The 68,586-nt window shown below is 36.4% G+C and overlaps 9 protein-coding genes and 1 pseudogene across 14 annotated transcripts; 8 read left to right on the top strand and 2 right to left on the bottom strand.

Moving 5' to 3' along the window:
* Positions 1–425: 425 nt before the first annotated feature.
* Positions 426–7,225, bottom strand: LOC147290547 (chorismate synthase). Of its 2 annotated transcripts, none has more exons than XM_086236954.1 (10): positions 6,208–7,225; positions 5,996–6,094; positions 5,594–5,796; positions 4,782–4,975; positions 4,512–4,620; positions 4,048–4,361; positions 3,271–3,696; positions 2,922–3,000; positions 1,174–2,805; positions 426–781 (listed from the first exon to the last, which is right to left on the bottom strand). In XM_086236954.1, exons 1-10 carry the CDS (start codon positions 6,273–6,275, stop codon positions 621–623), a joined length of 3,285 nt encoding a protein of 1,094 aa, XP_086093080.1. In that variant the 5' UTR covers positions 6,276–7,225; the 3' UTR covers positions 426–620. The 2 variants fall into 2 exon arrangements, with proteins under 2 accessions (XP_086093080.1, XP_086093078.1); XM_086236952.1 differs by having other exon boundaries at positions 428–781; positions 2,922–3,003.
* Positions 7,226–11,244: 4,019 nt separating this feature from the next.
* Positions 11,245–13,925, top strand: LOC147290548 (Ribosomal L5P family protein). Its single transcript, XM_086236599.1, has 3 exons — positions 11,245–11,717; positions 12,435–12,635; positions 13,465–13,925. The coding sequence occupies exons 1-3, from the start codon at positions 11,463–11,465 to the stop codon at positions 13,798–13,800; spliced, it is 792 nt and encodes a 263-aa protein (XP_086092725.1). The 5' UTR covers positions 11,245–11,462; the 3' UTR covers positions 13,801–13,925.
* A 528-nt stretch (positions 13,926–14,453) lies between these two features.
* Positions 14,454–18,601, top strand: LCBK2 (Diacylglycerol kinase family protein). Of its 2 annotated transcripts, none has more exons than XM_086237471.1 (12): positions 14,454–14,680; positions 14,806–14,882; positions 15,650–15,703; positions 15,803–15,862; positions 16,359–16,436; positions 16,602–16,648; positions 16,740–16,780; positions 16,891–16,975; positions 17,083–17,197; positions 17,303–17,425; positions 17,528–17,628; positions 18,138–18,601. In XM_086237471.1, exons 1-12 carry the CDS (start codon positions 14,491–14,493, stop codon positions 18,265–18,267), a joined length of 1,101 nt encoding a protein of 366 aa, XP_086093597.1. In that variant the 5' UTR covers positions 14,454–14,490; the 3' UTR covers positions 18,268–18,601. The 2 variants fall into 2 exon arrangements, with proteins under 2 accessions (XP_086093597.1, XP_086093598.1); XM_086237472.1 differs by having other exon boundaries at positions 17,543–17,628.
* A 373-nt stretch (positions 18,602–18,974) lies between these two features.
* On the top strand, positions 18,975–20,948 carry LOC147290550 (Nuclear transport factor 2 (NTF2) family protein). The gene is made up of 5 exons (XM_086237473.1): positions 18,975–19,484; positions 19,600–19,754; positions 19,914–19,980; positions 20,415–20,466; positions 20,567–20,948. The coding sequence occupies exons 1-5, from the start codon at positions 19,130–19,132 to the stop codon at positions 20,658–20,660; spliced, it is 723 nt and encodes a 240-aa protein (XP_086093599.1). The 5' UTR covers positions 18,975–19,129; the 3' UTR covers positions 20,661–20,948.
* Positions 20,949–21,912: 964 nt separating this feature from the next.
* ATSTE24 (Peptidase family M48 family protein) lies at positions 21,913–27,200 on the top strand. The gene is made up of 14 exons (XM_086235712.1): positions 21,913–22,064; positions 22,459–22,606; positions 22,697–22,781; positions 22,869–22,964; positions 23,322–23,387; positions 23,568–23,666; positions 23,923–24,036; positions 24,131–24,241; positions 24,671–24,733; positions 25,014–25,106; positions 25,735–25,848; positions 26,157–26,228; positions 26,320–26,385; positions 26,861–27,200. Exons 1-14 carry the CDS (start codon positions 22,034–22,036, stop codon positions 26,975–26,977), a joined length of 1,275 nt encoding a protein of 424 aa, XP_086091838.1. The 5' UTR covers positions 21,913–22,033; the 3' UTR covers positions 26,978–27,200.
* A 6,101-nt stretch (positions 27,201–33,301) lies between these two features.
* On the top strand, positions 33,302–37,284 carry LOC147290552 (putative serine/threonine-protein kinase At1g01540). 3 transcript variants are annotated; one of them, XM_086238835.1, is made up of 8 exons: positions 33,302–34,183; positions 35,045–35,149; positions 35,242–35,364; positions 35,469–35,639; positions 35,760–35,889; positions 35,988–36,194; positions 36,290–36,467; positions 37,075–37,284. In XM_086238835.1, exons 1-7 carry the CDS (start codon positions 33,585–33,587, stop codon positions 36,449–36,451), a joined length of 1,497 nt encoding a protein of 498 aa, XP_086094961.1. In that variant the 5' UTR covers positions 33,302–33,584; the 3' UTR covers positions 36,452–36,467; positions 37,075–37,284. The 3 variants fall into 3 exon arrangements, with proteins under 3 accessions (XP_086094961.1, XP_086094960.1, XP_086094958.1); XM_086238834.1 differs by lacking the exon at positions 37,075–37,284 and adding an exon at positions 36,791–36,927; XM_086238832.1 differs by lacking the exon at positions 37,075–37,284 and having other exon boundaries at positions 36,290–36,781.
* Positions 37,285–40,334: 3,050 nt separating this feature from the next.
* On the top strand, positions 40,335–43,043 carry LOC147290553 (protein BPS1, chloroplastic-like). 2 transcript variants are annotated; one of them, XM_086238836.1, is made up of 2 exons: positions 40,335–40,480; positions 41,761–43,043. In XM_086238836.1, exon 2 carries the CDS (start codon positions 41,774–41,776, stop codon positions 42,830–42,832), a length of 1,059 nt encoding a protein of 352 aa, XP_086094962.1. In that variant the 5' UTR covers positions 40,335–40,480; positions 41,761–41,773; the 3' UTR covers positions 42,833–43,043. The 2 variants fall into 2 exon arrangements, with proteins under 2 accessions (XP_086094962.1, XP_086094963.1); XM_086238837.1 differs by lacking the exon at positions 40,335–40,480 and adding an exon at positions 40,541–40,691.
* Positions 43,044–45,594: 2,551 nt separating this feature from the next.
* LOC147290554 (mitogen-activated protein kinase homolog MMK2) lies at positions 45,595–50,619 on the top strand. Its single transcript, XM_086235451.1, has 6 exons — positions 45,595–46,083; positions 47,200–47,329; positions 47,902–48,039; positions 48,651–48,983; positions 49,478–49,661; positions 50,011–50,619. Exons 1-6 carry the CDS (start codon positions 45,914–45,916, stop codon positions 50,181–50,183), a joined length of 1,128 nt encoding a protein of 375 aa, XP_086091577.1. The 5' UTR covers positions 45,595–45,913; the 3' UTR covers positions 50,184–50,619.
* A 436-nt stretch (positions 50,620–51,055) lies between these two features.
* LOC147290555 (putative polygalacturonase) lies at positions 51,056–54,451 on the bottom strand. The gene is made up of 6 exons (XM_086235450.1): positions 54,321–54,451; positions 53,778–54,113; positions 52,668–52,788; positions 52,317–52,491; positions 52,083–52,153; positions 51,056–51,905 (listed from the first exon to the last, which is right to left on the bottom strand). Exons 1-6 carry the CDS (start codon positions 54,354–54,356, stop codon positions 51,196–51,198), a joined length of 1,449 nt encoding a protein of 482 aa, XP_086091576.1. The 5' UTR covers positions 54,357–54,451; the 3' UTR covers positions 51,056–51,195.
* Positions 54,452–64,674: 10,223 nt separating this feature from the next.
* Positions 64,675–66,305, top strand: LOC147290556 (putative UDP-rhamnose:rhamnosyltransferase 1 pseudogene; annotated as a pseudogene).
* The last annotated feature ends 2,281 nt before the right edge of the window (positions 66,306–68,586 follow it).

Raw genomic sequence — 68,586 nt, forward strand, 5'->3', positions numbered from 1 at the left:
TGATGTTATCTGAACATTTCGATGGTTTTATTCCATCCATCCCATCAAATCCAATTATGTTCATCGTTTGGGGTATCTTTCCAATTGCAAGCTGCGAGAGGCCATGGAGTATACGCTAGTTTCTGGACAGTCAGCACTCACCGGTCAATAAGTTGACGTTCCAAGAGGTGACTGTCAACTAATTCATACTGTCAATAAAAAAGGTCTAAAGTTTGAATCCCCCACCTTAATAACCCTAAAAATGTTGAGGCCCAACTCACACCAAACTAAGTTTTGTTTCCTTTTGCTGAGGTCGGAACTAAAGTGTTTGTTTTCTTTTCTTTTCCCGGTTTCCTTTTCATTCATATTTTTTAGCACAAAGAACTTCATTGATTCTGGCATCCTAACATCAGTTCATCGGTTATCACTCTGTTTCTTTTTGGCTTCCGGAAATCAAGAAAGAGCAGAGAAAAGATCGCAGTTAAATGCCAATGGCAAGAAAAAAATCCATTAATTACACAAGCCTCAACATATCCCATTTGAAAGAAACAATATTAAGCACATCGCCCATCCATTAGATTGCACATCTGAGCAAGAGACTGTGAATACATTGATATACACAAGCACAAACATCTGAGGAACTATCTATACCCAAAACCCATGTCCAGTTCAGGTCCATACATCCCTTGACTAGGTCCACCAGCGGCAAATGGGTGAATCTGTTTCGAATTTGACCTTAATTCCATCTCAATGAGCCTTTGGAGTGCCTCTGGATGGTTGCTTCCACCAGCAACATCAGGTGCTGAATTTTAAAGTAAGCATATTAGATGCAATTTCTAACATGACGGTATAGCTCGGTTGATGTTAATAAAAGCATAAAGCTACTGGAATTCCAGTGGAGGATGAAAACTTTACACAAAAACAAGAGAAAACAACTTATGCAAGTTTTTGGAAGTTAAAACAAATTTGAATCTCAAAGTGCTACAAAGCATTGTCAAAATTTGACCCCAAAAAAAAATTGTCAGGAACTTTGGGCATAAGTAAGTTTCATGACTGCATAAGTAATTTCTACGAAAAATGCAAGTAGAGGTGTAAAATACCAGTCACAAGCTACTAAAAGGATGCATTCTCAAAAAAATTCATAATTAAATCAACCACAAGCACTAACAACCAATGCCAAGACAAGTGCTTTACCTGGTGATGGCATTCCAAGGCCACCAAAGTTGGGCTGCCGCGGGCCAAAAGGAAAACCAGGCATTGGGTTCAATTCTTGCATAAAACTAGTCACCTGACTGTTTGGATGAGCAGGCAGAGGTGCACCTCGGTTGGAATGAGGAGGCAGGGGTGGAGCACTGGATAATCCTTGTAGCAGGTGAGGCGGAGGAAAATTCCCTGGCATATGCATCTGTTGTAACACAGGGTGATGAGTGTGAGCGTCAAACCCAGATTGTCCAGTGTTTGCATGATGGAAAGGTGGACGAAGCATATTTGCAGGAAATTGATGGTTTGGTGGAGGATCATTTCGGATAATACCCTCTGGTGCCATAAAATTCATCTGAGAATTAATATTAGCAGGATGAGAATCTAAGGGATGGAATGGCCCCACACGATTCAGTTGAGGATGATGGAGCTGTTGAGAAGATGGTTGGACATTAAGGTTCTGATAAGGAATATCAGACTCTCTAATATCATAAGGACCACGAAGAAAAGGTGGACCTTCTTGGCTTCCCATGATAGACCTTTCATCCCTAAAGGCAGAATTCAAAGTTGCCAATTTTTCAGCAATGTCAACTTGTGTGTTTGTGGAGGAGAACAATTTGCTTTTCACTAGATTCCCAGAAGACATAAAATTTGGGATGTTCATAGGTTCACTAACTGCAATCAAGCTATCCTCTTCAGGAAGCCGAATAGCAGCAGGCCCATCAAAGACGCCAATCTTAGACCCCAAGTCAGTTCCACCCCGTGATGAATCTAGTTCAATTTGAGGATTTTCAAAACCTAGCCACCGCTCTTCAATCTTATCTGATTTTGTTTGCTTCCTTTTATTGGCTGTCAAGTCACTGCTAATGTGACTAGTTGTGTTGGGTCCAATTTCAATTCCAGCAGGAAGAAGGCTATTATCCATCACAGGAAAAGGTAACCCATGAGGCTCCAAAACATCTACTCTTCCAGACCCAACTGGGCCCCTTTTAACAGAAACTGGTGCACCAACTGACTGCAACTCCTTCATAAAAGCAGTTCCAAATAGTGTTTCAAGAGTCAGACTCTTCCCTGAATCAGAAACATTTTCTGCATTTTCCTCTTTTGAACCGTGAAATGCAGTGCTAATAGTTGTTCCTTCAATGTCATGTAATTTTTCAGAAGATGTAATCACTTGATTGGAGGATGGTTCCATATCTTTCAAGCCTGTGCCCTTCTGTAATAATGAGAGTAGGTGCTGGGATGCATGATTGTCAACATTAGCTTTTGGTTGCTCAGCCTTCCCATCAGGTACAGCCCACCTTTGAACAGGGGGCTTCAAAGTCTGACCATTTTCACTAATTTCAGACAGAATTGATTGTTCAAGGTCTTCACACGTAAGGACTGCCGAAACTGCCTCGGGTTTATTTTTTTTGTACGAATGCTCAGAGTTACCAACTGCAGGAGATACTACGTTTGATGTTATAAGCCTCTCTGCAGGTTCAGCGTTTTGGAAGGAAAAACTAGGAAAACTGTGATCACTTATCTTCCGGTCAGAAACATGGGATCCACCATTTTCACCGCCAACGATCAATGAAAGCAAGTCATTTGGCCTTCCAGATGAAACATCATTAGCAGGTTTCTTTTCTGCAGTAAGATAGAACTTATTAGAACTTAAAATATACGTGTTACATTCCAAAGATAAACGATGGAAGTTGGAAAGAATTTAAACTTTGAACTCCAAGAGATCCATGGCAGCAGACCTTCTTCATTAAACCAGTGAGCGAACTTGGAAGACTGGACAGAGTGAGGGCTCCGTGTCTCATCTGATATATTGTCATGCTGCTGTAGAAACACAAAAGATATACATGAGACTCATAATTCATGCTAAAGTTTTTTTTTTTTTTTTTTTTTTCATTTAACTGGGGGGAAGCATGCATTTGACACATATATGTCAATAAAAATCAGATGGATGTAATCCCATGAATCACACAGTTCAAAGTACTGAGAAGGGGAAACATGCAGATGGATGCTGACAACTAAAACTGAACCAATGAAATTTATTGAAAATCTATAAATAGAAAAAGAAATGCCATTGGATACCACAATTACCTCAATGACATTAGGGGAACCGACACCATTTAATGCTACAACATTGCCAAAAAGCTTTTCCAGTATTGAAGTAGAATGATCTTGACTGGATTCACCCATGATTTTATTCCCAGTCACATTCTCAGCATTGAGCACAATCCCTTCACTATTTCTGGAAGCTTCTAAAGCTTGCACTGTATTAGCTTTATTATATAATGGACTGTCGATGCCAGTTATCTTGTTATAAGCATCTTGAGGTGGTGACAATTTTAGATTCTTTTCACTGATGCTATCAATTGAAGCATGAGTACTTGCACTCCCATATTGTTGCTTGCCCAAGTCCATATGTTCAGCTGATTTTTTCTCCTCTTGATTATCAGTAGTCTCATTTGAAAGACGGTTACTTCGGGCATGGAAAATGTTATCCTCAAGTTTAGAATTCCCAACCTATCACAAAGAAGCAACAAACACATTCTATTAATAATGGTATGCAATTGGAGTTAAAAATAGGAAGGTCCAATCTTGGATTGCCACTGCTAGATGGTAATTTATCCAGCAAAGCAAACTAAAGGGTACACTGGGTAGCAAAATGAAACTAGATACAAAACATAGACGAAGTTTTCAGTATTAACCCAACATCACATACAAGTGACTATAAATTCTTGAACATGGAACATCAGTCTTCCACAACAATTATATCTCTTGGAACTTCTAGCAAGATCATTATCATTTTATTCAATGAATAAGAAGACCTAGGTTAGAAAATGCATACGTATGCAATTATGTGTGCATGGTTACCTCCACTTGATGGGGATGGTTCAAGGTTTTTGCTCCAAGATTTTTTTCCAAAATTGTGCTAGCAAAACCTGGGGGTACAAGAGGTCTGGATGCAGGCGTTTGTGAGGGAAAAGTAGACTTGTCAGCATCATTATTTGAAGGCTGTGGTATGAGAGGCTCATCTATTTCACTGCTTCTATGCGAAAGTCTCTTCTCATCTTTGGAATCATCCAGCAGTGAGGTAATGTCAAAACCACCTTTATTCTTCTCTAGCTTCAGCTTCTGTGTTTCTTGAATTGCTTTATGTTGTTCTTTCCTCATTAATTCAAAGGAAGCTGGGAGGAAAACCATCAAAATTTCAAATTTGCATTTAACTGACAGAAAGAACATACCGACCCAAACTCTACATATGACAAACCAAAAAAATAGCAGAAAAGTTATAATCCCTTCCTCTACCAAGAAACCTCTAAGATAAGAGCAATTACCTCTTCTCTTTCTTTCCTCTTCCGCTCTATCCTCGCTTGTAGACTCAGACGAACCAAACGTTTCGTCATTAAGTGAGTCATTGTTCTTCCATTGTGAGTGAGGTACAGCCTGCAAATTATAGGTTAGGAAAACAATAATTAGGAGGCCTTTTTTCCTGCATTATACTATCCTTCAAGATAGATAAAATTATACTGCAGTATCTTAAAAGTGGTGGATACTTAAACCCACTACTGCAAGCATTTCACTTATGAAAATTGTTTACAAATTACTTTATAAGGGCGGGGAGGGTGATATGGTTCATTGCTTCTACTGAGCTGGGGAGGATCATTAGGTCGAACTTTTGGTCCTGATACCCCTACAGCATACCCAGCTGGTCTTGGAAAGGAACCACTTCCGAGAAGTCCATCATGCTCAGGAACCTGCCAAGGCCGCCGAGACTGGTTTCCATGATGCCTTACAGAATCTGTACATTGATACAATAATTCAACAGTTTAGAGATGAATTCTCTAGAAAACAGGAACTCAGCACTACAGGGATGGAATATATGATGATATAGCCACAGATATGAGCATGACACAGAATGAAGACACCTTAAGGAAGGGTTAATTTTGCTAGCTTGACAGAAGCCCACTTCATGTTGTTTGATAAATATGTCTTTTCCTCCTACGAACGTCAAACATCACATTTCTAGCTCAAATGTTTTGGAAAATTGGAATGAAACCCCAATTTCTTGGTCAATAATAAGAGAATGGGGAGAGCTCTGGGAAAGACTAAAGATTTCCAAAGTTGCATGATGACCAGAACGTACTCTTCTGCCACATGACTACATTTTAAATAACTTACAAAGAATTTTCAGGCCAAAATCCCTACTTAATACTGGAAGAGTCTATTGGGGACTCCTATAAAAATCACTGTCACTCTTACCACAACGAAATAACAGTCACGTGAAACTTTTTCTGAAACATGTGTATTTAAATACATTTATAGTTATACAAAGAAAACAAAAACAGAACCACTCTACATGTGGACGTAGAAATTGATATACTAAAATATCAATACAATGGATGATTTACAAACTTACCTGAATCCCTATCAGATTGTGAATCACTATGTTTATCACTCTGTCCAGAAGAACGACCTTCCCACTTTCCAGGGATTGCCCGTGAATAACCAGTTATTTCCCCCCTAGTAGGTGGGGACGAACCATACTCATTTCGGCTGAAACTATGGGATGAAAAACCACTAGATATCCTTTGACGATCTTTGAAAGCATCCACGAATTCACTGATTTGAAAATTTTGAAACAAAAATAAATAAAAAGCATACACTATGAGCAAGGCCTAACATGTATATGAGTAAAGCAGTATCAATAACCCTGGTGAAGCAAGCTAATACCAAACAGCTAAAGATAACATCTGTAAACGCTTAACTTAAAAAATACAATCTATAAATACAACAATTGAACCCAAAAGAGGCAACTGACCTTATAATTGACTGGTCTAACCCAGTCGGTAACTTCTTGCAAGTATCTAATTCACTTAACGACAACAGAAAATCTCTTGTATATGATATTGTCAACTTCCTGGATCATTGAAAAGAATTTTTTACAGTTACCAATAGAAAAGGAATGAAATTTTCATGAAAAGATATACAACTAAAACTAAATCAAATATGAAAACAGAACAAATCTATTACTTTTTCATTTCATGATTAGTTTCAGTATGCTGATCTGGTAACTGTTGGACTTCATTCTCTAAGCTCATTCTGCAGACAGTCGGTGCAGACAGTGTCCCCAACCACAAGTTGATTAATGAGTGCTCTCAACCGCGAAAACCACCGCTCGTCAATTCAATGGTCACTACTCCAAACCCAAAGGGCAAAGCCCAGAAACCGTATCAGCAGCCAAATCAACCCAATGTTTTCCTACCTCCAACAAAAGCTTCAATGTTTATACATCCACTAAATGCTACACCAATTCCTAGCCCAAAAAATCACTTTGGCTTTGATACATAAATTCGTACAATTTAGTGCAAGAAAATTAGTAACTCCAGCTCACCCATCACTCATTGCCACGTACCCAATCAAATTTCTCAACCACCAAGCAATCTAAATCAACAACAAATTCTAAGCAACTACTACTAGACCCTAAAACAAAGCAAATTCATTTTCTGATCCAGCTCAATCTACAAACAATACCCAATACTACCCAATATCTCAAAAACCACCCGAATTCTCCCTAATGAAAAATTTGCCCAATTCAAGCCTCAACGCACATATATATACACATACAAAGAAAGCCGACCTTTTCTGCAAATCAAAACTCGAATCTCACGAGGAAATCAAGACATTTTCATCAAAAAAACCTCGAATATGGATGAGAAAATAGCTCCGGAATAAGAATCAGAAGGGGGAAAAACAAAACAAAAAAAGCCTAGGGTTTTCTTTTTTTCAAAATTTTTTTTTTGTAAGATCTTTCAAAACTAAGGTTTTGTTATACAGGAACTACCTGGATCGAAATGAAAAATAGAGAGAGATAAGAGAGGAGAGATTCACAGAAAAATAAGGGTTTGATCTCTGCCTTGTTCTCCTTTCGATCGAGATGAGAGACGAAGAGAGAGAGAGAGGGTATTAGTGGGAGAGATACACAGCCCGAGAGAGAGAGAGAGGCAAAGCAATTAGCAAAATGGTTCGTCTTGGCTGATACGAAAAAAGACCTTCTTCACCTTCGCATCGTTGAGATATATTTTTTTTAAATATGTAAGAGATCGCACGCGCTCTTTTAAACTGTAAAACGTGAATACGTGATACAATTTTTTTTTTTTTTTTTTTTTAGGAAAAACGTGATACAATTTTAAAAGGGTGAAATAGAGAAAGTTTATATGTAAAAAAGAAGGGCCAAATTACAATTTTTATCCTTGCAGGTTAGTTTTTTTTTTTTTTTTTTTTTTCGTTTTTTAATTTTACTAATCGTATCTCTATCAACAGTTAAAAAATTAGAGTCAAATTGTTATTAAACAAAATATTAGAGTCAAATCAGAATTTCTATCAACTTGAATTGTTGAAATGCTCATGTGTCATACACGTATAGGGATATTTCAGTATTTTTGTAATACTTTAAAATATTACGTGTGTGTATGTAATACGAGTTATTTACACTTATATGATCTGAGATTTATCATTTTTTCACATACGTTTTTTAGGGTTTCAAAAACTATACATACACCCCCTGAGATTTTAAAACTGTTGCTCATAATCTCCTACAGTGAGACGAAAAATGATGAGCAAGTATGCAAAAAGGCATGCTAAGTGGTGAAATTGCCTAATAAAATTATTCAAAATGTAAGGTCTAACTTCAATACAAATTAGACCTGGCAAAAATACATACGACCCGTTAACACGACACGACACGCAAATTTACGGGTTCGGGTTCAAGGTTATCGGGCCGGGTTGATATCAGTGTCACCCGTTAGTGACCCGTTAAGATAACGGGTTGGGTCGGGTCAATTCGCGGGTAACCCGTTTGACCCGTTAAGAGAAGGGCATTTGTGTCATTCTAACTAAAAGCCCTAACCCACCCCAACCTTTCTGATTTTTTTTCTCACAACCCAGTAACCCACGCCCCTTCCTCTCTTCTCTTTCTTCTCTCTCTTCTCGAGCTCTCTCTCTCCTCGATCCACAGCCATCCGGCGGTCAATGATGGCGAGACCACCACCCTCGAGTTGGCCTCCTTCTCCTCTTTCTCCCTGTGCCACTTCCTTCTCCTCTGCGACTTCGCTGACGAGATCCCAATTTTGACAACTCTTTCGCTGTCAATAATAATAAGCTCTCAGACAATGATAATCAGCCTAACCATCGAAGGGTACTGATCATTCTCTTTTGATCAATTTTTTTTTTTGGTTTTGTTTTAAATAAATTGGGTTTGCTATGTATTTTGTTTTTCACTTTTTCTTATGAATATATTTCATGTTTGGATTTTAGTTAAATGGGTTTTGTGGGCTTTTATTTTTTTATTGTAATTTGATGTAATGTACGTGATTTCATTGATTTGGATTGGGTTTCTGGTTGAATTGGGAGGTGTTTGTGTTGTCGGTGAATGGGGTTTTGAATTGTCTTATGCAACTTTTTTGTCTTACTAATTATTAAGAAAGCTTACTGCTTGTTGATTATGATATAAATGAAAAGAGTTTATTGGTTCCAGCGGGAGGGGCTTGAGCAGCCAATCGCACTTCAAAATTCTGGCAGGAGGGGCGGTAGAGGAGTCTCTGAGATTGGGAGTGGGCATGGATCAGAAAGAGCTTGGGGTCGAGGGAGTGGAGCTAGGGAGTTTTTTTTTTTTTTTTTAAAATGGGTAGAACGGGTCGTGTCGTGTTCACCCGTTTATATACAGGTCGTGTTCGTGTTTGCGTTTTTGTCACCTGTAACTTAACGGGTCGTGTCGTGTTGACCCGTTAAGCTTAACGGGTCGTGTCGGGTTTGACCCAAACCCGCAAAACACGACCCGTTTGCCAGGTCTAATACAAATATCTTCTTCTTTGTTTATTTATCACTTTTTCTTGCAGGGAGTTATATGTAACAATTTTAAAACTTCATGGGGTGTATGTGTAAGTTTTGAAATCTCAGAGAATGTATGTGAAAAGACGATAAACCTCAGAGGGTGTAAGTATAAATAACTCCATGTAATACCAAAATAACCATATATGTGCACCTCACATAAGTATTTTGTGAATTAATTTGATGAAAATCCTAAATTGACCTAAATGTACTCTTTAATTAACAATAGGAATATGTATAAAATATGAGTAACTGGGTATGTATGGTAAATTGTTTTAACTATTGTTTTTCCCTTTTGTTTATGGTTATGTTGGTTATTAATTACTTTGTTTGTTATTCATGTTTATCTTAATGAATAAGACCGCTAAAAGATCCCTTTGTGTGTATGAAGTTTTAATTACTATTTATTATTGGTAGGTGGCTGGTCACAATTATATAATCAAAGGTCAAGTGCATAATTAGATTTTTCAAGGGCTACGAAAATGCTTTTAAGCAAAAGTTTAGTATGACTCATGAGGTTTGCTTAGCATTTGTAGATTTGCTTTACTATATTGATCTTGACTTTTGGGAATGTCATGTGTGGCTTGAGGAGAGCCTGTTGTATTTTCATGAGGCAATGCCACATTGATGTATTGGTGGGATTTATGACTTGAGAGCACATATGCTTTCATGATATTTTTCTTCTATTAATGTTGGGGCGTTATGGTTTAAACAATAAAACAAAACTAACACGACATAATTAATCCTTAGAGGGATAACTAAACACCGCAACACTATCTAATTGATTCAAGGCTGGCTAAATAATTGCAAGTTTGCAACTCTGTTTTCTTCTTTTAAGACATGGCACAAAGAGTTCCTACTATTACGTGTTTACTGTTTAAACCATAATTTTTTTCTCACATGTTAAAAATAAATGTATTTGTTCAATAGTTTAGATTGAGAATCTGACAACATAATATAAAAGCAAAAATGGATATCAACCTCTAATTTACTTTTTAATATTCTTATAAAATTTAAGGTACTTTATTTAGAAGATCAAAATGATAAATGTACTTAGCTCACAATCTACTAGCCCCAATACTTAACTTTCAAGACAACATTCTTACCGAACGCTCGGCAGTTGCAAAAATAGCCTGCATTTACAATATAAACACGTGCATATGCATCCTAAAAATTGCATATGCAAGTTCAAAATATCTTAAAAACTACAGATGCAATTCTAAAATTAACTCCAAATGCATATGTGAATGCATCTGTATCTTAAAAAGCTGCAGATGCAAATGCACTGCATATGCCGAGCCCTAATATATATTTAGATGAATTTTTAGTTAAAGAACCTTACATTTTGTTGTCTTTGGGAGTAATTTACATTAAAATTTAATATTCTAAGTAGTAGGACACTGGGACTTCACCATTTTTACTAATTTGTTAATAAATTTGGGCAGCATGCTTATTTTTTTGGCTAAAGTTCAATTTAAACACTAATCTATAGAAAGTATTTCAACTGCATCTATCATCTACAAAATCATTAAAAAACATAGCTCATCTAAAATTTAAATTGAAAAAATGAATTTTTCTTCCTCTTTTCATTTTTTACCTCTCTCCACCTCTCACTATCTCTCCGCCCAACCCTTCCAACCCTCCCAACCCAGCTCTTCCCGACCCCACCCTTACCTTCACCTTCTCGATCCCAGGGGGACCCACCGATGGCCTTGGGCTATCGGGAAATGGCCAGCCTTGGCTGAGCTAAGGTGCGCACAGGGAGGGAGTCGCACGGGAGAAGAGAAGGAAGAGATGAGCTGTTGACTAGTGGTGCTGCGTCGGCTGGGTTTGGCCGGAGTTAGCCTGGTCACGGTTAGATTATACGAAGTCACGCGAGAGAAGGGAGACACGGGGAAGAAGAAGAAAAATGAGAGAGAGAGAGAGAGAGAGAGAGAGAGAGTCGATAAAGTGGAGGGGGAGAGTTCGGCGGGTTGTGGTGGGGGTGGATTGGGAGGGTTGACCAGAGAGAGAGAAAAGAGGGAGTGGAAGGTGGAGAAGGTAAACAAGAAAAATAAGAAAAATAATTAATTTTTTCAATTTAAATTTTAGATGGGTATGTTTTTGAATGAACTTTAGCCAATTTTTTTTGCCATCGGCTAGACAGATGATACTCTAGCATCATTTGCTCCGAAGTACCTTACCTTATCCTATTTCATTCACAGAACACAACATCCACAAATAACCCCTAATCTTGCCTAAATTTACAAAACACCCACCTCACTCTACCTGCAGCATTCTCGTAAATAAGTTCAAACCCGAGGTCCTTTCACCACCACACCCGCTAAACCCCTTCCCCTCTCAGCTCAAAAACACTCGGATACTGAAAGAACAGAGACAACAACAAGAACCCACCTCCGATGGCCTGCCCTTCGCTCTTACGCTCTGCTACGTCGTCGTTTCTAGGTCAATTCCCAGTTGTTTCGCCTCCGCCCTCCGTAAGACTGTCGTACGGAAACCCTAGAAATGTGGGCTCGGTGGTGACGGTGAAGGCGGCGGAAGTAGTGCTGGTGGAGAAGTCAGAGGCAGAGAAGGTCAGTCGGCTCAAGACCACCTACCTTGGAAAAATCGTTCCTAAGCTCAAAGAAGAGTTCTCTTACAAGAACATCCACGAGGTGAACTAAAACAAAACTACCATTTTGTATTTTTGTTTTAATTTTTTACATAATTATTCGATTTTTTATTTTTCTGGATATGGGGTTGTGCTATAATTATTGGGGTTGTAGATTTTGACGTGCATCAATGGTTATTGAAATGGGGTTTGTTTGTTTTGGTGGAAAATTGGATCAATGTGTTGTTCTTTGACTCCTAATTTTAGGAACTAGGTACGAAGTTGAGTTTTGGATTGTGAATTTGGGGTTTTGAGGAGCAAGAAAACAACTTTTTTAGTTTAGCTGCGCTGAATTTTCAGTAATAAATTAATTTTGAGGAAAAATAGTGACAATGTGGTTCAATTTTCATGTTGGAATACAATCTTCTCACCCTGGACTCAAATGTTCATGTTGTAATACCTTCCCTAAATAAAGAATTTTGTGTTATACTGATGGTTATTCCCCCTTGCCTTGTTAAGTGAAGATTTTGTGATTATAATTTTCCCTTATTATGATGTTGAATTATCTATATCATTGTGATGATGATTTGGGAGTCAAATTCAATCTCTTTGCTCCCAATTAAGATATCTCATGGATGCACTATCCTTGTAAGCAATGGAAGGCTATTGACTTGATATTCTTGTCTATATTGTTTTCAATAGTTTTCTTATTCTTCAATGGGATTCAACATTTTAATGGAGTGTTATCTGCTTTTGTTTCTGCAACATGGAACTTGGGTAGGTGCCAAAGGTTGAGAAGGTTGTGGTGAACTGTGGTATTGGAGATGCTCAACAGAATGCCAAGGGATTGGAAGCAGCAATGAATGACTTAGCCCTCATTACAGGGCAGAGACCCGTAAAGACACGAGCAAAGGTTTCCCTTGCTACCTTCAAGATCAGGGAAGGCCAGCCGCTTGGGATTGCTGTCACACTCAGAGGAAATGTGAGTTGCTTTCCCCCTTAATTTGAATCTTATTTTCAGCTTGATTTCGCCTACATAGATATTAACAAGACTGTTTCTTTTTATTGCTTGTGATAATTTCTATAATTCATGTTTCTTATCGTCTCCTGTACAATATTTAGAGTTTTGTTAATCAAGATTCAAGATAACACTTTAAATTATGCATAGGCCCTTCTCGCGGTTTTTGACATGATAGTGGTAACACAACACTCGTGTGTATATATATATATGTATATATATATTTTTTTGTTGGATTGATTAAATAAATGCCCAGTCACAATCACAAGTTAGTCTGTAAATATATTAATGATGGCACCACAAAGGAGCAGCTTCTTCATAATGTATAAGGTTCTACCATGACAAAGAGTGCCAAATTTCTTTCTTTCTCAATTTTTTTTTAATAGTGTGCAATAGATACCTTGATGAAGTCATATTGTTGAGATGGATTTGGTGATGTGTATGGTTGTTAGAAAAACTACGGTAGTGGTGGCGACACCGACTTTCTTAGCAGTTGTGTGGTCATGCTCACATTGATGTTACAATGATGAGGGTGGTTACTGCAGCAGTTTCCATGGTTGGTATGCTGAGTCAATGTTAGTGATGTTAATAACTTGATAGTAACTCTCCATTGGTGATGGCGATAGTGATACAAGGAATTGGTAATCTGTTACAATAGAAAGAATTAGTTTGATAAAGAAACAAATTCCCTTACAAAATAGTACTTACAAACTGTAATTGTGTAAGTGAATCAAATCTCATAAAGCCAAATGCATCGAATCTCATGCACTATGCTTGCTGTTGGATTTTTCAGGTGATGTACTCATTCCTTGATCGGCTCATTAACTTGGGGCTTCCTAGGACAAGGGATTTCCAAGGTCTTAACCCGAACAGCTTTGATGGAAATGGGAACTACGCCATTGGTATTCGCGAACAGAGTGTGTTCCCAGAGATCAGGTTTGATGCACTTGGTAAGGGCAGGGGAATGGATGTTTGCATCCGAACAACCGCTAAAACAGATAAAGAAGCTCAGACACTCTTGGCTCTGATGGGGATGCCATTCAGAGAGACCGGCCCTGCAACTGAAGTGCGAAAGAAGAAGTTGAAGTCTCACCATTTCAGTTCAAAGGGAGGAAGAGGACGAAGATGAGGGTTGCTGTTTGAAGAGGATGACATTTTGCTCTTGTTTTGCATTGTTTGCAAAGTTAATGCCACCAACACCAACAATTATGCATGATATGTTCAATGAAAATGATCTTATTCGTGTTTTGTAAATTCTGCAGCTGTAAGCCTGTAAATGACTAGTTGCCAATTGCTTAAAATCAAAAGAAAATTGTTTGGTATTGTTTGTTTAATACCAAAAAAATAAAGAAGTATTGAAAGCATAATCAATGTCACATCAATTTATAAAATAGTTTTTATGAAAGCTAAAAACATATCCATCAACGTTGATTCCTATCAAAATAATTTTGTCACGTGTGTATATTAATGTATTTGACAGCCCATCGAATTATTAGCAAAAAAATAAAGAAAATTAAAAATAGAGATTATCTCTCAGAAGAAAAATTTATGTACCTATAAATAATGGTGGGTTCATACTTCATTGTCCACTGGTGTAAAGTTTAGCATACTGTGTGGGGTTTATCATTGAAGGAAAAAAGATTTATTGCTTAGAAAGAAAAAATAGAATAACTGCTCTGTTTCACAGTTTCACTCTGCTAAAAGTGATAACATTTTCCCACCATAAATTTATGCATCTCAGACAAATCTATTAAGTACTTAAACTTGTTTTAAGCAAAGAAATCCAAGAAACCACATTACCCAAAATCAAAAAGAGAAAATGGGTATTAATCAGATAGCAATAGCATTCGGTGGTGGAATAGTAGGAGTGAGAGTTTCTATGGCGAAACCATGGGCTATCAGAGCAGAGCTACCCAAGGCCCCTGATCTCTTCGTTGACCCACCCATTCTGCGAGGTGGGTCTTCCTCATCTCGCCGTCGTGACCTCGTTTTCGTCGTCAATCCTAAAGGTCTCTCTCTCTCTCTCTCTCTCTCTCTCTCTCTCTCTCTCTCTGTGTTTTCTTTCTTTAGTGCTTTTGTTTTTGTGTGTGGTGATTGAGTTTTGTTAATTATGGAAAATGGGAAATTGGAGCAGGTGCTAATGGTAAGACAGGTAAGGAGTGGAAGAAGCTGCTTCCATACCTAAGGTCTCGCCTTGGTACTGATTGCAATGTGAGTTTCTTTTTCTCTCTTTGGTTTATTACCAAGTGATTGTGTTTTTGAGCTTGACCCAGTTATTCAATTCTCATTAACTAATTCGTTGGAGGTTGGAACTTGGAACCCTTTAAGTTTATGTCAAGTTGGTTGTACATGTATTGCTTATAATCATTTTGGATTAATTTATATGGCTTGGCAATCAGTAAGATAACTAGGGAGTAGGGATAAATTTATTCCATAAAAGATGTATATTCGTCTATAATTCTGTGATGTTAAGTCTATGATTCTGTGATGTTAAGTCTATAATTCTGTTAGGTCATGTGTATCCCTGAAATAAAGTTATTTCTAAAGCAATTTACAATCTTACAATCTTACAATTTTCGAAGTTATACCCTCATATAAGTTTCCCTCTCTAATGGTAGTCATTATTAATAGTGCTCTGTGGTTTGAAATGAAATATCTTTCATTTTTCTTTTTCTTTTTCGGTTCTTGCTGGTGCATGGTGGATTTAACCAATGGTATAGTTTACTAATTACTATTCACCACACTGTTAGGTATTTAATAAAAATTGTAGAATCACAGCATGCATTTTAACTTTATAGGCTTGTAGTGAATTTGGTAATCGTGTGTGTGTGTGTGTGTGACTCAACAAGGCTAAATGGGTGACGCTTACCATATCACTATCCAATTATTCATTGGCAGCCTGTGCTGCATCTGTTTTGCTTCCCCATTGAGGCACATGTGTTGGACTCATCAATTTCACTTGTTTATTTTATGGGCAGATTTGCGAATCTTTAACATCAGGCCCTTCTCATGCAATCGACATAACGAGGGAGGTGGGCTTTGGTACTTCTATTGTTTGAGCTTAATCTAAATCTAGTTTCTCTGCTGGAAGATTGGTTTAAATTGGGCTCTATTATTCTGATGGTATGCAGGCTATACGGGAGGGTGCTGATGCTGTAATTGCGGTGGGAGGAGATGGAACTCTGCATGAGGTGCAACTTTCTTTGAGATTTTAAATTCATGGAAAGAATTTCCTAAACTAGACCCAACCACATTTTCTCTCCCTTTCCTGGGTCCTTCATATTCCGCAAGGGACTATGGTTGATAGGGCATTTTTTACTGTTTACCATATATCTGATGAGAGATTTGTCCGGGATGAATGTAGTTAATGTCTAAAGGGAAACAAATCTGTCTCTCAAGGTTTAATTAGTGGCCAAATCTTTGGCTGTAGGACAAAGGCTTCAGTTAAACCATGTATGGGCAGATATGGTTTTAAGCACTATATGTTTGGTTTTTGTAACTTTAAATGTCGAGCAGTGTTATGATTTGTATGGGATATCTATATTGGAGGAAAATCGAACCCTGGACCTAGCCTAATCCTAACCCTTACCCCACCCACCCTCACCACTTGGGCTAACCCCAAGGGCTTACTGATGTAAAGTATTTGATAAATAGTGTTACTCATCTACATTGGCTTGTGATAAGCAGGTAGTTAATGGATTCTTTTGGGCGGGAAAACCTGTTACCAATCACGATAGAGAGGCTACCCGTTCAACTGCTCTCGGTGTAAGTGATTACCTTCAGAGTCTAATAATTTTAATCTCAAATGGTTTATTGTTCCCATGCAATTAATGCAAACTTCAGTCATTGGTGACATGTTCAATTGATCCCTTAACTTCCTGGTTAGGATTTCTGAAAGGAAAGAAATAATTTATTTCCTGCTTTTTACAGGTCATTCCCTTGGGGACTGGGTCCGATTTTGCCAGAACATTTGGCTGGTTAGTTCATGCATTTCAATATGGTATCATTTGATACAAGTCTATGTTATCACTTGCTCTAGATCATTGAATGTATATTTTTTTTTATCAGGAAAAATGATCCTTATGAAGCCATTGAACGCATAGCCAAAGGTTCTCTCTCTCTCTCTCTCTCTCTCTCTCACACACACACACACTGATTCACAGTATTGCATTTACTTTGTCATTTATAATCTGCTAACATGCGTAATTGGCTTTTGCAGGGCAGAAATCATGGATAGATGTTGGTATTATTAGTGGAGAAACTGAAGAACCTCATTACTTTGTTAATGTTGCTGACATTCATTTGTAAGGCTAACTTGGAAATTTTGACAATTTAGCCTCAACAAAGACACATGCTGATCTCAGAAATCTTATAGCCATTTGTTTTTTTTTGGTGGTGAGATATTTTGCAGGAGTGCAAAAGCAGGATACCATGCTTCTAGATACAAGAGATTTGGAAACTTGTGCTACGTTATTGGTTCTTTGAAAGCCTTTATTGGGCACCATAATCAAGACCTTAAAATCAAGGTCAATATTTGTAATACAGCTAGTAGTCAGTATTATATTTCTTACATGTTTATTTTCTTGATGAACATTTGTACCTTTTCTTTGATCTAATAGTTGTAAGTTTAGATCAATGAAGGGGAGTGGGAAGTATATTCTCAAGTAACAGCCCTTTGCATCGGAAATGCAAAATACTTTGGTGGTGGCATGAAAATCACACCAAATGCTGACCCTCACAGCGGAAATTTTGAGGTGGATTAGTTTTTCTGCACATATCCTTCCTATTCACAATGTTTTGTTAAAAAAATGTATATACTGCAGTGTTTTTTATAGTATTCTGAACCTTCTTGGCAGGTTGTGATTCTTCAGGACTTCAAGTGGTATGACTTTCTTCTGAAGTTGCATAGGCTGTACAGTGGGACACATCTGTCAGTGAAAAATGTGTCTTCAAGAAGGTGGGTCTTGTTAGGTGGAGCTGTGTTATAGAATAATATACTGTTCACGTTCTTTGCTCTCTCTCTCTCTCTCTCTCTCCACAGACACATTTTTCCATTTTTCCATTTTTCTTTATTTGTAACCAACTGCACTCATCACATTAGACAGATATGTTATGGACCCTTGATGTTTTTCTTAATCTATACAAATCATCCACACAAAGGAATGTAAGTAGGTTATAGAATAACTGTCCCAGAAGATTTTGATGGATATGTTTAGTTCTAATCAGAATATACATATTGAATATAAATTTTTCTGTTTACAATTTTGTCATGAGGCTTTTGACTATGGTGTAATTTGGTTCACCACTCTTTCAGGATGCATGCATGTATATTTTTGTTTTCCAAGTTACAAGACGTCAGGAGTCAAATAATTTGAATTTGCTGCTTGAGTTTATTCATCCGCAGCTATCAGATGCAGTGTTTTGTCTTGTGTGGTTTCCTTTCATACATTTCTGTTCTTATTGCAGAGTGCACTCTATTGAAGTGGAGGACATTTCAGGCAGTGGAAGCATTTTTGTTCAATCTGATGGCGAACATTTAGGATTCTTGCCTAGGAAGTTTTGCTTATTACCTTCTGCGGTTGAGATGATATGCTGATATGAAACCTGGAGCTTGTGCTTCGTTCTTGTTGAATACATTGAAGAGTTTGCAGAGAAAGCTAAGCTTAGTTCTAATGCTGGAAAGATAATGAACCGGAAAATTCTTTCTTGTTGGATAATTAATGATAGAGAGCTGCAGCTATATTTATACATACAAGTGACTACCATAAAGGAAGCTAACAGACTGTAATAGAATTACATCTCATCATAACTGATCGCCTAACTTCTAACTATTCTTACAATCTCTAACAGTCAAACTGAAGCTGCTGACATGTCACCTGTACTGGTTCTTGAGCGGTCAATTAGAACTGGTATTGACTTTTATTCTGGTGTATGCTGGTGTGTTGTATATTAGATTGCACTCCTATGTTTTGCTGCATACTGCATAATTTGCTGTATATTTCCTGGCTTATCATCCCCCCTCAATCTCAAGGGAGGGAGGGATTTATGACATTCTTGAATGCATTTAACTTTTGTTGGTAATTGTAACAGAGAAAAACTATCCTAAAAGGAAGCACAATAAGGGAAATCTGTGTTTTTTTTTGGATAATAAAGAGGAATCTGTGAGGCGTTGGAAGTGTTGTGAATCTAATGTCTTTTTAATTCAGAGAAAGGGGAGAAAGGGGAATGTGAGAGTCGAACTTTGTCCGTAAATGCGAGCTATAAACTCTTTCCCTTTTAGTTTTGTAGTGAATGGTGAAGATATGAGGTCCATGTGGGAAGGAGTTTGGTAGTTTGGTGGGAAGGCCTTCAAAAGCATCATTTTCTTTTCTTTAATTTATTTATGGCTACCATTCACTGTTGTCTTAGATATTTAAGTGAGACCGCGGGACCAACCTCAAGTCCAACTAGCAGCCTCTATGGCAAATACTTTCTCCTACGCTTCCATTACTCCCCGCCTCACTGCCCAGCACCAGTACACCACTTTCCAGCCAAACCATCGTTTCAGTATCTGCAGATTTCGTTGCAGTGGGAAAAACCCAACAAACAAGTCACCAACTGAGAGGGAATCCCAACCTCAAAATGCAGTGCTTAAGGTGGCTTGGTATGGCTCTGAACTTCTGGGAATTGCCACTTCATTTTTCCGGCCACCATCGAATGCTGAAGCTCCTGAAACTGCTCTCGAGCTTGCAAGAGACGGGTCGGGAGCAGTTGACCGTGCCATGGTAGTAAAATCCATCAAAGAGGACTTTGAAAGATCATACTTTGTCACAGGTTTCTGAGAACCCAGTTGAACTTATATTGTTATTGTTACATACACTATTTTCAATATGTTACTGATAAATTTGTTTATGCTAACTGGGTAATCTTCACCCTTTCATTACTATAGGGAACCTTACACTTGATGCTTATGAAGAGGACTGTGAATTTGCTGATCCAGCAAGCTCCTTCAAAGGGCTTCAGCGCTTCAAAAGAAACTGTACAAATTTCGGGTCCCTTTTGAAGAAGTCAAATATGAAGCTCATGAAGTGGGAAGATTTTGAGGTTTTGTAAATTGCTCGGCATTCCAGCAACAACAAAGTGTTGCAATTTTTTTTGCTGCCACCTTCTATATGAACAAGCAGTTTATAAACTTATTGAATTCATATCTTTATATTCAAAGTAACTTCTATAAAGTTGTCTTCAAATTTTATTTGGTTACAGGATAAAGGAATTGGTCACTGGAGATTTAGTTGTATCTTGTCATTCCCTTGGAGACCCATTCTGTCTGGTATGCTTTTAGCTTTAGCCTTTAGCCTGTAGGGCTCTAAAATGGTCATAACTTACTTCTGAACCATTTCTTTTTTAACTATGTTCTTTCCCTGCAATCACTCGCAAACCACATTTATCAAGACACACTTGTCAAGTACATTTGCGAATTTTTGTGTCCATAAAAGTTCAAACCCAGACGTTGGAGTTTACAGCTTATCTCATGCTCACTCTTTTATCACTGATCCTGAGCGGGTTCACTAGGTTGTTCAACTTGTTTTCTATTTAGAGTGCATAAATGCTTGAAAACCTGCAGGCCATGCTTGTTTTAAACTCATTCAGCAAGCTTAGCTGATTACATAAAAAGGAAAGAAAGTCCTTATTTTAAGCTGAATTCTGAACCAGTTGTCTACTATTACTTTTATCTGTATCTGACTTTATTAAGCTTTGTTGCAGCAAGTGGATACACAGAATATTATTTTGATGCACTTTCCGGGAAAGTGTGCAGGTAACTTGATAGTTGTTGCAGTAAGGGGACTTGGACTTTTTTTTCTATCTTTCCAACCATGTCATATATAATTCAACTGGCTCTGTTTGAAAATTTTCAGGCATGTAGAGCATTGGAATGTTCCCAAAATGGTTTTACTGAAGCAAATTCTAAAGCCTAGCCGGGGGTTTTGGCTTAAGAAAACAGGTGGTTGAAGAGATTGTTGGTGAATATATAATATAGCTAGCTGTGGTCTCAGAGACTTGTTTCAGTTTATATTGTGATTGGAAAAGTAGGTTGAATCATACTCCAAAAATGGAAAGGGGGGACATGACTGACAAGCTATGGCTAATTTATCACAGAATTATGATCAGCACTTTGATGGTTTATATGGAAAAAGAATTTACTTGTATTTAACGAGGGATGTGATGGTAGTCATGATTATGTACTGTTGGCTACTTGGCTTTGCCTTTTAAATCAATGTCCAAAAATAAATGTGAATATTGTGCATTTCTTCTTGGAAATAACTTCCACCCCATTACTTCATGAGTGCATATGATGCAATCACCCAAAAAATCAAAAACTAAAAAAGAAAGAGCGAAAGAAATGCTAAACAAAGTTCAATGCAATCACTTACCAAAAATTAGTAAGCATAGTTAAATTCTGTTCTTTTTTCTTTATAGGCAAAGTAAGTCCATCAATTGGTCACTCATTAACGAATTGCCTCTATTCTTTTCCCTTTATAGAAGAATAAATATGGTCAAAGTTGTGCTCATATCACCTTAGAGTTTATAGTAATTACATCGTGGGAAATATTTTGTTGGGGTGCTTTAATTAGAAAAAATAAAAATAAAAATACACTTTACACACCAATATAACACATTATGCCACTAGACTATCAATCAAATAAATTTTTAATTAATTGTACATTCAAATTAACAATTTAACAATATAACACACCAAAATGTTCACCCATTAAAAAATAATACAATAGGCAAATGTCAAAAAGAAAAGCAAAATGAATAAAGTACTTATGGAACATTTTAGTAAATTGAACTAGGCAAACGTACTAAAAAAATATTGATTATAAAATAGAAGTGGGTTAAATGTTTGAATTTAGCTCAAGTGATGATGAAAAATAAGAAAATAGGTTAGGATTATATATTCAAGTTTCGATCTCTTTAATATATAGGATATGGATTCTCTATACTGTTAATTTAAAAATATGTGAGCAAAATAATAATAAATTCATAACACTTCTTAAATGTGTGTAAATTGATTCTTAACCTTTGTTATAATATATGACTAGAGTTGAACTGTTGAAGTGACAACAAATACATAGAATCTATTTCTCTTGCATCAAAAAAAAAAAATCTCTCTTTTAATAATAGGGTTTTTGCTTATCAATTTATCATTCGGATATTCAAAGTACAAAAGGTCGTGGATATCGGGTCACAAAATCGAGTCGGGTTAGAGAAAGATCCGGTTCTCCCTCTACTAGACTACTACTATATATTCGTAATTCGTACCGACGCACGCTTTCATTTAGACAAAACCTCTGTCCCTGCACCTTCAAAACTCCTCAGCCATGGCGTTCCCGTTCTTAGAAGCTGTTATTGGTACTTATCCATTTATATCTCTGCCTCCATTTGTTATTACACTTTCATCTTTTTTCTTAAACTGTTTTGATCAAGTTTATGAGCTGTTTGCTTCTGATTGAGAGTCGTCATCTTCTTCGTCTTCTTGCCTGTTATTCGGATAAGTGTGTCGTATTATGCATCAAATTTTAGTTTTCTGAGAACCCATTTAGTTAAGTTTTGTGGGTTGTGTTTAAATTTTTAAACTTTTCTTTATCCAAATTTCAATTTTTATGAAAGGTTAGGGTTTTTCTAATTAAAGATTTTATCTTTCATTGTGATTGTGGTTATGAGCTTAGAGTGGGCTTTCTTTGTGGGTGTCTAGATATATTTAAAGTTTCCATCCGTTAAAGTTTCCATTTTTTACTGCCAACAGGTTTTATGATATTAATGTATATCTTTGAAACTTATTTGGACTTGCGGCAACATACTGCTCTCAAACTTCCAACCCTTCCTAAAACTTTGGAAGGAGTAATCAGCCAAGAAAAATTTGAGAAGTCACGAGCCTACAGTCTTGATAAAAGGTATATCTTACTTACCATTTTTATTGATAATCTTAATGGGTGTAATACATGCACTGTTATGCTTCCTGATGTATCTTTCTTGACTTTCAGCCATTTCCATTTTGTTCATGAGTTTGTGACAATACTGATGGACTCAGCAATTTTGTTCTTTCGGGTTTTGCCTTGGTTTTGGAAGGTTAGTAACTGGGAATTTTGTTATTGGAACCCTCCCTTGTTGCTGTACTGTCACTGCTTGACTTGTTTGTTTTTTCAATGATTGCAGAAAGCAGGAGCTTTTGTGGCTTTAGTCGGGTTCAATGCCGAAAATGAAATACTGCACACCCTTGCATTTTTATCTGGTGTTATGATTTGGTCACAGGTTCGCACATGATATCCCCCTCTCAGGTGTAAAATAATATTTTTGAGCGTCATTGTGGATGATGAAATTTTACTCAAGTGTGTTAATAGCATCTTGAAATGGCATGACATGTCTAGCTCTACTAAGTGCATTCTGGTCTCGAGTACCTAGATACTCTTTTTTCATATCGGATTAAAACCTAGATCCCAGTGCATGAGGTTCCTACTAGTACGTATAAAAAGCTGAATGATTTCAGGTGGCATTGGTTTACAAAGTTCTAAGCATTTATGAGCAACCCATTAGTATTTGCATTGCAATGATTTGTAGATCTACTATATTGGCTTGCTGAGTTATTGATAATTTGTTTCTTTCGAGCAGATCACTGATTTGCCATTTTCTCTCTACTCCACATTTGTGGTTGAGGCCCGTCATGGTTTCAATAAGGTTTGTATTCATGCTCAGACTTCCTCATTGTGCTCATCTTTTATAAGTATACTCTTTTTCTATTATGGGATAATACTTCCTTTCACTAATTTATTTTTTTATTTAACATTATTATGTTCTCTGTTCATCTTTTATCTCATTTTTTTTGTTTCTTTCTAATATTGTTTCTCTGTTTTACAGCAAACAGTATGGCTATTCTTTAGAGACATGTTTAAAGGAATTTGCCTTGCTGTTATTCTTGCCCCACCGATTGTGTCTGCAATCATTGTAATTGTACAGGTAAGGTCATGTACTAGCATTTGAACAAGCACCTTTTCATTTGCAGTGCTTGGTTGATATGCATTAACTTAAATTGGTCATTGATTCTTGAATCCTGAGATTTTTTTCATAGAGTTGTTTTTTTTTTTTTTTGGGGGGGGTCTACTTTGTCTTCTAAATTTTACAAGTTTTATTACCTGCACTCTAGTCTCTACAATACAGTGCAAAACATCTCTCATGGTTGGTGGTTTTTCATGTTTCAATTGTGTGGTTGCAGAAAGGAGGTGCATACCTTGCCATCTATCTTTGGGCATTCATGTTTGTTCTCTCCCTTGTGATGATGACAATCTACCCTGTTCTAATAGCCCCACTCTTTAACAAGTTCACCCCTGTGAGTGTTCAGAATATTTGTCATTAGTTGAAATCCATTCATCCTATTATGTTTGTTTTTATCATCTTGTCTTTCTGGTTATGTGTGACTATAGCTTCCAGATGGTGAGCTCAGGGAGAAAATTGAGAAACTTGCTTCTTCCCTCAAGTTTCCGTTGAAGAAGTTGTTTGTTGTTGACGGATCTACAAGGTCAAGTCATAGCAATGTAAGGATTAAACCCTTTTACAATTAATGGGCTTTTCTAAGAAGTAAAAAGGCAAAATGGTCTTGTTGCACTTCTGATCATAAGTGTAAAACTTCTTGCTTTGTATTCTACATGCTTATTTGCATTTGTGTTAGCTAGTAGGGAAGGCCTACTACTAACCTTTCTGCATTAAGAACTAGGCATAATGAAACTGCAATTTGGAGCCTTAGCTTAGTTAGCTAGATGGTACAGCTGCTTGGGGAAATGCTTTGAGTAGGTCCATTAATATACTTTACTTGTTAAAATAGTGTTGGGCACTTAACCATTGTGTGGACCATATTAAACCCATAGGGATGGGTAATAAAAGGATCCTTTCTTGTTTTTACTATTACATTGTCCTAAATTTTGATAATATTTGTGGACTTACTCATCTTACCAATCATGATACAGGCCTATATGTATGGATTTTTTAAGAACAAGAGAATCGTCCTCTATGATACATTGATTCAGCAGGTGAGGAGGCATTACTTTTTGAAATATTTGTTCTTCATCTTCTCAAAAGTATTTTTTCCATTTATTCTTTAAATTTCTGAAATTTTTATGGAATGATGGATAATTATTCTGGTGGTTGCTAATTTGATGTATAATTATCAGTTAAAAAAATCATCTTGAATGTCTTCCTCCTTCAATCTGTTATCTTTAATTAATTTTTTGGTTTGGTTAGTTTGTGGCTATATATCCATTCCTTTTCAATGCAAAAAAGGTCTTTATGTGAATAATTGATGCTTTGCAGTGCAAAAATGATGAGGAAATTGTAGCTGTTATAGCACATGAGCTTGGCCATTGGAAGCTTAATCACACTATGTATTCATTTATTGCTGTGCAGGTATGCTGTCATTTTTCTTGCAAACTGGATTACTGATTGATCTGTTTTATTGATAGTTTAGAATGCTGAATTTCAACAATAACCTTGTTTTATAGTGGCATTGAGTAGGGTGTCGAGTGGTCAGGCCCATAGTTTGATCCTATGTGGTCTGGGGATTCCTCAAAGGTACCTATCTAGCTACTTGCTAGAGTTTCCTGCTTCCCAAAGATTGTAGGGTTCAGTGGGGTCCCCAGTTTCGATGCCTGGTCCTTCTGGGGGATTTCTAGGTATCAAAAAATAAAAATAGGGTGTGGTGGTCTGACCTTATGTGAATAATTATTCACTTAGGCACAAGGCAAGTGGCTAAATATTTTACTAATGACCCTGGACAAGCCTTGAGGCCTTTACTAGCACAACCCCTGACATAGGGCATCATAGTGATGACCAAACATGTCTTGTCTAGAGGAGGAAAAGGGGCATATAATGTTTTATTTATTTTTAATTTAACTTGTATTTTTTTCTACTTGTGTTGTGCAGTATGTATGAATGATTTGTCGTTTTAGAAACTAGTGATGTTTCAGGCTGCCTTTGAGCAAGTTATTTATATGTTGTTGTCTGCTTGCCTTATGATTTTTCTACTTCTGCGCAGATCCTTACATTTTTACAGTTCGGGGGATATACTCTTGTGAGAAACTCGACTGGTCTGTTTCAAAGTTTTGGGTTTGATACTCAACCAGTTATCATTGGACTCATCATATTTCAGGTATCAATAGGTTTTTGCTAGTGTTGCTTTCCTTGTATTCTTAGTGATCTTTTGGTTTCTGAATAATTGATATTATAGAAATTGGACTTATTATACTGACCACATAAGTATATAGTGAACCATGTACCACAGTAAATCAGGCCTCTGGGGCTCTTGACTCATGAGGAAATCCTAATTTGGCTACCCTTGACGAAATTAATCATTTATCTATTATTGATGTTGCAATGACAAGATTTTTTTTTATATTAGAGAAAATGTTATATCCCAACAGCTGTATAATGTGTTTAGACCTTACTTTGTTTTTGCAGCACACCATAATACCCCTTCAGCACCTGGTAAGCTTTGCTCTCAATCTCGTGAGCCGATCTTTTGAATTTCAGGTGAATCTATACTTCCTCACTTGTCTATTCATTTCTTTCCTTTCTCCTTGCATTGCTGGATCTTTTTTTAATCATATTTATTTCTTCGTAGGCTGATGCTTTTGCTAAGAAGCTTGGCTATGCCTCAGCACTTCGAGCTGGCCTTGTGAAACTACAGGTGATTTATCTAATTTTCCTCATTTTAGACATGAATTGATATGTTCTGTTTATTGGGTAGCTCTGAAGCAGTGGGGTTATTAACTTAAAATCATGAATGGCGGCATTACAAAGTTATTATGTAACTAAAGCTTCTAATTTATGATCTTTTGTCACATTCTTGAATTTTTCTGTTTTAGTTCTTGCCTTGATAATTTAGTTTCCATGATTGAATTCTGTCTTCTGGTGATGTTTTATCCAAATAGTTTAGACAAATGAATGTGCCCAAAATAAATTGGCTGCATGGTTTCATTTATGATAAGAGTTATTATTATATTATAGACAGATGAATGTGCCACAAATAAATTGGCTGCCATTATGGTTGAGTTATATTATTATATTGTACTGTAGCCAACACCAAACAGTTGGGATATAAGTATATAACCTTGTTGCTAAAGCAGTTTGCATTACTAAATGAGATTTCACTGTTTTTCCAGGAAGAAAACTTGTCAGCTATGAACACTGATCCTTGGTACTCGGCATATCACTATTCTCATCCCCCACTTGTTGAAAGGTTGGCAGCAATTGATAAAACGGACAAGAAAGCAGACTGATGTTGGAAACAACCTATGGAATCAGGGAAGGAACATACAACGGACTGAGAGGGCCCATGGCCCCTGCAAACTTTTGAAAAAAACAAAAATATATTTAACCGCCAGTTTTACACTACCTTTGTTTTACGAACACTTGTTGATTCTGAACAATGTGTTGATTATGTGTCAATTGTAAAAATATGTGCTATTCTCTTCTATTTTTCTTTTTCTTTTTGGCCGGCTATCTCTTCTATTTTTCTCATAAAATTAGAATTTTCATTCAATTAAAACAAATACTATAATTCAAACCTCACAACATTATTTAGATAATAAATTTTTATATGTATGATAATAGTAGCATTTTAGAGTTAACCATTTAATAAGATAATACGGTCAATTACACAATATGATCTCATTATTTGAACTTTTTAGGTCCACATTCAAACATTATCTTTGTAAAAAATTAATTAAATCAGAATTGTTGAATAAACTAGAGTGTTATTATTTACATATTATTTTTTTTTCTTTTTGCACATCCTTCTCTTTTATTTATTAAATTATAATTATAACCTTAACCCAAATAACCATAACCATAATTCCCTTGTTACACACCTCAAACCAGCCATCACAACCTCCCAGTCCACACGCACCCCGACCCCACAATCGCCGGCGCCTCCCATTCTCTCTCTTCTCTCTCTTTTCTTCCTTTCTCCCTCTAGTCTCTCTCCTTTCTCCCTTTCTCTATCTCTCTTCTGTCCCTCTCTGTCCTCACCTCGACCCCACCCTCAGCCACCCCCGCCGCCGGCAAGGTCACCGGCAGTTCAACCTTCCAGTTATATTCTTTCTCTCATCTCTCTCCATTTCTCTCTCTTCTTTGTCCTCTGTTCCAGATCGGTGACGCCCAGCCTCACCTCGCCCCTCCGCGCCCAGCCTCTCCCTGCCCCAATCTTCCCCACACAGCCCAGTGACCTCGCTGAAGGAAAGAAGAATGTGCGAATGAGAGAAAGAGAGGGGAAGAGGAAGAGAGAGAGCATAATGATTTTTTGGCCGGAGAAGCTACAAGGTGGGAAGATCATTTTGGTGCAGGGGGTGGGTTGGCTGTGGGTGTTCAAGAGGTGGAAAGGGCTGGGTTGGCTGTGGGTGTGTTTTTTTTTTTGGTGAGTAGGTACTTTGGAATTTTGGGAGTGTGTTTTGAGAAATTGTAAAATTTAGAAAATTTTGTAGGGTACGTAAGAGTAAAGGATGTGCAAAAAGAAAAAAAAGGTGTGCAAATAGCAGCACTTATAAACTATTATAAGCTAATTGTATTCAAATAAATAGACGAACACATTTAATAAAACATAGAAATAATTGTAATGATAATCACTTAACTAAATAATTTCCGATTTAAATGATTTTTTACAAAGATATTTTTTATGTCGGCCTAAAAAATAAACAGTTTGAATTATGAGATTATATTGTGTAGTTGACCTAAAAGAGATATTCTAAGTTTGACTCCCATTTTCTCAAATTTTTTAATTTTTTCGAACCCCTTCCCTAAATCAAAAGATAAAATATAACATAATAAAATAAACTAATTGTAGATATCTAGATGAATTCATAAAATTATTATGAATATGCATATGTTTTGGGGGGGTGTAATGTCACTCAAAGAATATGTCATGTCATTCATGCTAATTATATGCAGATTTATATGTAGAATGTACACAACTTGACAATTTCATATTAGCGTTTTTTAATACTGAAAACATATATATATATATATATATATATACTTATAACTTTTAGATCCTATTGAGATTATGTGAGAAATATATTGAGATATTGGTGAAAATTAAATAGTTTTAAGGCCAAAGTACATTTTTTGTCCCTGTACTTTAACGAAGTTTTCACTTTGGTTCACGTTCTTTCAATTTTGGCAATTTCAGTCCTGTACTTTCATTATGTTTGTAATTAGGTCCAAATTGTTAACTCAATGTATTTTTTAGACAAAAATATGATGTGACAATGCATATGAATGAATATTTTAGACATTTCATGATTAATACGGTCTAAATAAATAATTTAAAAAGTTAAATAAAATATAATTAAGAACGAAAGAAAAAACAAAAACTTAAATAATTAAGTAAAAAAGACATGTGTCCAAATGTGATTGGGCAACGTCACTCAGTGAAATGAGTTTCACTCATAGGTTATTTTAAATGTCCAAAATATCCTTGATACATCATATTTTCAACAATAATTTAAATCTAATTAATAATTTAAACCTAGTTGCAAATGTAATGAAAATACGAGACTAAAATTTTCAAATTTAAAAAACTGGACTAAAGTGTAAACTTTGTTAAAGTACAGAGACCAAAAATGCACTTTGGCTTAGTTTTAAAATGAATGTTACTCTTCTTGATGTATTATGTTTCGGCCAACCGAACAATAAAATCTTGTCGCCGCCCTTGCTATGGATGATCAACACAAACATGATTCTTCAATCTTCCTTTTTTTGGCCACTCACTTCAAAAACAAGTAAATAGATACAAAACATATAAAATGCAGTTAATCCTGTTGTAGAACAAGCTATTATTGCAAAAATCGGTGAATACAACCAACTATCATTAAGAATTTCATATTTGGTCCAAAAACAAGCAAGAGGTGGAATACCACAAAGAGAAAGTGTATCTAATAAAAAAACAGTTTTTGTAATTGGTACATGTCTTCTTAAACCGCCCATAAGAACCATATTCTGGCTTTTATCTGGAGAATATCCAACAACGATTCTTCAATCTTAGTTGACAAAGATTGCGCTAATAATTGTCAATGTTTGTTTTGTTTATATTTAAATTCAATAGGGATTCACATAGTTTACCACTACTTTTACTTCTTAGGGTAGAACATGATTATAGATATTAGTAATTGGGGATTCAGGGGAAAATTAATAAAAGTGAATAGGAAAAAAAAAAAGATTTTATTGTGTATAATGTTTGCATCATCGCATCGTATGACCTAACAATTGGAACAATTTTTATGATAGTTACCTTCAACTTTGTTGTATCTTGATATTTTCCTTGAAAATTTTACAACAATATTTTTTAATCTATGTGTTGGAGTTCTTTTTCTCTGCTGCTTTGTATTTTATGACCAACTTGTCCTTAGATGCTGAAATTAAATTAGGGGATAAGAGTGTCTTTTAAGTTTTACCGACGATCCCTTCCCTAGATAACAAGGAGACAGGGACATGGCAAATTATTATGCATTTGATTTGCCGGTTGGTTCTATTGTTTATTGCTAGTATTTAAGTGCTCACATGTGGAAACTGGATATTGATTTGTTGTTTTGTTTTTGTATTGTTGTGCTCTCAAGTCACGATTTATCTTTAGGGGATTATTACAAATTAACTAAGATTTTTTATTTTTTTTTGGTGTTAAAGTGGGTTTGGTTGTGATAGAAAAGTGTTTTTGGAGTTATAAATTGGTTGTTTAACAAAAAAATTGTGGTACATATTTAGGACTTAAGAAAGAACAATTAACAACACAGATATCTACTTCTTGGTCTTTTTGCTATTCATATTCATCCAAAAGAAATGGAAGGGAAAAAACAAATAAGGTCTAACGTGGCCAACAAAATATAGTACAGATTAATAGTTTGATTTAACATCCACATTTCAAGAAGTTTCCCAAGGTGGGCATAAATCATTTACCCAAACCCTTAATCTGTAAGTCACCAAGTAATTTTGATGTCAAATGATGAGTTGATAGTTTGACTCAATTAATCAAAGAATCCAAAATCTCCCGACTGATTTTATTACGAAGAATATGATTACCACTACAATTAACAATAAAGAAAGAGGACACTTTAGGACAATCATTTATCATGATCAATAATTCACCTTCATTCATTAGCCAAATCTGAAGGAAACCCAACTGTCACACACAATACACAAGAAAAAATAAAATAAAATAGCAAATTCCATCACGGGCCATTATGCTGTCCACACTATTCCTTGAGGGATTTCCACTATTAGTGGTGGTTTAGCTTTTGTTTTACAAACTTTTTGTTACCTTGTCTGAACTCAATTAGAATATAATATATATATATATATATATATATATATATATATGATTCTTCATAAGACCACTTGCAATTTGAAACATGCACTCAAAGCAGTGACAGGATAGCAATCAAGCATTTTTTCTGAATCCATAACACTGCCCTGACCTTTATGTTATTGTCCCATTGTAATCACAAAAGTTATTTGTGGGACTCATTTCTGGGCCATCTTTATATAGATTTATTTTTATATACTTTGTATAAATTTATTTTATCATATCTGAAGTTGATAAACATGGGTAATATATATATATATATATTTTTTCAAACATTCTCGTATATTTTTATATTGTGAGATTGTGAAAAACTACATACTCACGTCATTTTTCATAATCAATAAACTTAATAATATTATGATAATATGCAAACGTTTTGAAAACCCAAAATTTTATAGAGTAAAAAGTAAATATAAAGTGGGTGGAATTCAATTGATTACACAAACTTGAAATTTAACTTGAGCTTTTATACGTGATAAGAAAAGAAAACGAGCTATGAGAGTTTTCATAGCTACACAAAAAACTCGATTATGCAGTGAATATGAAGTGGGAAAATGATATATGGACTCCAAATTCAACTTCTCACGTACACTCACCAAGCACTCATTCATAAGAAATGCAAGAAGATTATTTTAGAGTGCAAATAACAATTCTTTCTTTTTTTGTTTAATTTATCCCAAAATTTAAGAATCTTCAGAATAGATTCTCCATCTGAAATTTACTTCCAACAAAAGAATACTACAGTTCTATTAAAAATAAAAAATCCTTTTATGGGCCCAACCCAATGTACAAGTATATGATAACGGTCACTTTTTGGTAATATATTACCTCAGCCCGTTTAAAAGCGGGTCAATGGGACCCGATAGCCTCCAATTTTCTTTCTCCCAACTTAACTAAATTAGCTGATAGTAGATTAGTAGTGCACTTATGCACTTTTTGGTTCAAAGGGTGCACTTATGGACATTATTGCAAACTTTCCCGTTGATTTGAAAGTGATATGTTACCTAACAATTAATGGGCTTGCTAACATTTACTCTTCCTCAAATACATTAAAACCATAAAGGATTAAGAGTGCAATTTGGATGGACTTGAACTTGTCTGAATTTTGATTTTTGAGCTCGCCTTGACTTCTATTTCAAGTGACATTGAGGTAGGGAGGGGGAGAATAAATCCTAAGTTCAAACCATAATGTATGCAAAGAAAAAAAACAACAAAAAAACTTAATCTTTAGTTCATATGAATAGATTAATGAGCAAGTGTCTATGGCGCACCCTAGATGAAGAAGCCACGGCTAATTTCATACAACCAGTTGTGGTAAGACCATGATTTGGACCCTCGTGAAAGCCTGAGTTTTATTCCCGCAAATTAAAAAACTTGGCTGGTGTACATTATGATTATTTCAAAATACTTTCTTTGATAAATTCAGTCATCCAAAAAACTTTATGTGTTTCAAAATTTAAAAGATTTTTCTCAATCTGCTTAATATATAATTTTTAATCAATTAATTTATTAAAAATGATAAGATAATCTGTCTAGATTGATTTCCTAAAAGATTTAGAGTCTTCAATTTTCTCTCAATCTCTTTCCTTTTCTTTTAATTTCCTAAAATCTCAACAATTTGAAGCCATTTACATGTAATCCAATAGTTGATCATTCAAGGTAATTTAAATAGAATTCAATAGTTGATTTTCCTTGGTCGTGTTATGTAATGAGAGTTACTTAAATCTCTTTAAAAGAAAATTGGAGAGGAGATATTCAAACTTAAAATCTCTTCTAATAAAATGTCACTAGATTGATATGAATAATTGAATTCTATTGAATAAATTTCTGAATTTGAATTTTGTGTTAATAAAAAGAGAAAATAAGATTAAAAAAAAAGGAGAAAAGGATCCGGTATTAAAATCCTTTGATGCAATAAACTCTCAATAAACATATGATTTTCAATAAAATCAATAAACTCATAAGTCATAACTCACTCGTAATTTATTATTTATGCATGATGTAAGCTTACAAATTTTTCCTCTCTAATATTGTGCATGAGCGGGTGTAGAATTGTAAATTGCAATGAATGGAATTCGTTTTTATTCGGTCGGACAATGAATGAAATTCATTAAAAGAAAAAAGGCAAAAACATAAAGCTTTTTTTGTTTTTTTTCTCAGAAAAAAATCCTAAGCTTGATAGCTTAAGCTAAGCAGCTAAACAACCACCATTTGGAAACTGGAAAGTAAGCAAGAAGACAGTGAAGCTGAGACTGTCAGAGTCCGAGTCTGAGACAAGGGACATAAGCGTCATTACATGATTTGTCAAGGACTTACAAAGACCACCTAAATAATAGAGAGTCAGACAGATCATTTATACACACCACTGCACTACAAATACAATTCGGTTTTTAAATTCTCTCCATCTCTCTCTCTCTGTTCTCTGTTCGCCGGAAAATCCATTTACCGGCGACCCAAATGCGACCCGACCCACATCACATCCTCCCTTGTAAATTCCACTAGTACCAGATTCTCGAACCCAAAACCACACAATGTCAGTGTACGACGCGGCGTTTGTGAACACGGAGCTGTCGAAGCCGACCTCAATCTTCGGCCTGCGTCTTTGGGTCGTCATCGGAATCCTCATCGGCTCGCTCATAGTCCTCACGCTCTTCCTCCTCTCGCTCTGCCTCACCTCCCGCCACCGCTCCAGGGCCCACAAGGCCCACAACATGGCCCAACGCCAGCCCACTACCACCACCGACTCGCCCGCCACGCCAGTCATCTCCAAGGAAATCCAGGAGATCGTCCACCACCACCACCACCAGCCGGAGCTCCACGTCGAGATCGGGAAGCCCGACCACCGCGTTGTGGTGTTCTCGGACCGGGCCTCCAGCGGCGAGAGCAGGGGCACTCTCAATAGCGGCGGTGGAGGCTGCGCCGAGACGGCGTCTTATGGGAGCGCCAACGTAGTGGGCCCCGAGGTCTCGCATCTGGGTTGGGGGAGATGGTACACTCTTAGAGAGCTCGAGGCCGCCACAAATGGGCTCTGTGAAGAGAATGTGATTGGTGAAGGTGGGTATGGGATTGTGTACAGTGGGATTCTCAGTGATGGGACTAGAGTTGCTGTGAAGAACTTGTTGAATAACAGGTACTCTAAAATGGCTTTGCTTTTTTTTTTTAAAAAAAAAAAGATAAAAACTTTCATGTGTATTTTATGGTTTTGGGTATGATTTGGATATGGGTTTTTGGTGGTTTGCTGATTACACAAGATTTTGATGTGGATTGGAATTTTTGGTTGGTGAATCTATGGTCCGGTTGCTGAATAAGTAAGCAAAAATGAAAAAAAATTCCAAGTTTTTTTGCGTTCTGTATTTTTGGGTGTTAAATTGATGTACCTTACTAAAATAGAAACGCTCAGAAACTAAAAATAGAAGGTATTTCTTTTCTTTTTTTAATTCCCAATTGGCGTTTGAATATATCTGATAATTGTGGTATTTTAATTATATCTGATAGGGGTAGAAGGATGCGTTAGGTATAACCGAATGAAGTTGACATCATGTTTGCAATTTGAAAATTTTTCCTGTAATTATTTCCAACGTGAGGTTTTCTGTTCCTACATTTTCTCGGCAACCAAACAGGGTATTTGTGTGTTGGTTAGATTAATTGTTGGTTACTGTTTGCAACTCTTTTTTGGTTTTGTTCCCTTTTTGTTCGTTATTCTTCTCTTGCGTTTGTTAGAATTTGTGCTGTAAAGTCACCTGCTTTCTGAAAAAGAAGAACCCATCTTCATTTTAACTTCCTTGTGCTCATAGTCAAACTTGAATGGATGAAGTTAGCACCAGAATCTCTCTCTCTCACACACATTCCTTTTGCCTTGGCTCTTACTGTTTAGTGAATGGCTGCTATGGCCAACAATTAACTGATAGCACTTTCTGCTTTGGATTGTAGAATAATTCCTAATCGTTTATATGCATGCATAACGTATTTGCTGTTACTGATTGATTATCAGGGGTCAAGCTGAGAAGGAATTTAAAGTAGAGGTGGAAGTAATTGGGCGTGTGAGACACAAAAATCTTGTAAGGTTGCTTGGATACTGTGTTGAAGGTGCATACAGGTATTGATGATTTATCTCAAGAAAACTGGATTTTGAGTTTGTGGTTGTTGTGAAGTATAAGATATCGATCAACTTATGGTTTTGTTTCTTAGGATGCTTGTGTATGAGTACGTTGACAATGGCAATCTGGATCAATGGCTTCATGGGGATGTTGGTGAAGTCAGCCCTCTAACATGGGATATCCGTATGAACATTATACTGGGAACAGCAAAAGGGTACTATAGTTATAGTAGTTCACACACTTCTTTTTATTATTATTATTATACTCCCACATTGATGCATGTAAGTGCCACTCATTTGTTGTTTCCTCATTGTGTAGGTTGGCCTATCTTCATGAGGGTCTCGAACCAAAGGTTGTTCATCGTGATGTGAAATCCAGCAACATACTAATTGATCGCCAGTGGAACCCCAAGGTATCTGATTTCGGGCTTGCTAAGCTCCTGTGCTCTGAGAACAGTTACGTGACAACTCGAGTGATGGGAACATTTGGGTTAGTTCATACTTTTGTCTCGATTTCTTTTTCTAAAGATTTTGTTTATTTGTGATTAACCTAAACATATGCATCAAGACTCATATAGTTAATAAATCTCATATTTGGTGGTTTCTTTAGTTATGTTGCACCAGAATATGCTTGCACTGGAATGCTGAACGAGAAGAGTGATGTTTATAGCTTTGGAATACTTATTATGGAGATTATATCTGGGAGAAGCCCTGTTGATTATAGTCGACCACAAGGAGAGGTTAGGTTTGAAATATATTTTTCCCCCTCATGTATCTGAGTTATCTTTTGCTCCTGCCTCCTGCTAACTGTAAGTTGGGATTTAATTAATATTTTCAGGTGAATCTAGTTGAATGGTTAAAAAATATGGTTGGAAGCCGAAAATCTGAGGAAATAGTTGATCCCAAGCTGCCTGAGATGCCTGCTTCAAAAGCACTTAAACGTGCTCTGCTGGTTGCTCTTCGATGTGTTGATCCTGATGCCACAAAAAGGCCGAAAATGGGACATGTGATCCACATGCTTGAGGCTGATGACTTGCTTCGCGATGTATGTGTCATGAAAAATTAATATCAAGATTCTTGATGACCTTTTGTTCTTGATCAAATATGGAACCCTTCATCCATTTTGTCATTGATATGCAGGACCGCCGAACTGGAAGAGAAGCTTCCCGATCAGATCCTGATCATCAACGGGAGAATCATGTTGCAGTGAAGATAGGGGATAATCACTTGAATGGAGGGAATTCTGATACTAGTGAAGGTGATAATGGTAGGAGACATCATCAACCTACAAGGTGGAGATGACCCATTGAAGGATTAGGTAACTAACAGGTTTTAGTTATCTCCAAGTTTTTGAAGCTCATTTTTCTTCTACCCTGATTTTGGCTGTATCTTCAATAATCTGCATTTGTTCCATGCTTAGTTACATATCTTTTTAGGATGTGCATCAAATTCGGATGCATTTGTACACTTGAAAACAATTTGTACCCATCATTCTTATAGGAAACATAATTCTTTATTATTGTTTTATTTGTAAAACAAGATGTTACATCAAAGATATATATAGATAATTAGATATATAAACTCTTTCTCAGTGTTCACATAATAAAGTTACTTATGTGCATTCCCTTTTAATTATTTTAGTTGCGTCAAGAGATGGATTACTTAATGCATGCTTATCATGTTCATGCTTGGGTTGTCACCATCACTGCCAGCCTCAAAATCAGACGGTGGTGAGTGGTGGGACCCATTTACCAGTTAACTCTGATAGGAGCACTTAGATTACATCAACATCAGTGCCTTGGATGGTTTCTGGGGAATGGACCCAGCAACCAGCTAATGCAGTTGACAGTTTGACACAGCTGCTGCTTCTACAAGCCTCTGAAGCTTCTTATTCATGTGGTTTTTTCTTGTCCTTGTTGGACCAGCAAGCTGGGCAACTAGGATATGGGCTGGAACTGGGCCCTGGGGTCATGGTTTTGGTTTCACCATCAATTGCAGAACATGCTCTTGCCCTTGAAGCTTAATATTGACACTTGTCTTGATGAATGATGGAGAAAGCTGGCCATGGATGTTTTTGGGGAACCCTTTTGTCTTTTTTATGCAGCCTGCAATGTTAGGCTGATTTCTGGGGGGTCCTCTCTGCTTGTGGATTTATGTTCTTAACTATTTTAGTATTCACTTCCTTTGGGAAAACTAAATGCCTGTCTTTATAGCATCTAAGACTTTTTTAATGCATTTCTTTGTGGTGGCGTGTTGAATTGAGCAAGCAATTTTGTCAGAGAGCCATGTGCAACTGGGCCAGGCTTGATGTGAGGAAAAATGATAGAGAATGCATAAAACTATAACCAAAATAAAAAGAGAAAACTATTTCTCTTAAAAAACTATTTAAATTAGTGGCAAAAAAAGAAAAAGAAAAAACTATTTAAAATTGGTTTTGTTTGTGGTTTTTAGTTATTATTTTATAAATAATTTCATATTCACTTTCTCCTCCATCCCTCACATCTATAATCTCTCCTCATGATTCTTTTACATATTTTGTATCTTTAATTAATGGAGGTGATTTTCGCATTCCACTTTTCTCTACTCGCACTTTTTTTATTTTTTCAATTTTTTCTATTTGTTTTTATTAAGTGAAATCTCAAATTACTCTTAAACTTTTTTTCTTATACAACTTCATTTCCTTTACAGAATATCTTTTTGTGATTTCTGCCTCAAATGATCCTTTTCATAGAAAACAATCCAGATGTCCAAAATCAAAGCACCAACAATCTTTCTAAGAACCTAGTTGGTGCTCTGAATTTGTTGAAATTTTACATATTCTAGAAGTAGTAGTACTAGGACTAAGCATGTATGTCTTTCCTATAAGTTCGATTAGGTGCTCAATGATTTTTGAAACTAAAACCAAACATATTAAGGCAAAAATGTAATGGCGTTTGCTCAATTTATCTAAGGTTTATCTAAGGTTTCTCCTGACACATTTCTGATTTTGATTGGCATAAAACAATGAAATTAATTGAAATACTGAACAAATATAATACAAGTAGAGAGAGAGAGAATGTTGTAGATGAAAATTAATTAACCAAGCAATGAACATAAAGAGATTCTCTAAAGAAAATGAAGTTATTCAGGAAATAAGGTCTAGGGCAAAATATGAGACTTTACTTAATAAAATTATATGGAAAATATTTAAAAAATAGAAGAAGTGCAAATGGAGAAAAATGGAGTGCAAAAATCGCCTTCCTTAATTAAAAATAAGACAAAAAATCAAAACCGAAAGCATACTAAACCAGCCTTAAGTAAACGGGTTGTGAGTTGTAACTATTTGTGATAACGGGTTGTGTTTGTGCCGAATAATTGTTAATTAAACTTGATTTGTTTAATTAAATGTGTCAAATGATTCTACACTAATCCCACACATTTATTAATCGTGTCATACTTATGTTGATTCGTATATTTTGTTTTCTAAAAACTTAATACTAAGCTCTCTCTATTTCTACACCAAACCCGAGATATCTCAAAGTTCTTGATACATTTACGGATTGACCTTAAAGCATCCACCTTGAAGCATCAAAGTGTGGAACTTGAGGCATTCTAGAATGGCCTTGAGTGATGGATCTTCAGGCATCTCAAAGGTGTACCTTGAAACATCCTAATGTGTACATTTAGACACTCCAAGGTGCACATTGAGACAAAGAAAATCCATTTAATCTTGATATTAGCAAAACCACAAAAGAATTATATGTTTATTTGAGAACTCATACAATCGGAGAAAATTAATCATTTGCTTCATATAATAGGAGTTAAAGAGGTTTATCGTGTCACAATCAAGTTACTCGTGCTTGGTACTAACTTGGTCTCTTTAGTTTTCGTGTTAATGAGTAATGCTATATATGATTTGGTTTTAAGTAATAGTGACATGATAAAACTAACTTTACATTGAATTCAAGTCGTAGCATAGTATCACGTTAAAAATTGTCATTTTTTGTGCAAATAGCATTTCTTTGCCAATGTCAATCAATACTGTTCATCTAATCATATTTAGGATCTCCGTGCATAGAGTTTAGCGAAAATTTATTCACAACCATTGAAAACCCACCATGTTTCTTGCAAAAAGTATATTAAAAACTTTTCACCAACCGCGTGACAATAGTAACATATGAGCAACCCCAATCTAAGAGAACCACTAAAAGATGAGGTAAATGATGAGCCTAACTTTATTTGTAATGACATGTCAAATTTTGGGCCTCTAATTGATAAGGTAAACTCATAGTTAAATTTAATCTAAGAGAAAATTATGGTATATTTGATCAAATGTCAAATTAGAACAAATTGGGTCCACTTACTGTTTAATGAATAAAAAGATATAACATCTTCATTGTTTCGTCAATTTCGATAAAGTAGCTTTTACCAAAACAATAGAAGAATATTTGCCTCATCCATTAGAGTGACAAACTTCTGAGGTAACAAATTTTCATGTTAAAGTACCATATAAGTTAGTAAAAGACACTTTTGGCCTATATATCTGCTAGGGGTGTAAAATGGGCCAGGCCGAGCTGTCCCAAGCTGAGCCCATCAGGCTTTACAAAAATTAGGGCCGAGCCGGGCTTAAAAGGCAGAATGAGGGCCTGAAGCCCATCCTAGTGAATTTTCGAGTTTGGACTTTCAGCTAATTCAGGTTTTAGTTTTGGGCTCATCATACTTTTTTATTTTTGAAATGCGTAATTAACACTAAAACATTATAATAATAAAAGTAACAAGAAAAATATATGTAAACAAAATAATTCTTACCGATTTTTATGAATATTGGGTTAAAAAATACTTCTTCTTGACTTTATAATATGGTTAAAAAATATTGTAAAAAATTGATTTGGATGGGCTTCGGCTTTGGGTTTGCGGCCGGTCTTCAGGTCAGGCTTCGGGCCGAGTTTGTTAAAAAATTCTTACGCCCAATGCTCGCCCAAAATATTTCCGTTTCAAACGGGCTTGGGCTTTATCGTGTTCAAGTCGGGTCTAGATTAAATTTTTTTTCGGCCGAACAATTAGATTTTGGGCTTTTGGACCATTTTTACACCGGTCCATTGGAGATGCTCTAACAACCGAAGGTTATCGAACCCCAGCGGAAATATCTAAACGTTACCTCTCTACGACTCTACTCATATTCACCCACGTGGCCACTCTCCCGTGCATCCCTCGGTGAGCCTATCACTTTCACCTCACCAACTAAAAAACCAGCAGAGCCTCAGCAGCCTCACAATTTCAACGAGACTCAAAAAACCGAGTCACCGATACGGAAACCTTCAACGAAATTTCTCGATCTATCTTCTGAATCAGGTACGAACCTCTCCTTCTCTTTTTATCTATCTCCATGTCCCTGCTAAACCTTTGATCTGTTTACCATATAATCAGAAAGAAAGTTTTCCCTTTTTGTTTGTTGTTTGAAATTTAGTTTCATTTTAGATTAGGATCAGAGGTTAGGGTTTCAGTTTCCAATTTGTCAAATTTCACAATTATTGGTGCAGGTTTCTTAAGATCTAACGGCTTGGTAAGTAAGTCGGTGTATAAATGTGTATTTTCCTATTATATGTTTGCAATTTACGTACTTCTGCCAAGTATTTTTGTATGCGTATGTAATTTGATTGGGTAAAGCTTTAGGCTTTGTTTAATTTTGTCTTAGATTATAATAATTGTGAGATTAGTTTTAAATATCTGGGGCTATAGTTTTTGACATGAAACCTTTGGCTAGAAATTTGGGGTTTCTTTATATGTAAGAGATGGCTAGGATTATCAGTGTTGGTATTTGATGATCGCCGTCTGGTACCTTAGAAAGTGGGAGAAAATCGGATGACACATAGGTGCTTTTGTTTTCCCCCATAAAAAATTTGCTTTGCGTTGTGTTATTTTGATTCTGTTTATCTGTATCTCTATTTTCCTATAGAAATATATAAGATTAAGATGATTTTTGTTTTGTTTTTTAAATTTTTTTGAGGGTGGGGTTGTATGTATGGCTTTGTATTACTTTAGTACATCGTACATAAGCTGTAACTTGGTTAAGTTTATTATGAAATTTATGAATGTTCCTTAAAGAGTGTAAATAACCCTTCTTTCACGCATGAAATTGTTTAAAACTCATGAAGTGGCATCCGCATATTGGTGGCTATTATAAATGGAAGAAACAAATAGAGAAAATTTGTATTCTCTGATTTATCTATTTGAAGTGGTCTTGTCAACTCAACTAGGCAGGCTATTTTTTTTTTTTTTTTTTTTTATGTAGTTTCATTATTCTCCCTACTGGAGTTAAGTGGAAGACTGCAGATGTATATTTGTTGAATTTAACATATTTCATGTTGTCGTCTCCTGGATGACTAGAGCACATGGTAGTGAGCTTTTTGTCTTGCAACACATTACTCTTGAATCTTGATAGAGGTTGTCCAACAATTGGCTTTTGAAAAGAGCTAGTTTTGTAAATGTTCACGGTGCCTTTGATTCTGTCATGACCTATTGGATGACTTTATGAGGCTGATTTACAGCTTGATATCTCATCATGTTTATGACTTGCTCACTGTGGGATGACTTTCAGAGCTGATGTACATCGCATTTATTTCTTATTGCAGTGAATAAACCACAATGAGTCGTCCACAGGAACCACACCGACCTTTCTTCCATTTTGGAAATCCCTTCCGGATGATTTCAGCAAAGGGTTCTCATATGTCTCCAAGGGTTCTTGCACTGTTGAATGCTTTTGAGGAAAAATTGGCTGGGAGGATGAGAAAGCTTAACCCAGAAGACAAGGATGATGTCCTCAGCCTGTCATGGATGAAACTAGCAATGGAGTCACTTTCTGGAACTCATAATGATATAAAAACCCTCATAACTGAGATTGATCTCCCTGTGAGTGACTGGGATGAGAAATGGATTGATGTGTACTTGGACATCAGTGTAAAGTTGCTTGATATATGCATTGCTTTTAGCTCTGAGCTCTCACGTTTAAGCCAGGGGCATCTTTTTCTTCAGTGCGTTCTGCATAATTTGGATTCAACCTCTTCGAAGCAATTTATTCGGGCCCGTTCTTCACTCGATGACTGGAGGCATCATATTACATCAAAGAACCCCAGAGTTGAGATCTCTAGTGCCATTTTGGACAAGCTTGTGGAATCACTTGATCTGCCAAAGGTTAAGAACTCAGCCAAAGGGAAAGTTCTGATGCGTGCTATGTATGGCGTGAAGGTGTTGACGGTGTCTGTTTGTAGTATATTTGCTGCAGCCTTTTCTGGTTCTGCAAAGAAGTTGTTAGATTTGAATGTTGCTGAGACATATCTGTGGGCACAAGCATTTACTTCTTTACAGAGTAATGTAAATGGGGAAATTAGAAATATAATTTCCAGTGGAAAAGTTATTGTAGTGAAAGAGCTGGAAGCAGTTGATAATATTGTCAAGAATTTGTATCCCATGATCCAAGATGGCGCGGACCTTGCTGAAGGGGAAGCATTCAAGAATTCTATTTTGGATTTAGAAACAAAGGCGCAAAAACTTTCTCAAGGACTTGATCTTCTTACAAAGGAAGTAGATGGCTTCTTCCAAATCCTTTTAGGCGGACGTGATGCTTTGCTTTCTAAACTAAGATCAAGTGAAACAGTCTTTGACCGGATGCTTCCGGGAAACGTAGTAGGGCAGGTTGTGAGATAATCTTAGCGACGCTAAATTCTCTCCTTTATGCAGGTGGATTTAGGTATGGGGCTTGTTGTTTTCTGGTTTTTGCAAGTATACCATCATGTATGGCTTATTGTAATCAGTATGTTGTAAGTTGTAAGATAAGTTATATTCTTAATTTACTAGTTTGTATTAGTATGTTGTACTATGGATTGACAATGATATATGAAAGGGTTTGGATTGAATTCGTGGGAGTTTGTACCATTGGCATTGAATTATCTGTTTTCACTTATAGTTCACTTGTGGAGAATATGTGCCCTACTATGTGTATTAAGATATACAAAATTACTTGGCCAAAAATAAAAAAAAAGATATACAAAATTACTCTCTCTCTCTCTCTTCATTGGTTACCCCCAAAACAAAAAGGGAAAGAAAGGAAAATTGAAATTATATATAAGCTTATTCTGAAGAACCTATTGATTAGCATGTGGGGGTTGGGGCTTAATTTTAAGTCTACACTCTGAATATAATATTAGCCCCTAATCTTGTTATCTTTCTGGGAGGACATTCATCTCTCACCTTGCATCCTCCTGGACTGGCTGTTCTTTCCTCTTGACTTGTGCAAATGCAGGTGAGTACCAGTACATTCTGTATCATATGGTTCATATTTTGCAAATATCTGTCAATTAGCCTGACCTACTTAATGAGCTCCTGTGTAGAAGTAGCTTTATAAATGTTAAGCTTCTTTTATCTAACTGAATAAATATGAATGTGATTTGGTATATACTGCACTTGGTAGTAATCTTGTATCTAGTTGGTGTCGGATCCCAGAGTGGGGTTGTATGATTGATGAATATGTGATTGTATTTTCACACAAAATGACTTCGATTGGCATTTTTCCAATGCAATCCAACTGAACTGGGTGGATATATTTGAGCAATTGTTTCTTAAACTTGGCAGCTGAAGATCGACCTGAGGTAAAATTTCCAGCTCCATTGCATCTGGATTTTATTGAGATACTACTGTCTACTGCTTCAAGGTCCTCACTAATATTTGGTTTGGATAAGACTCCAGGAAGAATTTTCCAATGCATTTAGCAGGTTTTGGGCATGATCCTGGATTTTAATTGAGAATCACATCTAGTCTTTGGGTGTGTTATTCAGCCAATTCCTTGGGTTGTGTAGGTAGGTTGATGCAATTACATAGATGGGACCAAGAGCACCACCCACCATAAGAAGCATGAGAGAAGATGTTAATGGTATAGCAGCAAATGCACCCACCAACTAGGGCTGGGACTTTTGACAGTTTTATTGGTTTCTTCTTCAGTAGATAGCAGACCTTGTGGTTGTGACTTGTTTGGCTGCTGAGAAACTCTGGTCCCTTCCTGGGGTCCAGGCCTGGGCATATGAAAGTGAGTGGAGCAAAACTTACCGACTATGGGTGTACACATTCTGGGGTGTCTACCTCCCTCATCAAGTGCCTACGGGTGAGTGGGTGGGTGGGTTGAGAAATAATTCAATTGAGGATGTAGACATCAAGACAAGAGCATCAAAATGATTCGTGTTAGATTATTCCTCCAGTTAATATGAATCAAGACTCAACCCTCAAAGAGCGTTTGCTCTACGCATGCAGAGGCCTGCGTGCTTTCTTTCTAATTTCTTTCCTTCTCATTCAGTCAAAATCAAAATCGTGGAAAAGTTGAACTTTCCAACACCATCTTGCATCTGAGAGGAAGCCACTAACTTCTTCAACTTGGACTTATAAATTGAACCAAGACTTTTCGCTCTTGCTTGCATAATGCATTATGCATTAATATGATATTTAAGTCAGTGATTAACTAACAAGTATTTTAATTATCAAAGCAAAATCACTGTCACCAATGTACACCTTACCTACCAAAGCATCCAATCCATGAATGATGAATATAACCTGTATAGTTATGTAAACCTACCAAACCAGCCAATCCATTATCTAAAGAGGCCACCTATCTTAAAAGCATATATGACCCTACTCCTTATTAATTTGTTTGAAAATTGAAATGGAATGATCCAATGGAATCTGCAATGACATCATGCTGCTCAAGTCATGGCTATGAAATTTGAGTTCATGTTCACACTTTCAGATTGGAAGGAAGCTTCTCTTAAAGTAAAAGGGTCAAAACCATGCCTTTGGACTTCTTGAAATAGTTTCTTTTCCGAACATCTACAATTGTAAACCATTGATGATTTGATTGGTGTGAGATTTAATCATAGACTTTTTAACAACTAATTATCGATATGGGTGTGAACTATGGGAAATGACCAACTACAAAAGAAGATGATGTTTTTGGGTTCAAGATAATTTTTTTTTTTGGCCACTTAGGTTCAAGAGAAATTTTTGGGAGTGAATAAAGCAGCCTATTTGCAACTTTTACTTGACCTCTTCATTCCATAGAAGATCAAAATACTACTTGTTTTAATTTTTTCTTATCAACCTATGTGACATATTGTGTGCACACTACATCATTGCATTAAAAAGATAATAGTAGAATTCAATATGAAAATGACATGTAAGTTGAGAAAAATAATTAAATTTAAACAGTAGTCCCAAAAAAAGGCACACCAAAAAGCAGAAAAAAGTTCATAATGTACAGTAGGCTTTTGATGCTTTATTTATCAACTATTCATTTGACTCTACCCAACACTATTTTTATTTTTTCTTTTGACAAAGTAAAAAAGAGAGAAAAAAAAAAATGTTAAACCCAAAATCACAGACACCATACCAATCCTCACAAAAAGGGGAGTAAAAAGGTCCACATTTCTTCACGTTCACGGGTTACCCAAGTTTTTCCAGTTCAAAAGCCTCCTTGAAAGTTCTCTCTCGCTCCAGCACATACACGTACCCGTACACAGACACATAACCCATTTCATTTCTTCTATTTTCTTTGCATTTTCCAAAAACCCCCAAAAAAGAAAACCAAAGAAATGTTTAAAACCTCTACACCTACCGACACATCCTCCCCAAATTTAGCATTAGCAGCTCTCCTCCTCCATTAGCTCTGTAGCTCCTTCTCTGTAAACTTTTAGCTTTTAGCTCATCTGGATCGCGACCCATTTCGGATTCGGACCCGGGTCGACCATGGAGTCCAGCTCTGTTGCTTCAGCAGCAGCTGACCACAACATCAGAGGGGTACCCACCCACGGTGGACGCTATGTTCAGTACAATGTGTATGGCAACCTCTTTGAGGTTTCTAGGAAGTACGTGCCTCCTATTAGACCAGTTGGGAGAGGTGCTTATGGTATTGTTTGGTGAGAATCTTTACTGGGTTTTGTGCTTTTTCTTGTTAGTTTGATTTTGGTGCCTTTGGATTTGCTTGTGGTGTTGTTTGGAAGTGTTGGGAATAGTTTGGTTTATAATATGGAAGTTCCTTTATTGTTTGAAAGCTAATTTGCGTAAGAAGCGGGAAAAGCACTTTCTAATTGTGACCAAACTTTTACTTAATTTAATCTGCGTGTATGTGGGTTATGAAATTTTTTGAAGATCTCTCGTATGGCAATTTAGCTGGGTTTGTTAGAGATGGTATTGTTTTGTGGTTTTATTTTTATTTCTTTGGTTTTGTTTGCTTGTGGAGTTGAATTTGGTTATGGTGCTTTTTGGTTTGGAGATATTGTTTTGTTGGTTGGGGAATTATATTTTTCTAAAGTAGGATAGAACTTAGGCTTCTTCTTTTTCTCTTTATGGTTTAAAAAAGTTATGAAGCTGTTGCCATTTGATGTTTTAATGAGATTTGGGAGCTGTTGATTTGTGTTTTTTAGCTGGGATAAGTGATAAGTAACGTTTGGTGGGATTTTAGTCCATAAATACATTTTAACCGTCTCCATAAGAATGTGAAAAAATTGAAATTAAAAGAATTATGGTCAATCAATGTGTTTTTGAGTGTAACTTGAAGAGATATGTACTCAGCTGACCTCAACTAAGGCATTATCCTAGAACATCAGGATTGACTGCTTGAAGTTCTATTCCCATGTTATTTAGGGTACTCAACATGCTTTTTGTCAGTTAGCCTATTCATAGCCGTAATATCAGTCTATCTCTAATGTGTAATCCTTCCTAGCTATTCCACTCAGGTTATGTGTGGTCTTCCCTTTTCGCTTGTTCCTTGTTTAATTAAATGGAATTAACTCAATCTTCTGTACTGGTGTATTCCTAAGTCTCATTTTAATATGTAAAGTTTTATGATATATTCAGTTCTTGTGACTTAGTGCGGAACTAGTGTGTTTGAGTGCAGCGTGTTTTGGGGTGAATGATGTGCTATTTTAAGATAATCATGAGAATTGCTATTTTCCATTTATTTGACTTATCTAGTTATCTCCTATGCGTTATCACAAATTTGAAGGAAGATAAAATTTTTTGGTTGCATTCAGTGCTGCTGTGAACGCTGAGACTCGTGAGGAGGTTGCAATTAAGAAGATTGGTAATGCATTTGACAACAGAATAGATGCCAAAAGGACTTTACGAGAAATTAAACTTCTTCGGCACATGGATCATGAAAATGTAATTTTTGTGACCTTCTACCCTTCATGTTCCTATGAGGATTCTCTTATCCTCCCCTCTTTCTCTTTCAGCACTATATTTGTGGAAATACTCTTTTTGTTTATCATCTATAACAATATAATTACTTAATGGTAAACATTCAAGGTGATAAGTAGCCAATTTTATTATAATACCTGATCATTAAAAAAAACTTATGCAAAAAGAATCTCAACTAGAATTTGCACACTGTGACAGTAGAAGACTCACTTAAAATGATTTTCATATGTAATTCTGTTGAAATATTTACAAGCATTTTTCAGATGCCTTGAGGGTTCATGTGTATTAAAGTATTTTTATGAGACCTGCACCACCAACCATAGAGCGGGTTTTGATACAAGGGTCTCTATAATGGGCAGAGTTTGGGAAGGGTTTCCCGCCATCAATCCTCCCTTTACCATTCCTTGATGAAATCTCACATGGACTTAGTTCTTGTTTGCACAGATATTGTTTAAAAATTGAGAATCAAGGTTATGCTAAGTTATGGTTTTCTGTTTTTCTGTAGTAGCTTACTAGTTAGTTCTTCTCTGCTGCAGGTTATTGCCATCAAAGACATCATACGGCCTCCACAGAAGGAGAACTTCAATGATGTCTACATTGTTTATGAATTAATGGACACTGATCTTCATCAGATAATACGGTCCAACCAACCTTTGACTGATGATCATTGTCGGGTTGGCACTATATTTATTTGTTGGTTTATGTTATATTTGTTATGCTATCTGATATTAAGTACTCACATTCTTGTAGTTCATATAGTTGAGCATCCTCTGGAATGTCTTAAACTTTTGACAGTAGTTTCTTGTTGTACATATGTTTTCTATGCCTTTTGAATTTAGTACTTTCTTGTAGTTCAGATGGATAAACATCTCCTGGAATGTTCTAAACTGTTGACAGCAGTTTCCTTTTTGTTTTAAAGGCCAAAACTTTATAGTTGGGTTCCATATTTCTATCTGTTAGGTTTCTGTGAGAGCAATACATGCTTGTCACTGAAGTAGGTTGAATACTGAAGATGGCACACTACTTTTTACCACTCAGCTTTATAAAGGGTGAAGCTTTTCATATATCCCTTCATAGACTGATAATGAATTGTGAGAGGTGATCCCCATCTCATCTTGCAAACAAGGTTCCGATCCGTTGCTTTGTTTTCTTAATAGATCAATGAGACGAAATTCTCTGCATCTAGCATCTTTCTTTAACCTTGATTTTTCAACCATTCTCATGATCTTGATTTTGGTCTTTACATGCTTGAGCTTTCACTAATGCTTAAATGTTTCCTTCACAGTACTTTCTGTACCAGTTGTTACGAGGGCTCAGATATGTACATTCGGCGAATGTTTTGCATCGTGATTTAAAGCCCAGCAATTTGCTCATGAATGCAAATTGTGACCTTAAGATTGGAGATTTTGGGCTTGCAAGGACAACATCTGAAACTGATTTCATGACTGAGTATGTTGTTACTCGCTGGTACCGCGCACCAGAATTGCTCCTTAATTGCTCAGAGTACACTGCAGCAATTGATATATGGTCTGTAGGTTGCATTCTTGGTGAAATCATGACTAGACGACCCCTGTTCCCTGGTAAAGATTATGTACATCAGCTGAGACTCATCACTGAGGTATGGTTTCTAAATCTTGCTTACTGAACCTATATAGGTCTGTCACTGGTTTGTACATTACAAGTATGACCTATTTTCAGTAATAAATCTTCAAAAATTTAATTTCCTACCTATAAGGTATAATTTTTGCTTGTTCTTAATGCCGAGCTTACTTTACAAATTTCCTCATTTCAAGGGTCAGATTTCTCATTTGATTTACATTTGTCCATGTTTCTTGTTGCCAAATGGGAGAAAGTATGTACACCTGATTATCTCTGGACATCAAAGTGAAAGATTGACGTTCTAATAAGATTAATCTATATGGTTGTGAGAGATAGACAATAGACGATGAATGCCTCTTTTAAAAGATGAAGGTCTAGTGTCTCAACCTATGTAGGAAAAATGCTCTTTCCTTCTGCGGATATAGGCTTTGTCAAAAATGAGAATTTGTTTTATTTTGTATGACTTTATTGATCATGATAACTTGTGTATTGCTTTCCTTTTGTGTTGAGCAGCTCATAGGTTCGCCTGATGACTCCAGCCTTGGATTTTTACGAAGTGATAATGCTCGAAGATATGTTCGACAACTACCTCAGTACCCAAAGCAGAACTTCTCTGTTGGATTTCCTAATATGTCTCCTGGTGCTGTTGATTTGCTAGAGAAGATGCTCATCTTTGACCCAAACAGGCGCATTACAGGTATTCTTAATCATTGTGTTGCACTTCAACTATTTTGGTTCTGACATAAATGATTTTAAGAATTTTAATCCTGCAGCACCATAATGAACTGGAACTTTGGAAAATATCCGTAAATAATGAATGTTAGAAAACATAGTAATGAGAAGATTTAGTATGTACTATTCTGATATATTTGGCGGAACATATTATGATATTCAGATAAAGAAATAGCAATGCATGTGTTGTCAATTTGTTATTCCCAAATGTGAGATTTTTTTTTGCAGTGAATTAGGAAATATCACTTAGAAGTTTTTAAATATGCTTCCTTGTTACTTGCATTGACGATTATTTTCTCCCTGGTGCTTTGCAGTTGATGAGGCTCTTTGCCACCCATACTTGTCACCTCTTCATGATATCAATGAGGAGCCTGTCTGCCCAAGTCCTTTCAGTTTTGATTTTGAGCAACCATCCTTTACCGAAGAGAACATCAAGGAGCTCATCTGGAAAGAATCAGTAAAGTTCAATCCAGATCCAGTTCACTGAGGATTGTGCAATAATCTGTTGTATACACTTAGAAAGTAACCCGAAAACTGATACAATGATACTACATAGAAGCCACTGGATCCTCCTGTAGAAAAGAAATTTTAAAAACTGTGCTGGAGAGATTGGGATTTACTGAGAAATTGTCCTGAGATGCCATTCATTCAACATTATCACATCTTTGAAAATGTGTAAAAGGGGTCAAAAGTTGAATCTCAAGGCTGCCTACTCAGTGTAATCTGTAGACCCCAATCCCTCATTGGTGCATGTTCATGTCTTGATTGTAGACCTAGGAGCCGAGGTTAGTGGCTGATTGCATTGAACTGATGCTGATATTGCTATCAGCACTATTACCCAGCACTGTTGTAAGGCCTAACAGTCCTGCAATTATCTCTGTTTAGAATGGTAGGGTATGAATATGAACAGTTGCTTCGTTTGATAGGCTGGGCTCCATCATCTCAACTCCTTTTTGTCATGAAAGCCCTTAAATATCTGTATATTTCGTTTGCATTCTAAGTTTCATTCAGCTGTCAGGATTTTAAGAGACAAATTTCTGCTTGGCTTCATTGTGAAAATCAAATAATATGCTCATTTAGAAACTTAAAGACAGTGGCATCTGAAATTTGAAAAAAAAGTTATAGAATGTTTCAGTATGGGTTACTAAGATCATTTCTAGATCCATAACCACTAGTTAGTATGGAAGAGCATGCATGTGGACAGGGTGCTGTCTCAACCTGTATTTGGTTCCACAGTTTTGGAATTTTGGCCCAATTTTGATTTTCAAATTTGGATTTTCTGCTCATATTTTTGTGTTGATTTTGTGCTTATACAATGTCGTTTGATACTTCCATCTATTATCTTTCTTATATCAACAGTTAAACACAAAGCATGAGCAGAAATTTCTATTTCAGTCTTTATATCTGTCATCAAATACTTTTTGATGGTATGACAGATTATCTCTTCCATAAAACACACTGGAAAACACTAATAAACACTAGTACATGATTTTAGAATGTTATACATTACCCATACTATAAGTACACTGTTTGAGCTCTACCATGTCAATTGGCAGATCATCTTCAGGAAAATCACAAGTTGTGCTTTTCTCAGGACCCTGATCAGGCAGCAAAGCACAGGGTCTAGGTGTGACCCCACTTGTAATCCCTTCAATATCAGTGCAGGTCCATGGCTGCTTCTTGGCCTTCACTGCCAACCCAATGGTCACATTGGACATGCAAATCCCAGTAAAGGGATGGTCTGCAATGCCCTCCAATCTTGCAGCCATTGTCACATTGTCAGCCACCATATCCCTGTAATTAATCCCTTTGATCTCAGGCAGTGCATTTGGGTCATAGTGGCCATCAGCATGTGACCCATAATTGCCAGTCATCCAAAATGCCCATTTCATGGTGTGCATGGTCATTCTCCTAACATATATGTCCTTGACATACCCTCCTCTCCCTACAGCTGTCTTGATCCTGACCCCTGATTCGGTATGGATGGCCACGATGTCTTCAGCTCTGACATCTTGGATCCCGCCGGACATTTCGCTTCCCAATGCAATGGTGGCACTGTAAGGTGAAATGCATGTGAGCCTTCTGATTACAAGTTGTTTTGTAGGCCATCCGAATGCTATGCCATACTCATCCCAACCACTCTTCACAGCCACACAGTCATCCCCAGAGACTATGTAACAGTCTTCAATTCTAGTGTTTGTGCAAGAATCTGCATTGAAGAACATTAGTTTGTGGATTTTCCATGATCCTAACGTTAGACTATGTAATTGGATCCCATTATACAACGGTCCAAACGAGAATTTATGTTTTACTTGGAGAAAAATTCGAACTTGAGACCACTTCTAACCATGATATCATAATCATTAATGATGTTTAATTGACAAACCTGGGTTGATACCATCCGTGTTTGGAGATGTAATTGGAGCGATGATTGTAATCCCTTTGACTAGAATGTTACTGTAACATCATAATTTGAAATCTTAATCAAAACCCAGTTATAAAAGTGAAAGAAAAAAAAAAAAAAATCATGCCAAAGATTGAGTGACAAGGGGATGCTAACTATATATAGTTTCACTTTGACCAGAGATATGATAAGTAAATGTGAAAGAATTTTAATTACCTGCTATAAACAGGATGAACATTCCACGATGGAGAGTCAAGGAGAGTTAGATTTGAGATTTGGACATCGGTTGAGAACATGATTTCAATCAGGTAAGGGCGGGTGTACTTAAGTTTTTTCTTGTGGAACTGTTGCCACCAGAATGCACCTTGACCATCAATTGTGCCATTGTCCCCTGAAATGAACAATTGGGTCGGTCCCAAAGAATTTAGTCAATTATTCAAGTTACATAAAAAAATAAAATAAAAAGGTTGGTAGTATTTAGTTGAACAGAAGCTAATAGATTATGATCATAATCTATTAATCTGATTAATATATACATATAAAGTAGGGTAGGTACTAGGCAGGTACCTGTAACAATGACATCAGTGAGATTGGTTCCAAATATGAGACTGGTGTACCTTCCAGCTGCTGCATCCCTTCCTCTACCATATGATGGCAGGGGTTTGAGCACTGGCCATTCATTCATGTCCTAATTAATAAATCCACTTCATTAATTGAGTTAATATGACCAATTAAGCATAGCATACCACATATCATTAGGTGACCACCATACCAATATAGCATGCACAACAAGGAATACTTAGAGGCAGAGCTGAGGGCCTCACCAGGCTGACATAAGCAACCAAAATTGTCCCTATTCTAAAGTTTACTATCAATTTCTTGGTTTTCTAGCTTCAACCTTACCAAATTTATCTTCCATTTGACTTCACATAACTTGTTAATCATTAAGGTTATTTGGGAGTTCACTCATTGTAAACTAATTGCTTCAATCCTTCTCATACCTTGACCCCATGAATAAACATAACCTTTTACCTTAAGCCATTAAGGGTTTTTTTTTTTTTTTTTAAGAAAACCATTAGAAAATTAACCTTTTTTTTAATTCTTAAAAAAATTAACTTGTTTTCAACTATATCAAAGCCTGTGTCATTTATATCTGAGATTGAGATGTGAGTTAAGAAAAGAATACAAGACCTGAGACACCCATATCTCGACTCACATATCACCCTCACAATAGTTTTTTTTTTTTGTCGAAATTAGTATTGCATTAAAAAGCCCAAAAAGCATAAAAAATACAAGCAAAAGCCCACAAGTCCATAACAATAGAAACAACAAAAAAAAGAGCCCAACTCCAGCCCACATACCCTCACAAGTCACAATGGTCACCTTTGTACTTTTTTGATATTTCGTTGGAAGATTCCAACTCTAACTCACCTCTGAAGGAAGAAATAGAAATATCACTGAACTAATAGTTAGTTGATTAGTCACCTTATTATTTTGAAGTTGTAAACATTATGTTTTTGTGAATTGGTTAGAAAAAATGTTTGGTTTTGTAAATAGGCCTTAGTAAACATGTTATTTATAAAAGAAACTCAATAATTAAAAGTTAAAACATAATTAAACATCACAAATAGGAGATATATTCCTGTTTAGGAAAAAAGAAAAAGGAAAAGGAGAGACCTGAGAGGCAAGGAGAACAGCATCCTTGTGGAGGTAGAGAGTGAAGTGGCTGGTGAGGTTGAAGCTCCCTGTCAGCCACTTCCCTGCCGGAACAAACAGCTGAGAACCACCGTCTGCGGCGAACTGGCTCAGCTGATTGATTGCAGCCTGAAAAGCCTTTGTGTTTGATGTCTTTCCATCTCCAACTCCTCCAAACTCAGTCAGTGAGGCACTATGACCTCTGCAGCTAATAGCACTGTACTCAAAGGACTCAAATTTGTTGGCTTTCTTGGCTTTTCTGCTCTCAGCCCCTCTCAGCAAGGCCACCACAACAAGTATTAAGACAAATTTAATCACCTGAAAAGAAAAAATCAAGAAAATAATAAAGATAAAGAAGAAAAATGGTTAGAGCTTGTTTTGTGAACAGAGTACAAAAATGGGTGCTGGGGAAAATGCACAAAGAAGAAGTTGTCACTTGCAAAAGAAAAAATGAGACATTGTTTGTTTGGTGAGAAAATGAAGGAAAAGGAAATGATTAAGAGAGAAAGTGGTTTGAGGTTTTACTTGGGTTCTCATGTGACTTCTCCCCAGCAACTTCATTTCGGAAAAGGCAGCTTACTTGGAATTTGTTTTAGGTGTTTGAAGAGAACAAATTAATGGAGGTATATATAGGGTGAAGTTCAGCTGTGACATTGGGCGGCTTGTCATTCTCAAAAACAAATTAAAACAAAAAAGAAAAAAATGAATTTTCAGTTTCATATTTATAATGTCCTTTATTTGTTCACTTTATATATTTATATATACTCAACCATTTCGTAATGAAAATAATAAAGAACAACCGTTATAACAGTCTCTCTTTACATAGTTGGAGAAAAAATGACATTATTCATTAAGTTGGTTTCTTGCATGAATCATCTATATATTCTCCAAATTTATATATTAAAAAAAAAAACAATAGTTTGATGATCACCACTAATTTTTCCTTTACGCCTAGGGCATTATGTTGAGCTTAATTTAATTATTAAGTAGATTCATCACATAAAAATAAATCTCACATATTTTTCATTAGATCCCAACACAAGAAACCGGACGTACTATATAAATAAATAATGTGGATAACCTTAAAGGGAACTAAAAAATTTTGGGGAACAAAGGTTTTCAAATGATGAAGTCTAAAAATGTTTCTTTCTTCTTTTTTTGTTATAATTAATGCATTTGGGGGGGGAAGGAAGAGTTGGATTTAGCTCAATTGACCTTAAAGGGGCTCGAGAGGTGCCTTTAAATCTGGGAAATTTATGTCAAATCTCTGAATATAGCAGGATCTATAGCAAATGACAGTACTCTTCTACAGCCAACTAATTAAAGGGGTATCCACTGAAATTCCATATTGATAATGACTCAAGGATTGAAAAGAAAAATCTATCATTTTCAACCTAGTTTGTGATATATGGTGTAAATTATTAACAACACCTACACTTTTTAATTTTAAAAGTAAAAGGGTCTCATATGATCATCATGCACCCAAATTTAATTAGTAATCCTACTTAATTAATGCTCCAAATTTGAAGAGCCTCATATGATCATCATGCACCCCATAGTGAGATTATGCCACAATTGTTGCCGTCCCTTCTAGCTACCACTATAATAAAACTATACAAATTTAACCATCAAATTATCATTAGCCAAATACATGTTTCATAATTATAAATACCCTCTTCTTGAAAATTCATTAATTACAAAGTTGCTTATTAATTTTTAATATATTTTGTCACATAATATTATATGTTATATTATTATATTGTTAATTAAATAGCCAATGATAATTTGGTTTAGTGAATGATATTTAGTCTTTCTTTTGTCAGGATTAGGTCCTCAGTTTAATTCATAACATTTCAAAAAATGAAAAAGAAAGTTGAGTCAAGCCCCAACCGGCTCAAACTTAAGTAGAAATTCAAATTGTCCACTAAGCGTTCAGTAGGACTTGCCGAACGCTCGACATATGCATCTACGTGCATCTGCAACCTGCATGTCATTTGCAATATAAAAAGATGCATCTGTAATGTGCAAATGTGCAAATGTGCATCTGCATCCGCATCCGCCGAGCTCTCGGCAAGCTACCAAGCACTTGGTAGTGCATTTTCTCGTCTTTACCCTCGCGTACACGGAGAGATTGGGTTGAAACATAATTTTTTTAATTGGTTGGGTTTGTAGTTAAAAAACTTTCAAAAACTAGATTTAGGAGTAATTTATTATTAAAAAAAAATGCTCGCTACTTTTCTCAATTAACCTTCTCTTTTATTATTCACATTCTGCTACATGTAAAACAAATAGCGACTAAAAGAGAAATGGAAGATGCTATTTGTCTCAAAGTTTTTTTCTAATTTACATAACATTCATATATTAAAAAAAAATATATATAAAAAAAAAAAACTTAAAATAAAAAATATAAACCATGTCTAATAAAATGATGACACGATAATAAGAAAAAGTGTTCGAATAATTAGCATTTACCAAAGAGAATTAATGGGACTTAATTTGACCCATATATATGACTCATCACTCGTGAATGAGCTTGTGAGTTTAGGGTGGGTTGGGGTTGAGGTTGAGGTTGTGGTGCGCTCTTGGACTATACCGTTGGAAAGTAGTTAGTGGGTCCCACTCTGTGCACTCTTCAGTCTTCACTTTCTTGGAGTTAGCATATATTTATATTCATACAGTCATCCAATCCAATCTCGTGATCTCTTGTTCAATTCTCCAGCCACTGCCGACCCACTTCACCGATTCACGGGTCACAATTAAACAAGCTGGTGGCCCAGTACCTGTATTAATCTGCAAGTTACATGCAATATGAATATAATGCATGTAATTAGGTCACTCCTCTTCTTAATTAAATTAATTACATGTATGTTGTATCTGGTATATATATATAGTTGACTTAAAAACTTATATGCAGGTCATTGTAAGTATGTAACACATACAGTGCCGGCTCAAGCATAAGGTGAGCAAGGCCTATGCCCAGGGCCTTATGTTGAGGGAGGCCTCATATTAAAAATATTTGACACACTATTAAAAAAAAATCTTTAAATATTTATAATTAGCCAATTAGACCTTAGAATTTAGAAAGAGACTTTCCACTTTCTTGTTTAATGTTTAGGTGTGAGATTCTTCATTATTTGTTAGTGAGACTTTTGATTTTTTTTATTCCCTTAGGCATGAGATAAAGCATGAATAGATGAATTAATTACTTCATGAATGATTAGGCCAAAAAAAATTGCTTCATGAATTGTTTTCGGGGACATCTCACATCTGTTTCATTTGTACATTGTCAACTAAAAGAAGCAGGCCTACCGGCCGATTTTTTGCTGGAAGGGCTGGTTCGTCTATGCCACAAGTGCAGACTAGCAAAGCCATTACTTCAAAGTTTAAAATTAGGTTTTATTGTTCTTGAATATTGTATCTCATACTTTAGCTTTTGTTTGTTATTAGTAATATTAATTATGTCTAGTAGGAAATTTGAATCTGAATATGAAAAGAACAATGTTTGGGTCCTTATATTTGAAGATCAACCTTGTCCTCATGATCAATTAAATGAGCTCTATCATGAGAGATAAAAGAGAGTTAGGATGGTAGACCCTATCATAGGCTTATTTAATTGGCCATAAGGACAAAGTTAGTTCTCAAACATGAGGACCCAAGCATTGCTCAAATGAAAAACTTAAGAAAAAAAGGCCTCCTAACTTAAGATTTCAAAAAAAAAAAAAAAAAAAAATTTTGAATAATATATTTGGAAGGCTTCTGTGTAATTTTGCATTAGATCTCACTTTCCATTGAACCACCACTGAACACATACCAAAAAAGGTTCGGACTTTGGATATATCCCTGATATCTGATATGCAGCAACAATATTTCTGCTACATGTTTGGTTTGTTAAGCTTCATCGAAATTCCTACATTTATTGAATCCTTTCAGCATAGGTTCTTGTTCTTATATTAAGAGAAAATCATCATGCCAGTATATAGGTCAAGCTAATTTGCATGCATTACTTAAGGTGCTATATATATAATGCTAGTAGATTTCATAAATAAAAAGGGGGCCATTTTTTAATAAAGCCAAATCTTAATATGTTAGTTATCCAAATGCATGTTTTTTCTTACATATCTAAGAAAATAGAAAAAAATAATAAGATAAAAAAGAAAGCCTGACAACGTACCCGTGAAGGTAGAGTACGTACGTTCTGGAATATATGGAAGTTTGGCTTCTTGCCATGAAAAAGTTAAAAAAAAAGGCCATGTAATTAGGCTTGCTTGATCTGATAAGACTACAAATTAAGCTCCTCTACACAAAACGCCTATAAAGTGGCTCAAACCCCTCAATCACTCACAAGATTATGTTATATTCACTCACGAGACATGCAAGTCCTTAATTAAAGACAAAACGTCCAAAGCAGCTAGCTAGCATTCTTAGTAGTGCATGTCTATATAGCTAGTGGCTCTCAATTTTGTACCTGTTTGTTGAGAATGAGATATAAACACTCTCTCTTCACGCCCTTAAAGTGCACATCACACATGATGAGTAGTATACGAATATTATATACAACTCTCACTATCTTTGGTTTAAAGATTGCATGTATTTTCTGGTTTAAGCAGCAACAACAACAACAACAACAACATTTTCTTGCTTTTTTTCTTTTGGTGGTTGAAATATCGAACGCACGTACACACACACACTCACACACTTCTTTGGTGGAAAAAAATTAAAGTACATATAATTATTCCCTATCCAATATTGGACCATTACCACACCACGTTTAGGAGAATCTGATAGATACATAATAATTAAGCCACTATTGCAGCTTTTGTGGTGTATATTTATATGTTAGTGCAAAATTGAGTGGACCACGTACCAACTACACTTGGGGACTTAATCGAAAATATAGGGTTGCCGACTTGCCGTCCATCTTCTTCAATCTGTGCAAGCCAACCCAAGCAATTGCATGACATGTTACTCCAGTACTGACTTTTAGTACTATTTCAGTATTTCTCTCTTCTTTTGATTTTGTCTGCAACTCCAGTGGATGTCAACAAATTTTGAAGATATATGGTGCAATACTGCAGCTTCTCAAATTTTGTCAATATGTGATCATTTAGACTTTGAGAAAATAACAAGGGAATGAGTACTGTTTTTTGATTCATCAGGTTGTAATGACAAATAAGTCTACTTTTTGACAAATAAGCCCACGTTATAACTTTTTCCGTATTTTTGGTGCCGAGCGCTCGACATGTGTTTGACAGTGGCAATTAGTAATAGTCATTTTTACATTATATAACACGGGTGAATGTGACTTCATAAGTTTAAATTGTGTGTTTTATGTTGGTTTCATTAATTTTTGACATGTTTATGTAAGAAAAAACATAAGGTATATCTATAGACATTATTTTTATGCAGTTCAAATAGCTACTATTGCACAACGACAATAATTGCCACAGTTTGACAGTGACAATTGCCGAGCACTTGGTGAACAATACCGAGCGCTTGGTATTGTTCACTAAACGCTCGGTGAGTTTTGTGTCACACGCATTTTATTAAAGTAGACTATACTGAAATTAGTATTGTATCGTGTGTGTTGAGTTATCAGCCTTATTTTTTCAAGTGGACTTTAAAAAAAAGTACAAAACCCTTAATTATATAACCAGCTATATATCTGTATCAGAGGTAGTGTTGCTAGCTCTCTAGCTAGGTCATGACAAAAATACATGGTAAAAGAATCCAACCATATATTGTGCTGCAATCTATGAAAGAGTTAAGATCGATTCTTATGAACGTCTTTTTTCTGCCATGTTTCTTGACGTGGGGCAAAAGAAATTTCAAGCAATTGGAATAATTTTGTACAACCATGCTAATTTTATTACACTCTTCTTGCAAGTGGAAAATTAAGTTGTAGTTCTTAATTTTTTTTTAAGAGAAAATTGCCGAATGGCTAACTGTCCATTAGATTGTAATCAATCAATTACTGTTAAATATCCAACATTACCAAGATACAATTGATGAGTTATACAGTATATAAATTGATTTTAAGGATGAGTTAAGTTCATGGAGTTTTTTATGGTGTCAGAGCGCATGATGATATTATATATATGTCTATGGCTAATAATATATAAAAAGAAATAAACTTAGAAGTACCAAGCAAGGATCGAACCGCTACCACCTCAAGTCCAAAGGGGGAGGGAGAAGCTTTCATATTTATTTTTCTATTATTTTTAATTATTTGAAGGTAAAATTAGAATATTGGGGAAGAAATTTTTTTTGTAGGGTTTGAAAAAAAAAAAGGGTGCTTTAATGAGAAACTGAAAATGATAAATAAATTTAAGCCAAACAAACCCCAACTGCCCCAAAAATTAAGTTGAAACCCCAAATGTTCACTGAGCACTCAATGGGACTTGCTAAGCGCTTGGTAGATGCATATGTGTGCATCTGCAACTTAAAACATGCATCTACAACCTCAAACATGTCATCTGCAACTCCAAAAAGATACATCTATAACCTAAAAAGGCATCTACAAGCTAAAAAAAAAGGTATCTGCAAGCTAAAATGATGCATTTGCAACTTAAAAAATGTGCAGATGAAGAGATACATCTGCATTCACTGAGCGATCGGCATGTCGAGCCCTTGGTACCCTACCGAGCGCTCGCTTATGTATTTTTTCCACTCTGCACGCACGTACATGAAAAGATTGAACTAAAACTTACTTTTTTAATTGGCTGAGTTTGTAGTTAAAAATCTTTTTAAAACAAGACTTTAGAGTAATTTATATAAAAAAAAAAAAAAAAAACTATGGGTTTTCGTATAATCTCTCTACTACTAGTCTACAAAAGTTAGAAGTCCGATAATTGAGCCCACATTCATGATCATCATATATACTACATAGTATATACAAAAAGGCTAGAGGTGGGTGAGTTTGGGCCATATGACGGATGGGTCCAAAATTAAAACGCTTCCACCGGGATAGGCCCTTATAATGTAAGAGCAATAGGTTCCTCTCCAACTCAAAGTCCACTTTGTTCATTCCAAATAATGAACAAATTTTCTTCAACTCAACAAATTAGTGGAGCCTTAAATATGGATTCCTTGTTATGATTCCCTTTACTGGTTTCAATTCTAATTATGTATTATAAATTAGAGATTATATACACCTTAAAAGTGTCATTCATGTTATGAATTTATTTTATCTTATTTACTCACAAATCTTTAAATTTATTCAAAATTAAAAGTTAAATAAAAACAAATAGAGGATTTGAATCGCTAATAATGCATTGAGCATACGTGTGTATCATGTATTCTTTAAAAAGCCCCTCTATTTTGAAAATGTCTGCAAGCTTGCATGCGTATGCATGTCAATTCTAGAGACTGTAAATGTCAATTATAGAGAGCAGCATGCATATGTTTTCGTTTCAGGGGATTTTTTTTTTAATTTTTTTTTGGAATGAGATCTACTATATAAAAAGCGAAGAGAAGGAAAATCGAACGTCTGTTATAAATGTAAATCAATAAATGTAAGAGTAGTTGGAAGAAGCTAGCTAGCAGCACTAAATCGAACAACCACTATAACTTTATAAGCTTCGTGTTACTAATTAAGGCTCATCAATTCGGCAATGAAGGATGTGTACAGAGGGACCACTATGGTTGTCTATCTACAAAAGTAATCTTTTGTTTGGCTGGAGGATAGTTGTCTTCTTACCTCCAAGATGATGTAGATGCTTTTCTCAATTTGCAATGCATAATCTGGCACATTTGCCATCCTATAAAAAAAAAAAAAAATATATATATATATACATACATCGACAATTTGATTAATAAACTTATTGAATGAGAGGGTCATTTTAGTATACAGCGATTGCTCCACGTACTAAAGACTTTCTTTATGTTGAAAGAGATCCGATCACTTTGAAAAAATATAATTTTGCATAGTAATTTATAAGGGGTTGAATCTCTTCGTCTATTGTAAATTAATTTATTCACAAAGACCCTCTTTTCATGAATATTGACGTAGCCCAATACCATAGAGCCATGTAAGTATTAACCTTTCAGTTTTTTAACATGTAACCAAACATTCTAAAAACCTCACCCCACCCACCCACCCAACCGAACACAAACACAACAGCCCCACCCCCTTCCATCCTCACCTTTTAAAGTAGAAATGGAGTGTACGTTATGGCTGTGAAAGAAAGTTAAGAACGTTGTTATCAAAAGATGGAAACCATCATCATATTTTGTTTCTATTAATTCTATTATTTCCTTCTGTTAGGAAACCAAATAGAGGGAAGGGTTGGGCTCTCCCGTGCCGGCGTTGGGGTCGCCGGCGTGAGGTTGGGAGGGGGACGAGGCTGTTGGGTTAGCTGGACCAAGTATTTCCCCTAATTCATTGAATATGTGTTCCATATTTGTACAAATATTTTTAAATGTTCACCACATCATTTGGTTCCCTACCCAAAAAGGAAAAAAGCAGACATGGTTTGGAAACATAAGTCAGCTCCTAAAAATTCTCCAAGACAGGCAGTTCTTATGTGAGAACTAAGAATGATGCATGTCTCACATTGAAAAATGAGTATAATTTTGCATAATAACTTATAAGGGTATTAGATTATTTCTTCCATTACTAATTGATTTTGGGATGAATACTTAGATTTATTCATAATATCTGAGTAGATTCATTCATGTGTGTTAAGCCGAGTGACCACATGTGCTCCAAGTCACCCAATATGAGTTGTCCATGTGTTTGGCTTATGTGATGCCGCACGTGCGGGGGCGTATGAAAATGTAGAGTGTTGTCGCACATTGAAAAAGTAGTATAACCTTGTATAGTGACTTATAAGATCGAGTCTTGGACTACTCCTTGCCAATTGATTTTTGAATGAATATTTAGATTTCTTTCATCTTAAAATAGGATCCTTTCATGTATTCATATCAGAAAATAGTGAACTTGATAAATACACAACAATAAAATAAGATGTTTACGTACCATGAACACTAAGTTTGAAAAATATATAATTTGTAAAATCAAGCACTAATCAAGGGTATGTTTTAGATCCTTTTTTTTTTTTTTTTAATAAAATGCTTTCTTTCAGAAACGTTTTTGCCTATTTTAAATACTATTAACACACTTTAAGTTATCTAAAAAGGCTTTTAGCAATGCAAAAGCATTCAAAGACAGCCAAGAAGGCATTTCATCTAGACTCAATCATCAAAAAACACTCATTCTCTTGCCCCTAAACTATTGAATTGAACAAGGTTTTCATCACTATTAATTTTCCCATTGTTTTACAGTTTACTTTTACTCAAAAATGGCTACTAAAAAGTTGTTCAAACATCCATGCATGTCGTATGTGACTTCCATCGTCAATTATCACGAATGATTGCATTTTAAAAGTCATTTCCTTGAAAGTAGAGATATAGTGCTGCGTGTGAAACTGTTATAGGGTCTTCAACTCTCCACGTTACAAGGTCAGTACCTACCTAATCGTCAAAGGGAGTTGGTTTAAGAGTAATTAATTAATTAATGAATTGGACATGCTCTAGATTTTAACGTACTCTCCAGTCTCCATAGCATAATTAACGATGTTGATGTTGATGTTGTGATGCTTCCATGGCCAGCCTTTGGCCATAGGGTCCCAATTTCTTGAAAGCATCAAGGATCATATCCTACTCTCTCTCTCTCTCTCTCTCTCTCTCTCTCTCTCTCTCTCTCTCTCTCTCTCTCTCTCTCTCTCTCTCTCTCTCTCCCTCCTATCTCTCCTAAGCTTTTGGATTGAGCCAGTCATATCTTATTTTATTTGGCAAGTACAGAATGATTTACATGGGCCACTAGATTTTCTTCTACGGGCCATTATGCTCAATAATAAAGGGGAGCTTATTTATTTTTTTTGGCCATGCAATGCACAGGGCTACAGGAGTACATGCATTGCAGGACACACTAATTAGAAGCTACCATTCCAGTGTTAACTTTCTGGTGGGTATGCTGGAATTTGGGTTACTACTATTCTAGTATTTTGGTGCTTTATATGTTCTAAAATCTGTCAAAAAAAAGTGATGTTAATTCTCTTCCTTGTGAGTTCAAGCCTGTGAAATAATAATTGGGGGTATCTCACATCCTTGATTTTCTTGCATGGGTTGGTCAGAAACTACCTTTAACTAACAAAAAAAAAAAAAAGTGTTTTATTATGATCATAATGATTTGTTTTTTTGTTTTTCTAAATTAAACAGAGGGAAGAGATACACAAGATAGGTTATGAAAATCTTCGAAAATTTCCCGAAACTTTCAGAATTTCAAAATTAAGGATTCCAAAATTTCAGAACCCTCAGCATCTTTACACGTAACAAAAAAAGATGCCAACTATGAATATTTCACAATGGATCCTATTTTGGGTTCTCTTGTCAACACAAATAAAACCATGAAAAACTAGTGTGGTGTGTACTGTGTACTGTGTACGTAGTGAGTGACTCATATTCATAAAAAAATTTTCTCTGAATGACTAGTAGTCGGCAAACATATCTTTACAGAGATACCAAAATGCAGAGTTCCAACATATGCATGATTTGGGTGGAGTGGTCATATATATCATGGACAGAAGAATATCTTCTGTTGTAAAGTACAATTCATCTTTTCTTTACAATCACATAATGAATATAAAGCAGGCACTAAGTCCTGGCAAAAAAGAAAAGAAAAGCAGGTGCCTAAAGTAAATATTTCGCACTAAAGTATTAATCTTTCATTCAATGTTATACCAACCCCTTTCACGATTAATTAGGTGACCTTGTAACAATTTCGCCCCACGTACTTATATACTCCATGCACATCTACAAATTGCAGGAAACAAAACAAATTTGGGATCGATCAACACAAAAAGAAAAAAAAAAAAAACAAATGGCAAAAGACCATCTTCATGTTGTGATGCTTCCATTTTCAGCCTTCGGCCATATGATCCCTTTCTTCCAACTCTCCATAGCCTTAGCAAAATCCAAAGTTGATGTCTCCTTCATTTCCACCCCAAGAAACATCGAAAGGCTCCCCAAAATCTCACCTGACTTGCAGTCCTTGATACACATGGTCCCCATTCCATTCCCTTCAGCTTTCTCCCCCGAATTCTTGCCCGAAGGCGCCGAGGCCACCGTGGACGTACCCTTCGAAAAACTCGACAACTTGCAAATCGCCTACGATCTCCTGCAACAACCCATCAAGCACTTCATTGCGGATCAACTGCCTGATTGGGTAATATCCGATTTTTCTGCTCATTGGGTCGCTGACATTGCCAAAGAGTATCATGTACCACTTGTTTATTTCTCTCCATTCTCCGCTGCCAGCAGTGTCTTCTTTGGCCCGCCGGAAAATCTCTTGGGTACTAATCGCCACCACGCTCTGCCCTCTCCGGTGAGCCTGACGTCTCAGCCGGAGTGGGTCACTTTTCCTTCTTTGGTTGCATTCAAAGAGTATGAGGCCATTTATGTGCCCCAAGGGTTTTTTGGAGCAAATAATAGTAGTGGAATAAGTGGGGCTGCAAGGCTTGCCAAGATTGTATCATCAAGTCAAGCATTAGCAATCCGCACTTGCAATGAAGTTGAAGGAGACTACTTGGAGGTGTACAAGAAAATTACTGGGAAGCCTGTGATTCCCACTGGGTTGCTTCCTCCTCCAGGGGTAAAAAGGGAAATCACAACTGATGATGGGTCAGGAGATAATGTGAATAATGTGTTCTTTGAGTGGCTTGATAAGCAAAAGGCCAGGTCAGTTGTGTTTGTGGGGTTTGGGAGTGAGTGCAAGCTCAGCAAAGAGCAAGTTTATGAGATAGCTCATGGGCTGGAACTATCACAACTGCCTTTTCTTTGGGCACTCAGAAAACCCATTTGGGCTGATAGTGATGCTGATGCTCTGCCTCTGGGTTTTGCTGAGAGGACATCAGGGAAAGGGCTTGTTTGGATGGGATGGGTGCCCCAGTTGGAGATTTTGGGGCACCCATCAATTGGGGGCTCTCTGTTTCACTCTGGGTGGGGCTCTGTGATTGAGACTCTGCAATTTGGGCATTGCCTTGTTGTGTTGCCATTCATTATTGATCAACCTCTGAATGCAAGGCTTTTGGTGGAGAAGGGTCTGGCTGTTGAGGTGAAACGCAGGGAAGATGGGTCGTTTAGTAAAGATGAGATAGCCAAAACACTGAGACATGCAATGGTGGCAGAGGAAGGAGAGGAGCTGAGAAGCAATGCAAGGAAAGCTGCAGCAGTTTTTAGTGATCAGAAGCTACACCAAGACCACTACATTGGTGCATTTGTCCATTATCTTAAAAATAATGTTACAAATGGGTAATCCTAGGGCATCCTAATGGATTAATAATCTAGAAATAAATTTCAGAGCATTTTAGAAGTGAATATCTCTAGCTTCATGGTAAGAGATGCTGGAATATGGGTTATTACTTATTACCAGTCTTGTATCTACGCTATTGTACTGCATTATTATCATCATGTGTTTCTGACATTGTGGTGGGCCTTGTGGCTTAATAGTTAATACAGAGTTGTTGATGGTTGTAGATCTCACAATGAATTTGACATTTACTAACGATGTCGGTCGACCAAATTAATTAATGCTATAATATATAGTTTCATTTATTCAAGGATGTGTTCTTTCTAAAGTTGATACTGCCATACTGGAATGACATTACTTTGGAAAGAAATTCAATAATAATATTATAGCGTTATTGATGAATATTCCTAACAAAGGCGAATTCTATAAGGTAATTGTCATATTTGAGATAAGTTACAGAGGCTGTCGTGACTCATGAGGGTCTCATTGAATACGACAAAATAGGCATGCTTCACTGACCCATCATCAGTAGTGATTTCCCTTTTTGCCCCTGCAGGAGGAAGCAAACCAATGGGAATCACCTGTGAGCGGGAATCACAGCCTCACAGGCTTCCCAGTAATTTTCTCATACACCTTCAAGTATTTTCCAAGTATCAATATAATATAGCTCATGCACCAATATTGTTGTTTTATTTCAAAAGGCATTGTTGCTATTAGTAATGGACCAATTACTTACACTTATAGATTGTTGTGTCATCTTCTCAATTTGAAATGAACTGTATATATCTACACTCATGACTTGTATAGAATCACGTACATATATAAACCCAACACACATGAGATCGAGAAATGACAAATTTGGATGCGATGTGTGCGCTCCTCCAGTTGGAAATTTTGGGACACCCATCAACAGGCGACGTCTTTGTTTCACTCTGGATGGGGATTGGTAGTTGAAACTCTGCAATTGGGGCATTGCCTTGTTGTGTTAATCAACCTCTGAATGCAAGACTTTTGGTAGAGAAGGGTTTGGCTCGGTTGGGCTGAAACGCAGTGAAGATGAATGCTTAATGTGTCTGAATGAAGTGCTTTTAAATACTGTTTGTGGATAAACCCACACCAACCCAACAGCCAACCAGGGCCGGACACGTGGCTGGTCAGACCTGACTTCAATGTTTGACCTCCCAGCGGTCAGACTTTGACCTCCACATCATCACTGCTCAGCACTTCCTCTGCCAGCTCAGACCGGGTCTCCATACCGGGTCCTCCATGTTCGGTCCGAGCCGAACCGATGATCTTCCAAGTGATTGAGTGTCCATCATTCCACGGTCATCCCGGTTCGGCTCGGCTCGGCACTGAAGTGACCTCCTTTCGAGTTCTGGCGTCGGCCGGTTAGGGCTCGGAGGGACCCCTATCTTTTGGGTCGGCTCGGTTTGGAATCCCATATCTGATCCGATCACACATGGGCTTCATGCATACGCAAAAGAACATCTGTTCGGTTCGGCTCGGCTCTCCGCCGCCATTCCCAGGAAGAGCACGATGGGGTGAACCGCCACACTTAAATGCACCTGACACAAATCCTCTGACAGATGGAATATCCCAGTCTGCATCCATGACTATTGAGGTAGTTTGCCTGAACCTTTCAACCTTGCATTTAATGGAGCATTCAATACAGCATTGAATGCTGAGGAGGTGAGTAGCTGTGCATGCAACTAGCTCTGACCAAGCGCGTGGGTCACTGGCAACCATTCATTCACATGCAGGTAACTTACTCATCAAGTCTCCATTTGCTTATATATATCAACTCATATGTGCAAAACGGGATCTATCAATCCATCCACAGAAACACTTACACAAAATTCCCACTCACCCAAGAGCATATCCAACTTGCTGAGAATAACCAAGAACATTTACCTTGTTCTTCCTATTCTCCCAAGTTCATCTCTTGTTCTTCCTCACTTACCATCAAACACCATCACTGATTTCATTATCGGAGTGTGTTTGGCTGGTACCACACCGGTCCATCTCCTTTGATCTTGTGTTTGTCTACAGGAAGATCCCAACCAATATTCACATCATCATCCAGCAGGGCTTCGGATCAGCCAAGTCATCATCTCTACGTTGTTGCATCTACCTCACGAGAATTTGCATCAACAAATACCAAATATAACTTCAAATAAAGGGGACCTCAAACGAACCCTCAGACTTCATGAAGTTTTTGGAGATTGAAAAGTTGCACTACTACTTAAGACCACTACAAAAAGGTAATTGTAGACCACTATTAGATTTTCTAGTATCAAATTAACAATTAATCTATTGAAGTTCTTAGAAGTAGTGTTAATGGTGATGAATGATGGACAAATGAGTTCTACTCAGTACTCACTTAGAATTAGTCTAAATGGTGAAAAATGATGAATTAATCTAGTATTTTGCAACGATGCGCAGTTTAAAGTTCAGGTGGTAAAGTGAGATATTTGAAGTTTCAGA

Source organism: Dryas octopetala, chromosome 3 (assembly GCF_963921425.1).
Source record: "Dryas octopetala chromosome 3, drDryOcto1.1, whole genome shotgun sequence".
In the NCBI taxonomy this organism is placed as follows: Eukaryota; Viridiplantae; Streptophyta; class Magnoliopsida; order Rosales; family Rosaceae; genus Dryas; species Dryas octopetala.

Bases quoted from the DNA above. Each gene is read 5' to 3' on its own strand.
- LOC147290547 (XM_086236952.1), bottom strand. From the start codon at position 6,275: ATGAGCTTAGAGAATGAAGTCCAACAGTTACCAGATCAGCATACTGAA. The intron at 6,095-6,207 runs GTAATAGATTTG...TCAATGATCCAG, and splicing joins ACTAATCATGAAATGAAAAA to GAAGTTGACAATATCATATA. The intron at 4,362-4,511 runs GTAATTGCTCTT...TTTTCCTCCCAG, and splicing joins AGAGGAAAGAAAGAGAAGAG to CTTCCTTTGAATTAATGAGG.
- LOC147290548 (XM_086236599.1), top strand. From the start codon at position 11,463: ATGGCCTGCCCTTCGCTCTTACGCTCTGCTACGTCGTCGTTTCTAGGT. The intron at 11,718-12,434 runs GTGAACTAAAAC...GAACTTGGGTAG, and splicing joins CTTACAAGAACATCCACGAG to GTGCCAAAGGTTGAGAAGGT. The intron at 12,636-13,464 runs GTGAGTTGCTTT...TGGATTTTTCAG, and splicing joins CTGTCACACTCAGAGGAAAT to GTGATGTACTCATTCCTTGA.
- LCBK2 (XM_086237471.1), top strand. From the start codon at position 14,491: ATGGGTATTAATCAGATAGCAATAGCATTCGGTGGTGGAATAGTAGGA. The intron at 14,883-15,649 runs GTGAGTTTCTTT...TTTTATGGGCAG, and splicing joins GCCTTGGTACTGATTGCAAT to ATTTGCGAATCTTTAACATC. The intron at 15,704-15,802 runs GTGGGCTTTGGT...GATGGTATGCAG, and splicing joins CAATCGACATAACGAGGGAG to GCTATACGGGAGGGTGCTGA.
- LOC147290550 (XM_086237473.1), top strand. From the start codon at position 19,130: ATGGCAAATACTTTCTCCTACGCTTCCATTACTCCCCGCCTCACTGCC. The intron at 19,485-19,599 runs GTTTCTGAGAAC...TCATTACTATAG, and splicing joins AAGATCATACTTTGTCACAG to GGAACCTTACACTTGATGCT. The intron at 20,467-20,566 runs GTAACTTGATAG...GAAAATTTTCAG, and splicing joins CTTTCCGGGAAAGTGTGCAG to GCATGTAGAGCATTGGAATG.
- ATSTE24 (XM_086235712.1), top strand. From the start codon at position 22,034: ATGGCGTTCCCGTTCTTAGAAGCTGTTATTG. The intron at 23,667-23,922 runs GTAAGGTCATGT...GTGTGGTTGCAG, and splicing joins CAATCATTGTAATTGTACAG to AAAGGAGGTGCATACCTTGC. The intron at 26,386-26,860 runs GTGATTTATCTA...CTGTTTTTCCAG, and splicing joins CTGGCCTTGTGAAACTACAG to GAAGAAAACTTGTCAGCTAT.
- LOC147290552 (XM_086238835.1), top strand. From the start codon at position 33,585: ATGTCAGTGTACGACGCGGCGTTTGTGAACACGGAGCTGTCGAAGCCG. The intron at 35,365-35,468 runs GTACTATAGTTA...CTCATTGTGTAG, and splicing joins ATACTGGGAACAGCAAAAGG to GTTGGCCTATCTTCATGAGG. The intron at 36,195-36,289 runs GTATGTGTCATG...ATTGATATGCAG, and splicing joins CTGATGACTTGCTTCGCGAT to GACCGCCGAACTGGAAGAGA.
- LOC147290553 (XM_086238836.1), top strand. From the start codon at position 41,774: ATGAGTCGTCCACAGGAACCACACCGACCTTTCTTCCATTTTGGAAAT.
- LOC147290554 (XM_086235451.1), top strand. From the start codon at position 45,914: ATGGAGTCCAGCTCTGTTGCTTCAGCAGCAGCTGACCACAACATCAGA. The intron at 47,330-47,901 runs GTAATTTTTGTG...TCTCTGCTGCAG, and splicing joins GGCACATGGATCATGAAAAT to GTTATTGCCATCAAAGACAT. The intron at 48,040-48,650 runs GTTGGCACTATA...TTTCCTTCACAG, and splicing joins TGACTGATGATCATTGTCGG to TACTTTCTGTACCAGTTGTT.
- LOC147290555 (XM_086235450.1), bottom strand. From the start codon at position 54,356: ATGAAGTTGCTGGGGAGAAGTCACATGAGAACCCAA. The intron at 52,154-52,316 runs GTAATTAAAATT...ATGATGTTACAG, and splicing joins GTTCATCCTGTTTATAGCAG to TAACATTCTAGTCAAAGGGA. The intron at 51,906-52,082 runs GTTTGTCAATTA...TCTTCAATGCAG, and splicing joins CACGGATGGTATCAACCCAG to ATTCTTGCACAAACACTAGA.